The sequence below is a fragment of the Osmerus mordax genome, chromosome 9, assembly GCF_038355195.1.
Source record: "Osmerus mordax isolate fOsmMor3 chromosome 9, fOsmMor3.pri, whole genome shotgun sequence".
Lineage (NCBI taxonomy): Eukaryota > Metazoa > Chordata > Actinopteri > Osmeriformes > Osmeridae > Osmerus > Osmerus mordax.
Genome location: NC_090058.1, coordinates 7,446,937 through 7,519,025, shown reverse-complemented (window position 1 = coordinate 7,519,025; position 72,089 = coordinate 7,446,937). Strand labels below are relative to the sequence as shown.

Here is a 72,089-nt window from a genome sequence, read left to right as displayed (position 1 = left end):
GTTCCTTTATCTCGACCAGTGCATCCCCGAGTCAGGGAGATGTATCCTTGGGGTTTTGTCGTGCCTGTCAGTTGGTGGCATTGTGATCGTTGTTGCACACGTTGTCTTCCATATGGACAGCTGGGCCTGGGCAAGGAGAAAAGGATCCCTCACAAAACCCAAATTGTGTCCAGCTCTCAAATAAAGCATTGTTGTCTCTCAAAGAAAAACGAATTAAATATTCGTGCTATATCTATTCTTGAAAAAAAAGCCCTCATTCACAGATAACAGGGAGTCCTTCTTTCTTGATAGAGCTATGCTAACAACAGCCCTCTCATTTCTCTCTTCCCCTTCTCGGTCCGCCCGATCCTCCCCACTGAATGACTTATTATTGTCTGTCCCTAAAAGTGTATGGTCACTGTTCAGCTAAACTATTTTTAAACTCCTAATTTCTGTCAGTCTTGTTTCCTGTTTGCTTTGTGTAAGGGTCTCATGCCGGCCTGTTCACATTTCTAAGCTCCATGGAAAAATCTGACACCATTTGTGAAAGCAGTCTGTACTTTGACAAGACACTACATTCTAGAATTTCAGACGTCATGCAATAATTTCACTACAAATAATCGAAACGACTTCCCCAGAAATCAGGGAATCGATTCACTAAAAAAGAAACAACATACGAACTTAAAAATAAATAAGGGATCTGTAATTTATCATAAATATCTATGTTATTTCAACGGATATTTCTTAAACATTGCAAAACGATTCCTTAAAATAATGTAATGTAGGCCTAATATTGTAAAAGGCCTTTAGGCCTAATATTTCGAATACAGTTTCTTCAGGATAGCAAATGTTTGGTTACTCGGCTGTATTTACAAGAATTTTTTTTAGCCACACAGCTTATTGTATTATTTTGTTGCTAGATTTAAATAGCCAAGATATTATGCTTTTGAATCGGAATGGATGGCTTATGACATGAAGTCTCATCGCTAATTATCTCATGCATATCGACAGGTCTGTTCATTATGTATTTGAACTTGATGCGTAGTTTGGGGTTTTGGGCCATGTCTAGACGTAGCATACCCTACATGTGCCATTTTGGGTCTTAGAAAGTGTTGAGATATTTCACCCAATTTATCATTTTAATGTTTCATGGTCATGCACAAACTGTCCTTATAACATCAACGTGCAAAACCTTATACCAGCAAAATCCCTGAGCATTATGAAGTTAATCTATGTGAAAATATAGATAAAGTTTTGAAGGTGTTGAAAGGTACAAACAGAAAACATTTTAACAACCATTTATTACGCGCCATAGTTCATCCAGTGGAGCTAATAGGCCTACGCTTTATAATAGAATACTTCAGGAAATATGCACTTAGGTACTCGTGGATCTTCGTCGTCCTGACCATTTGAACCTCGACATAAATCATCCTCTATCGTGTACATTTCAAAATAAACGAGGATTTCAAAGCTATAATGAGGGCGGCTTTCATTTTAAGGAAACAATCTAGTTTTATTGCCTTAAAGCAGATCCAGATTAGATTCGCCAACCGTGACACAGTGCAGATATTAAAGTGAGGTAGAGGCAGAGATAGAGAAGGACTGACACATGAAAAGAGGAGGATTGTTTCACCTGCTTACCACAAGATGGAGGCAGAGATCTATAGATAGTAGGCTACTAAGGTAGATTTCACCTCGACCCTATTGCTGTTGCTGCATGATAGCCAAGGCTATATATTAAAAAAACATCATATGCGGAAAACAATTGGTTTCATTATATATGCTAATATTATATGTTAGGCTATAAACTTCAAGGCCTACTTTAGCAGTTATAATTTAATCAATTTCTAACCAAGCATGTATGTTTAAAAGTATAATATTTTTACAGTAAAAACTATAAGTTTTCTCCACTATAAGCATGTTGTGTAAGCTTATGAGTCCATCTGAGAGTTGTTTACCAACAGACAGCTCAGTGCCAGTGCTGTCAATTAAAATGTTTGGAAGCGTCCGCTACTTTTCATCCAATTAAGTTCCAGCAGTAGGCCCCTCGCCAACTGTTCCAGCCAATCGCCTTTGGCGAGGCGGGCTTTCCACCTTACCTTATCTTATAAAACCAATTGCAATACAAATTAGAGCTGGGTGGAAAGCGTGGAAGTTCAGACAAGAATTGGCAGCACTGTTTATCAAATTTGAATGTATTAATGTTAGCTTATTGCAGCTTTAAAGAGTTTTTTATTTTATTTACGCCAATATTTTTTTTATAGAAGTAGCCTAAGTATGTTGTTTCAGGCATCTGATTAGAGTCGTGATAGGTTGAGAGAGAGAGAGAGAGAGAGAGAGAGAGAGAAAGAGAGAAAGAGTCAGAGAGAGAGAGAGAGAGACTCCGCAGTGTGGCGCAATAGGATCACAAAAAATATTTTGGCAAAATATACCATTGTAGCCCTAATTATTACATTGCTCTCCTTAAAATAAAAGCCATTGACATTCTGGTGGTAGACCCACTTGATGCCCAATGCGTTTGACGATATTTAGATTAGGCTATGATGCTCCGGTCTACCGACGACGACGACAAAAATGATGAAGAAAACAGTCATTGCTGACTTATACGATAATTTTGCATTCCAGTATGCCAAAATCCACACCTACCGCCCTCATCGGCTTTAATACCCTAGTTATCTATAAAATGTGTAGGCTACTTCACGCCTAGATTGTCTTGTGAGCTTTAAGGTCCTGGTGTAGCAAATTACTTGTTTGGCACTTATATTCACAATATTCACCATTCACCACTGGTATGACTACATGGTATTCACACTGGTATGACTGAAAAATGACTACATTTCACATTCTAACAGACTCAAGGAACCAACAACTTAGACAAGCTAACAATTTTATCTGAAATGTAGGCTACTTTACCTCTAGGGGGCCTTATTTAGTTGTTAAGATCTCAGGACACTGTAAAAAAATCTTTGGAAGTATAGTGGAACATATAGTCAGACTATTGGTTTCATAGCTACTTGGAAAGTTATATAGTTAAAGATATCATTGCTCTGTCATCAAAGGACATAAAAAAACACACACTGTATGCCGCATTGTTATTTTGAGGGATATGTTCTAAAGCCACTATATGTTGTACATTATCTATATGTATCCATTCATTATTTGGACAACAAAACGTTTCTTTCCATCAGTTTAGTATTATCCTAAACTGCTCCAAAATCTACTGGACACATCAGTCTTCAAATCACCATATTGTATCCAGGGGACTTATCAATGAGGTGGGTAAATATAAGGATAAGGCAACATTTTCAGTTGTTTAATTGTGACTGTAATATAGACAATGATATTAAAAGTAAAACATCGCCAAACATTAGGCATGCAGAATACTAATACCTCTCTGTAGAGCTATTGTTTTTGAGTGTGTATGTTGAGTGTGTGTGTGTGTATATGTTGAGTGTGTGTGTGTGTGTGTGTGTATGCGTGTGCATGAGCTTGAGTCTTCTCTGTCCTTTACAGGATCTTAAGATTAAGGTTGGAGGCCTTCTGGAGCAGGGTCTGGTGACAGCCACAAGCAGAGACCAGTAATAAGTCTGTCAAGTGGAGGCAGCTGTGAACTTTTTAGGAGAATCATATAAAGGATACATTTTTATTCTTATTAAACTTATTAACTAATGAATATTGCTTATGCATATGTTCTACTTATATTCTCCAGTATGATAATTTTGTTACTACACCTCCTATATAACTGTTGGCATTACACCAGTGTTCTAATGTTGGTGAGTTTGCTGGATCATAACTTTATTAAACTTGTAAACTCAAAAATCTTCTTTGTTGCCTATTTTTCACAACTTGTAACCAGCCATAACCCAATAACAAAATGGCATTGTGAGGAGGCATCTATTTTCAAGGCAGTGTTTAGGTTAAGGGGGGCACAGTGGTAGCATTGCCGCCTCGCAGCAAGAAGGTCCTGGGTTCGATTCCCGCTTGGGTCCTGTTGGTGCCTTTCGGTGCTCAGGTGGGCTATCTCCTGGGCCATCCTGCATAGATTTGCATGTTCTCCCTCTTCTCACATGAGTTCCCTCCCCAAAGATCCCCAATATAAAAACATGCAGAACAGATGGCTCTCCTGCCCATGTCCCTGGCTAGGACCTGGGTGAGCAGCTGGACTTGGCCCCTGGGCACTGCTGATGTGGCTGCCCACTGCTCCTGGCTGCCCTGGGAGGAAGGACAGCAGGATGGGATAAAGGCAGAGCTGAATTTCTCCAGTGGACACCCTGGCGTGTGTGTGTTCAGCTTCCTGCACGCGTATTAACGAATAGTAATCAAGTAGGCCTACTTTCTTTAGCCAAATGCAGTACATGTTTCACATGGCCTTGGTGGAGTTATTTAAATATTTATGGTGAGATAGACAATGCCAAGTTTGGCATTGGTGTTGTATGTAGCAACAAAGGTCAACAATCCTCAACACAGACATAACAATTCTGTCTCTACAGCTAGGCTTTATGCAGCACATGTATTCAAAAATATTTTTCTTCTCGCACATATATATATAGCAAATATGTAATAACCTGGTCTCAGTTGAAACTGGAAGTGGAAATGTCTTGAAAATGATTTTGATTCCAGGATTTTATATTTTGTATATTTTATATGTGAACCACTGGCCACAAGGTGTATGGGTCTCAGGGTACTACATCAACTACAACGTTTGAGTCCCTCTGACAGGATACCACACTCAAGTGATTAAATGTGTAACGGCATAAGTCAACAAAAATAGCTATATATTGACAAATGGAAGTGTATTTGCCATTTAATTCTTCTCAGACCTTGCTTACTTGCCAAATCTAGCAACAATGTTATGTATGCTGGAAAAGACGCTGAATTTGCAGTCCTTGAGAGAGACCCTGGATAGGTCAGCGTTTAAAGTGTCATAGAGAGGCCACCAGTTTAAGTGTCATTTTCAAGTAAACGTCAAGGTTCTTGACCACGATCAATAGAAAAAGGGGTTCACTATGGCATTTGCAATTCACCAATTCATTCATCAAATATGTTTACGTGTTCAAGAAGGAGCTCGGAATTCTGTTTTCCTTAGCAATGTTCATTATATCCATGTTCAAATCTTTAGTCATTCAAATATTTATTATTACACAATAGAGACCTGGCTGCCTTTTACTTAAAATAAAATGACTCTTTGAGATGTTTTATTTGAATAGCTGACTCCTGTAAAAGGTAAAGTTGCAGTAAGTTTACAATGTTGTACATTCTATATGGTCTTATTTTCTTTGTCTTCTCTTTCCCCAATGTTCCACCTTAGGACTTGAATTGTCTTGTTTAACAACCACAATCCTCTCAAGTAAGATGGGCATTGGAGACAGCGCCAACAATCATGTTCCAAGAGTTGAGTGTTTATGCCTGTCGCTAAATGGATTGTCTCACCTCCTTCCGAAGATGAACCTGAGATGCTTGAGATGCCAGCACTGCAAATGGATCCTGGGATTTGCAGTTTGATAATGATGAACCATCATCTGTGTCAGACATGCTTCAATCAGAGACTGCTGTTTAACCTGAATGCTCATCACAGAACAATCTGGAAGCATTGTGTTACACAACATTACTTCCATTGAAGGTATATAAAAAACGATGTACTTTGTATTGTGACTGTAAAATTAGTAAAATGTTTTCATATATGACCGTGTAACCATCCTTGTGATAAATCACTTGTATTGTGTCTCTTTACAAACTGTCTGTTGTAATACGAATTAAACATGTTTAACAGGAATTACTTTTGAGTTATTGCATCATGTTAACATCATACACTGAAGAGACATATTACAGGAGCACTACACACCATAACAACTACATTCTGAATTGGGTTCATGTATTGACTGTGCATCCTTGTCTTACATCAGCAGTCCTAACCTCATAATCAACCAAAGTCAACCTACTTTCGATAAGAAGCCATCTAGAAATTGGTTGGAGTAGTGTTTTGAAGCTGACAGAACATAATAATAGGGAAAATAAATGAAGAACATAGCAGTAAGAAGAAAGCTAAACCACATTGTAAACCAGGACAAAAGTATTATCTATAAACTTTAGGATAGTGTGTCCAGTGCATTGCATAACACCGTCAGTCAGATAAAAAAAGAAAAAAAGATGACTTACTCAACAAGTTCTTACAACAATTATATGGTACCCTCCATACTAATGTTTCAGTTTGGGTTTGAACATTTTTATCTTACATTTGGTTTTACACAGGATGGATCATTTGGACTCGAAGTTCTGTCCTCTTGTTAAAGTCACAATGTACTTCTCCACTAGCACATTAACACAAAGCATAAAGATTAATCTGATCACGTTTATGTGAATCCCAGTGTCATTAATATTAATGATTTTATGAACATGTACTGGATCTAAAAAAGATTGCTTTAACATCAAATAAGTGTGTTCATATTTTCTGTTTATAATAATACAGTAGTTTCATAAAGTCATACAGTAAATGTTAACATATAAAACGAATTACACCTTAACTATTACATATCTTACTGTTACTGTATAACTGCAGAAATTGCATAAAGAGTGACTTATGAATGCACATTATGAGCTATTAAGAAGTGCAACTAGAATGTAGAGGTTCCGTAAAAGGAGTAGAAGAATATGTCAAAAGATACATTCAGGCAATGTAATAAAGATGTACAAAAGTCCATGAGGATTAAATATAGGTCATAGATCATAGGAACTGTTGTAACAAAAAGAAGGGAAAAATTAAATAAAAATGTATTGCACATCATTCATTTAGCCACTTTTTAGCCACTAAAAATATTAGACACTTTTATTCAAAGAAACATACAAAAGAGCATATACAGTAGAAGGTTCAGTAGAAAATTTAGTGCATAGTTCTAAAATAACTTCTTGGTACACATTTGCAACAGTTACAGTTGTAGATTAATTTGAGTAGTACAGTATTAAAGCCATGAAACAACATAAAGACACTTCAAAGGTCAATAGGATTAATTAAAATATGTTATGAACTGGTCAAACATTTCGGTCTGTGACAGAAAGTTTGTGAATTGGTAAAGGTATGTCAACCAGGCAGCATTGGGTCATCTGAAGGAATCCTTAGGAACCCCATAAACATGGCAGGTGGGAGGAGGAAGAGAACTGTCTCCAGTGTTTTAGCACACAATTTTATGATGGTTTCAGAGAAGAGGCCAGCCAAGCATTTCAAGTGGAGACATGCCGAGAGAGCAGCATTGTCAAGAGGAGCAGGTAGTATAATGATCAGGAGAACAAGATGACATCAAGCATCCTTGTGATGGCTGGAGACAGATAGATGACTGACCATCTATACACACGGAACCACTGAAACGAGAAAAGACTAAACCAACAAACAAGAGTTCCTTTAGCCTTTCAGGGAATAATTATCACGGTACTATTCAGCGTCATGACAACAAGGGGAATGTTCAGTTAGAGTCTTGTAGGTCAACAAAGTATTATCTTATACTAGCAGTGGATTAAATATTGCTCAGTTTACCAGATTGTATTATTGAATTAAATATAAGGAGTAACTCTATCTGACACTGCAGCCGTAGGCTACTCAATAACTAAATACACAATTTGAGGCACTAGAAAGAAAGGAACAGGTTAGGAACAGTTTCACAATGTGAGATATGTTTCACAAAGTGTTTCAAGGGCAGTATGTCGTGTTCATAGTCAACAGTGGACATGCATCCATATGATCATGGCTACATACCAATCAACGACATTGTGACGCAAATCTTAGCATAGTGATGTTAATGCTACACAAAACTACTTACCACAGAAAATTGTGTGGTCATCATTTGACAGAGTGAGAAAGGAGAAAATCATTATTTGCCTCGCAATAGTGATTTTTACAAGCAACAAAATTCCAAGAAGGTTCATAAACAATATGGATTGAATATATACATTGCCTAATGAAGAATGATAACAAATCCGATTACATGGATAAAAGTTGACAATATTAGACTATGTGTTTTGCTAGTAACAATATAATGACATTAGCTAATTGGATGAAGGTATCAGAGAAGCTCAATGTACGACAAAACATAGAGGTAAAACATCTAATTGACATTCATCTCCTGTTCAGTTCATTGGTATCCAACTCAACAATGTGAGTTGGAGACATTTAAAAGTTTTGGCTGCCCAATGCTCGGTATTCAAAGGGCTTTGAAACTCTTGATTAGACTATGTATTCTCCTACCTGTTATGTGTAATCAAGCAAAATAGAGTTCCTGACTTTGGATAGATGTGATATAGACACCAGGAAACACTTGTGATGGATAATGGATAACATATAGACGTTTTTCCTTTTGTATAGTTAGACCACATATTTAAGTTTTAAGATTCATATGTTTGATGTATGCAACTTCCTGCCAAAGTAAATTCCTTGTCTGTGTAAACTTTTATGGCGATAAAAACCCTTTCTGATTCTGATTCTGATAACAGTTATTTGCCAACATTCTATGTGTGACACTTTTCAATCATGTTTTTTCTTATTTTTGTCTTTTTTGTGTGATTTTAAAACTGTATATCTGAAAATGAAACAGGCAAGTAAGGCACATTTAATGACATTGACATCAAGGCACCAAAAATCGGGTGCATTTACAGACAGTGTTAGTAGTAAAATTACACACAAATACATCAGTTAGTGACTTCATAATCTTGTCTTTTTTCAGTCTTTCAAGTTTTGACAAATGTTATATATATATACACACACACATACATACCAGCAGTGAGGTGCCACTTAAGCCTTTCACTATTAGATTTATCATTAGAATCAAACCTGAAAAGCATGCAAAAAAGTGTCAAGCTAATTAACATATTTTATTACTGTACCTCCTTGCTACATTGCAATTCAACATTTCACAGAAGAGGTAGGACACATCAGTAATCAAGCTTGAACACTGTTTTTGAATCATATTATGTCAAGTAGGCACAGAATATAATGAACAATACAGTCTTGGTTATTCATTAGAAAAGGAATAGATAACTCCTATTGACTGTCTAAGTAGATGGCATAGTTTGTCGTTTAAAAATGCTACCCAACAAAACCAAATCCCTAAACAAAGAGGAACCTTTCAGAACATATAATTGACATACATCAGAGACTATACTTCTGAAGTTTAAGTTTAATAAATGAGGAAAGTCACTTCCAAGGCAATTAGTTAAAAGTTAAAGATTGGCACACGTTTGGCCATATGAACAAATAAAGGCAAGACTAACTGTGGTTGAATCACAAAAACACACTGGTTTGTTTACATGACCTTCCTGCAGCGACAATTAATACTGTTCAGATCCGGCTTTGGAGCCGTGCATCCAGACAAGATACACATGATGTGTACTGAGTAGTATGCATTAGTTGGCATGGTTTTATTATGAAACAAAATATTAAATTATTTGAAAATATTTTTAAAACGATGAAGAGCAGAGGAGAGCAGCACTTAATTTCCAGGAGAGGACAGGGGTTCATGCAGTATCAGTGTGGGGATTTAGAATACACATTCTGAAAGGAAGTAAACCATTAGATTCCAAGAACTGGTTAGATATTTCTAAGAAACCATACTGAAGAAACAAAAAAATACATAATACAATTATACAATTATACACTGAAAATATTAGTTTTAAATAGACAGACTGCAGTATAGTCATACAATTGTTTCTTAAATGTCACATCATAGTAGGAGCTTATGATTTTAGAGAACACAAGAAAATAGTCAAAAGGTGTGGATAGTGGATAGAAGTAAGATAATTTAATAGGTTTACAACATTAAATTATTATTGTCCAAACTATCCCACTGGTAATATGAAATGGTGGTTCATATATAATAAACGAATCAGACAGTCAAAATATGTTCGCAATTCATACTGAATAATGAAAATGTTAGTCAAGAGTGCAGACAAAGAAAGACAATAAAACAGGCAACTTTGATCATGCCAGTTTGATATGTAATCTGGGTACTCACATAATCCATGCACCAGACAAGAATCCAGAGATTGTCGTTTCACTCCCATGCCATATATAATCACAGTTTATGTACGAGGAATTCAACTATATTTTTCAACAATTGAGTTGTGTAGGACCAGTTAATACTCGTGCTTTTTTCATTTTAGCGTCTAATTTAGTAGCCTACCTCCTGTTTTTTGGCAACTATTAGCATCATTTCTTCCAACAAGCGACATTAATTGTGATTGAATGAAACCTCGTGGAGAAGAAAATAGTCTTCAAGAGGCCTGTCAGATACTTTCTCCACTTGTGGTGACCTTTACCCTACTTAGCAGCGGGCCTGCACTGTTTCAAGTAGGCTAGTGCAACTGAAAGATATGCACCTGCCCGCTCTTTTTGCTCCAAATGGTCGGCGTCTTAAAGAAAGGATTTGAACCGAACTCTAAACCACAGGTGTAGAATTGTTGCACCACATTGCATTGCGAAAAAAAAAACTTTAACAAAATAATAAAGTAAATCTTGGCTATTTAAGTATCAACATTTTTTATTTTCAACATAGGGTTGACTACCCACTTAAATGCTTTAGAATAGTTTTAGAATGTTAGGCTAACTTGTTAACAGGTCACATTTTCCTGAAACTGAATGTTAATCCAATTTGTCTGTTAGAAAATCTAAGTAAGAGGATATAACCTTTGGAATAGTGGTTGAAAAACACCTCTATGCTACTGTTTAAAAAGAAAGAATAAAGTTAGAAAATAATAATTAGGCTATATTTCCAGTTTTTGGGGGAATGGTCTACTCCAGATACTTGAAAAAGAAATCACTGACTAAAGCTCATGTCACTTTAGTTACATGTATTTGTCCTCTTTCGCTTTCTAGTAATCGTAAAACGTAAACAACATGAGCTTAGTTTAGGATTGTATTAGTTAGGCCTAGCAGCTAAAGGGATCCCTTTCTTTATTTTGTTGGCATGTACCGAAAATAATTTTCCTATTTTGAGACCATAGCCCGTCTTTTTGGTCATGATATTGTAGGCTTTTAAGGATTTATTTAATGCAAGATTGTAAGGTAAGTGTTTACGCATGTCTAGCTGAATAGCACTGGAAACACAAGGATGATCTCGGATCTCTTTTTGTCTAGTACATTATCTTCAAAGACACGACGAACATCTACCGCTTTGAGAGTGCGGTTATACAGCAGTCTATTAAGCCTACCTGACGTCTTAGACATGTACCTATAGTTCAAAGAAGGGGAAAAACCTCTGGAGTCTAAATTCTCGTGCGTAAAAACGTCATTGACTGAAAAATTAAGGCTACATAGTGGTAGCCTATTCGTCTACTTTAAAAAAAAAACATCCCCAAGTAAAAAGTAAGTCTGCAGTCACGACTGAGATTGTTGAAAATTCCTTAGAAATATAATGAAAATACATCGAGTCAGTCTCAAAGGGCTGGTGGGAAGATATAACATTCTGTCTTTGGTCGAAAGACCAAAAGCGGCAAAAACATTGATGCGCTTACGAATTTGGATTCTACTAAACTAAACTCCTAAGAATTTATGCATCATGCAAATGTGCCATATTTGGGATCTCTTGACCAATTGAGCACAGTGACCATTAGTGCCATGTTGAGTCTATTGATTCCCAGCGGTCACTTTGTTCCGCCGCGGTGTATCTTTGAGGTACCAGGTCAGGACCCCAGCTCTTAGGCCGAGCGCTCCAGTCCTTCACTGATCTCTCCAAATCTCTCTCAGGTTATTGAACCAGCACGCTGTGATGGAGAAAGCACTTCAGTGACCATGCGCTTCGGTCCATCTGCTACCCGGAGCTGTACCAGTGCGCATGGGGGATGTTGTTGTTGCGAAATACGAAAGCAGTGATAGGCTGGTTTTTGTTTTAATATAGTTTATAATCAAACTGCATATAGTTTCAATAATGAAAACAAATATGAAAACATTTCAGAGAGTTCATTTGTTGCGTACTCGCCCATAAATTCATATTAGCCTCAGTGGTGAAATCCTATGGCTGTGACGCTGAATAAAAATAACGTGGAAGGGACTATTTACCATTGACATATTATATTTTCGTAATTGCTATACATCACTCATGTGATCCGGCCGGTGGTTCTAGTAATCTGTAGACTACCAACAGTGGCCAACAAGAGGGAACCTCCATCCATTTTGTCAGCATCGTGTTATTCAGGCCTCCAGATAGGCTACGTGATTACATTGCTTTGACCTAAATAATCAGCAACTACATTAAAGTAGAAATCAAGCAACTGAAGAATTCCACTAATCTGCAAGTTACATTGGCCAATTTGATCAACATAATCAGACCTGCCTGTAGCCAAAATGTATAGGCTATCCTATATAAAATTACAGCAATTTATTTAACGAGGATCGCAAGTAAAGCGTCCTTATCTAAGGTAGGCCTACATCTAAAACAAACACAAGTGGTTAATGGAACAAATAACATTATATATGTAATAAAGACATAATTCACCTATCAACAATGTATTTTTATTACAACAATAACAATTAAATAGGTTACTGAATGAGCTTGATATAATGTCGCATTGAATTAGCAAATGGAGCCTTTTCATGTTTGCTTGCTATGAATGAAACAAATGTAGGCCTATATAAGTGTATGATTAAAATTATATGAAAGTGCAAATGTGTGATTACAATGGTCAACTTACCTTATTTATATTCAGGCTAACCCTAACTCGACAAAAGGGCAATCACCTAATGCATTTATTAAGACTTTAGGGTTTTCCTCACTAACACTAGAAGTTCAAATGAATGTAGTCTACAGTTATATTATTCTGAAGTGTTGTGTATTGTTTTTCAATTGTTTTGATTTGCTTCGTGGTACAAACTCTCTTTTTGTATGTTACATTATAGGCTATAGGCTATAGTGCTCGGCTTCCATGGACTTTCCCATAAAGATGACTAAATTATGCAATATTGTAGCTTTTTAAGATTACCCTACATAAACTAAAAATGTTAAGACATCACATCGATTTTACAAAGACATACAATTTCATTATCATTCAAAGTTTGACAAACCTCGTGGAACTGGAGCGTCCAAATCTGGCTGTCGACGAAAGGCCACCTTCCACTCGGTTGTCCATAAAAGTTAAAAGAATAGATCTATACATACAAAAAATACTCTACAATGTGCAGCCAACCGGCTCCAAAAGGGTCGTGGATTTCCAGTGTGGAGGGTCTCTGGACGCTGGTCGTGCTCGAGGTTGAGAGGTTTGCTCATTTACATAATGCTAGCGGTACCACGATTAGGCCTATACCTTTCTTACGTCCCTAAACCCACCATAGGCACAAGCGTTTCCAAAAGCGTCGATATGCTTCAAAGATATACAGAATTGCATTTATAGGTAAGATTATGTGTAGCTTTAAATTCATATTTTCATAATAGGCTGTTTGTAAATGACAAATGGCTTTCTTTTCTGCCATTATTTTCTTTTCCGACAACGGCAAATCTTGCCGCATGCTGGTGTTACCTTGTAATCCTCTCATTACATGCATGTATTTTGTCTTGAGAATATAGGCTAACTCTAACTTTGGTTCAAGTTTCACAAAATTCGAGTGACTTTTTAGTGCTTCTCTGTGTTTGGGATGTAGTCAACACAAAATCCACCCACTTCGGCATTGATGAAAGAGATTGAGAAGTGTTTCTCTGTAATTGAAGGATGTAAGGGCTCGCAAATATTTACTGAATCAAAATGCATAAGGACAATGATTTATTTCTCATAATTAGACTAACAGCTTAAAGGGAGATTGATGCTTCTTAAAGCTGTTGGTTGTAATTGATGGATGACCATGTCACATCTTCATTTGTGCAATTAGGGTAGGATAGCATGCTACCTACTTGTCATGTCAAGCTACATTACAGTAGCCTGTTTCTGCTTTTGTTTTTGCCTCTTCAAAAAATGAATATTTAACTTCAACATGATAACTTTTAGGTCTCATGTTGGTTAGGCTATATACAATTTTGCTGCCACTGTTTCGGTTCAGAGGGTGAGAAAATAAGAGCAGTCAACTTGAACAATTTATTTGCAATTTAAAATCCCCAACAAAATATTACACTTCTCTCTTTGGCTTTAGACCTATAGACCTACAACACATCCCACGTAATTATTTCCCGTATCTGTGTTTAATGATGTAGATAACGTTACAAAACACAAATCACAGCAATGTTTTTCTCACCACGACTATTTAACAATAATCCTCATCAGCTCAATAATAGGATACAGTTTTCCAACTCTATGTATTAGAACCATCAGTCATATCCATTTGTCATATTATTGATGTAAAATACATTACTTTTACACCAGTATGAGAGTAATTCAACATTTCAATCATATTTTAAACCTTGTTTAATCTTGTTAAACTAACGAGTGTAATCACAGATTATATGACTCATATAACATACAGGTCAGTATAGTTATTGAATGTATAGTGAAATTAATTAGTCTGTTAGTCTATTCTTGCTGTTGTTAAATCTATAAATTTTTCCTATAGCTTTTTTCTTGTTTTTATTCGTATTACTATGCCAAGCAATTAAAGGTGGCCTTGTGATTTGTCTTGTTGAATTCAGTGGTTATGCCATTGGCGCCAAAGAGTTTACATAAAGATTAAGATGGTAGGTCAAGCATCGGAGTGTATGCCTACATCAACAGAGGAACACAACTGCAAACATATCAAAGTGTCATCTGTGTATGGTGATTCAACTTGAGTGCTTAAAGTTGAGTGTCAGTATTCTAATCAGATTTCTTTCCTCAGTCCCATTATTAAAACGCTGACTTTATTCAAAGTAAACGAACTTTTTGTAGCAAGAAATATACCGTTTTTCCAAAACCAGATATGAGCCTACTCATTTCGTCCAGTAAACATAATGTAGAAAAGCCCACTCCCACTGTATACATATATCCATGGAAGAGCACATGTAATAGAGTATTATATGACTGTGGCTTTATCTGTTAACCATCCAATCAATAGATCAATGAGTCTAGGCACGCTGAATGTGATGTCCTGTCATGATTTTTACTGTCAGTATTTTGTTACTTCGAGTTAATTTGAAAGTGGTCCACTATGTTGCAACAGAATGATGCTCAAGACGAATAAATTAGGTGTTCATACAATTGAGGGGAAACTTCATTGTTCCTCGTTGATGGTGCTCTGTGCCGCTTATGTCTGGTCAAAGTGCCCTCAAAGTTTCTGGAAAGTGTGGAATTCCCTACTGACGCAGAACATTTGTGCTCTAAACCCATTTGTAAAGTGTAAGAGGATGGTTGCTTGCTGCTTACATGTCAAACAAAACATAGGCTAAAATAATTACATAGCCTATATCTCATTTGGAACAGAGTTATCACCTCAATGTGGAACTAACAGCATTTTCCTCAATTATCATTCTAAAATGTCAATGACTATTGTTTGCTCGTTTAGGACGTTGCTCCGCCCCCCATGTTTGTCGTAAACCTGGCTCATGGCTACAATAAACCGAGCTAAGAGCGCCCTGGGCTCGCCTCCTTCTCCAAGGCGATCAATCGGATCTCAGGCGTAGTACAAGCACTCTCTTACGTAGACGATCCAGAAGAAGAGAGCTGATACAACAACACGGTTGATCTGCTCAACAAAATCTACCTGCTTTCTGAACCATGTCGTTGAGCCCAAAGCATACAACGCCTTTCTCAGTGACAGATATTTTGAGTCCTATCGAGGAAACATACAAGAAGTTTGGTGGCATGGACGGAACAGGGAACCTAACCTCTCCATTGGGAGCTTACCGACAGCCCCAGGTGTCTCAGACTGGCATGCAGCAGCACTCCATGGGCCACAATGCTACCGTGTCGACCACCTACCACATGCCACACACTGTCTCCCAGTTTTCGCACAGCGCTATGGGGGGATACTGCAATGGAAGCATTGGCAATATGGGAGACCTCCCGTCGTACCAGGAAACCATGAGAAATAGCGCAGCAGCAACAGGGTGGTATGGCGCCAATACTGATCCAAGATATTCAACAAGTAAGTTGCCTTTTGTATTTTATTTAGTTTTGGGATGTTTTGTGACTCGTCTCAACACAATTGATATAAAAAAGCTTTTTATGGCATACACAAACACTTTAATATGTACTACACTATTCACCATCTCCAAATACCATTTAAGCCTTACTTAATCCTTTACACATTGTTCTGTTTGTGTTAAAACACTTTTTCTTATTTTTGTAATCTAAATATTACTATTGTATTGGATTCGTTTATTATCGTATTGTAATGTATAACAATGTATTACTGTATTTACTTGATTGATTATTATATGTCTATTATAATTATTTTTATTCGTTATATTTCTAACTTTAGCCCAATAATTTTTTTTGCAATAGTCACATTGTAGACCGTACCAATATTTCCTCTCTGAAATTATGATGTTTTTTTATTTATTTTTTTACAATTACGCATGGCACATATTATATGGTCACGCCATTTTAAGAAGACATGTTGGTATATTTGATTTCCTGCTTATTGAATGTGCGTATATGTATGTATATTTTTAAGTTTCTAGATTCATGGGACCTTCCACAGGTATGAACATGACTGGAATGGGGACCCTGACGGGCATGGCGGACGCTTCCAAATCTATGCCACCTCTGCATGCAGCGCCCAGACGAAAACGTCGGGTACTCTTCTCCCAGGCTCAGGTGTACGAGCTGGAAAGGAGATTTAAGCAACAGAAATACCTCTCGGCGCCTGAGCGGGAACACCTGGCGAGTATGATTCACCTGACGCCGACTCAAGTTAAGATTTGGTTTCAGAACCACAGGTACAAGATGAAACGACAGGCCAAGGACAAAGCGGCCCAGCAGCTGCAGCAGGACAGCAACCTTTGTCAGCAACAGCAGTCCCCGAGGCGCGTGGCGGTGCCTGTTCTAGTTAAGGACGGTAAACCGTGTCAGAACGGCTCAAACACGCCAACACCGAACCAGCAGCAGGTGCAACAACAGCAGCAACAACAGGTACAGCAGCAACAGAACGGACCAGGGGTCGTGCTCCCTGCCTCCAGTAATGCCATCAATCAACATCACAGTCAGCAGGTCAACGCCTTGGTTCAGGCCCAAGACCTGGAGGAGATGTCACCTAGCCCCCCCTCACTCCACAGCCAGATAAACATGTCTCAGATTGACACGTCTGCTGTAGACTACACCAATAACATGGTCAGTTCAAACCTCCTTTACGGCAGAACGTGGTAGGACCTACTGCCATTTTTTTCCATTTTTATATGTTAACCTATGGATGGGCCCCTAATGAAACAAGAAATATATCATGTTGATACAAACAACTGTGAGAAAATGGCGCCCTTATTGGCTAAGAGGACAGCGCGCTTTAGGCGCATCAGCTGGTCAGGGCACGTTTTTTTGACATTTCTGAGAGGGAGACTATTTTTGAACATTATGCGAAATGGCTGCCCTTGAAACCGATTATGTCGATTCTGGACCTTTTGTAATCAATGTTATGGACTCCCTCATGATGTTAAAGTAGTCAATGTTGTTGAACAGGAATGCTGCTCCACTTTAGGGAACTGGGGGAAATGGAGGCTAGGTGGGATCAGGTATGCTATGGACTTCTCTCAAGGTACTAACCACCTCCTTTGCGGTGAAAACCTGGTATTTTATGCTATTAATATTGTAAACTAATGTATTCATTTAGACTTAAAGAAAGTAGGAACTGTATATTTGGCTAACACACGAGAATGCGTTTACCTGTATAATACTTGTTTTACGTCGACTTTTTGTTTTCATTCTTTTGTAAGTTAAAACGAACAAATGCGTGATGGCTGCTGTATATGTTTCAAACCAATTGAACGTTAACAATAAATCACTTGAAGTGCGAGCTATTCCTGACGATTTAATTTTTATAAAGACTTGGCTGGAGTACGTTTTCATTATGGTGTGATTGAGACCAAATTGATTTGGAACGCAAGGTCGATGGGGTAGTACCCAGCATTGTTCACATGAGATTTGTTTTGGAGAGGTATCGCAACAAATGTATTCTATAGGTTCACATATGAAAGGGTATTTTCAAGTTTAAAGCAACAACAAAAATATGTGATTTATATCACGACAAGGCTGTTCTGAATACCATTATTAGACTTTTTAATACAACCTTGACACATCCTCTGTATTTATAAAGAATAATTCTGAGATGAAAATTCTGCTTTCATTATAATCAACTGGATTTATAATTATATAATGTAATCCAGTATTATTAAGCGGATTGTTCCCGTGACTTAAAATCATTCCAATTGTGCAAGATTCTTGAAAGTGATTTGTATCCAGTAATTCTCTGGAATACTGCCAATGACTTGCAATTATTATAATAATAGTGTACGTCTTCTCCAAATATGTAAGATGAAATAAACTATTATTTAAATCATTTAAGATGAACTCAAGTTAGTGAACTACAAAAACTATTGTTATTTGCATTCGTATACAAATAGCGTATAACGTTTTTATGTAGGCCTATAGTATGACTGTTTGCGCGTACAATTTCATTTGGCTGGTTCCAAACAGTGCGTTTGAGCACTGAATTTGAGCAAATACTACATGTTGTTTAGTAACTACACATTTTACAACATTTGAATAGTTCCAAGCTGACAACATGGCTGATAGGCCTACATAATAGCGTAATAAAGTATGCTATTCAACGCAGTTTTTCCAAATATTCGTTCCTAAAAAAAATGCTGACAAGTAAAACGGCATGTTGTATAACATAAACAGGTAACACATGACGTTGCGGCAACGTTGCCACGGGTCAAACAACCAAACGCTTTCGACTTATAGTCATTGATAGGTAAAACCTTAACATATGTCTACTAAAAGAATCTCAGGTATATTACTAATATAAATGATTTACAATATTTTATAATCTGTTAATTATTTTGTGGTTATCTCTAAAATACAACATCACTTTTAAGTAAGTCTACCCTGTCTGCCCAGGTTTTCATTATTTAGCAGTGGACAAACCTACGAACATGGGTTGGAATATGCCGTAGGACTCCATAGCAACTGGTCATTCAAACCGGTTTGAAAATTGCATCTCAATAACAGTCATGATGATACCCAATAATAGTGCAGGTGATGATGGCCTATTGCTGTCACTGCATCCTCTCAATGAAGAGGAATCTAAGAGCCTCAATTTACAATAACTTCAAATAACTTACAGCTGTATGTATATGTGCAATCATGTCTCCACCAAAATGCATACTTGATCTATTTCAAGGAAGAATTAAAGCCCATGTGATTAAATAAAGAATCCATCGCAATAACTGTCTAGTGTATGTAGGCCAACATGAATGAGGTAAAACAAGTAATTTTTTTTAAATTAAATGCATAGTTTACTGCATTAAGAATCTTGATGCATCTTCGGCCTATTGTTTGATGGTTCCACCAGTCATAAAGTATGGTGCACACTGGCTGGAAAATAAGTCTCTGTGATCCCTGGCTGTAGGCTTTATCGAGGCATGGGGATGTGTATTTTTTGAGGAATTGAATTTAGTAAAAGAGTACTGGTATATATTTCATTCAGAAAATTACACAGATAAAGGAATCAGTATATGTTCCTCGGTCTACTTTGAAGCATATAGTAGTAATCAAGAGGCCTTCCACATCATGTGAATAAAATATGATTTGTGTATGACATCATATACAGCAGAGATAGGAAACGTTCTCAATGTGTTAAATATGCTTTTATTCACTCCGTGTTAAACATGAAAATTCTTTGTTTCACTGAACAGACATTCTAAGGCTGTATTATTCCTTGTTTCTGGCAGGTAGAAAACTATTTCTTGCTGCTGAATGATTTGATTCTAGCAAGGGGCCTTGGCTGTGGTTTCCCCCAATTCTACTTAATATGATCGTATAAGGAAACATTTTCAAGTCCTATTCATGTGTTTCTCAATTGACCATGGCGACCTAGCAACCTGGTTGAGTGCTAATTGCCCAGGGCTTAATGTCATTGGTTGTACATTCTCCATAATAACATTGAAACAACCTTTGTGAAAATCTTCATTTTAAAAGTGATGAAAAATTATAGACATTATAAGGAATGTAATCATGTCCTGCATGCATTAATGAAAGGATGTTTTCTTTGATGATAATTCTAAAGTGTAATAAAAAAACATGAATATAGTAAAAGATATTAATTTACTCAATATAAAAATATATTTTATGGTAGTTCCCAAGTAAAGTTATTAAACTCTACAAAGAAAATAAACCTTGTTTAAAGTAAGTTGCTTGTTTTATGCATGGTATACTGGGAAGGCAGTGGACAACAAACTCTCCAACTGGATTGGGTAATGTGTAATCTTGGATCGAATTATTCTCAGTGTCTAAGAACAAAGTACGCTGGAATTTGAAAAGGTGCTATGAGCATTCTCCACTTACCTCCCCCTACTTCCCTGTTCCACCCCCTCCTTCTTTCTCCATCTCTCCTTTTTTTTGCCAAAGATAGTCCCCAAATCTTGCCCCATGTGAAATGATTAGGGGACGAGCACTGCTTTTCATTGCAGTGGCAAAGGATTCTTTGATTGACGAGTTCTGAGAGAGAATTTAATTAGTGTAATGCCCTCCCTTTCTGGCAAGAAGAGACAGTCTTTTCTATGACAAACGTATCTCTCATCCAGTGTTGTTTGGTGTCTTCAGAATGAGTCATTGCGGCCCTATATTCATGCTGCTTGCAGAAACCATCAGCTTTTGGGATCAAAGGAAATTGTGCCCTAGGAAGTAGAAACTGTTCTAATTCTAGTCATTTGAACTGGAAAAATAGCTTGCAAATAATCATCCTGCCACAGAATGAAAAACATTTCAAGGAGGTCAGAGGACTCAGAAAGCAATTCTCATTCTAATAGATTTCCATGAAATTAAATAAATGACACCACATTTTACCATTGCCTTTGCTTTGAAGATAACATGGGCTCACTTACATGGATGACTGACATACAACAGCAATGATATGCCATTCCAGGGCTTAAACTGTCTAATTCCGTTGCTTTCTATGAATACAATTTTTGCAATATGTAGCATTGTGCAGACCAAGCAACCTTTTGAAGACTATTCTGTGTCACTCCTAGATGGATAGAGAGGAAGGACTGACGGGGGAAACATGGTCGCCATCCCTTATTAGAGAACCATGTCACATTCTCTCCAGTGCCTGCTTGTCTTGCCGCCACCGGTAATCCCCCCTCCAAGTTCCCTATGCATTTTATTCAGTTCCTTCATAAGTAGTTAAAGAAACTGTTTTCAGTTGGCACTAATAACTACTGACCTGGTGTGACACAGGCGCACAATGGGTTTGTCAGGCCTGAAATGCTGAACCAAAGAAGCTGATTAGGAACTCAAGTGGTTTGAAGCAAGAATCAATGGTGGGTCTGTCCTGATGCTGCGCTTCCAGCATGGTGCTGATAATGGCAGAACACCATTAGTTATGCCTCATTAAGTCCTGTGAAGCCCTTTAAGGGAAATTTGTTTAGTCCATCCAAAATCTATTACTGATTTCATCACTTACTGTGGTTCCGTATAGCTGGACCCTAAGGCACACACATGGGTATGGTCTGGAAATGTACAAATATAATTATTCAGAGTATAATAGATACTTACACTTGACTATGGAGAGGCTGAGGTCTTTAAGTGTAACATAAACATACAATACTAAACTGTGTTATGCTATACACACACTCGCCTTACTAGGATAACACATGACCTACACAGACAGTTTCATAAATTTAGGCTGAATAACTAAGAAATCCAAACCAGTTGCAAACTTGTACATTTACTGTCAGCAGCTGGAAACAAACTATCATACTACTGTTTTTGTATTCTGTTAGAATATGACATTCTTTGTCATATATGTTGTACGTAACTAGTTGTATACATTAAAAAGAAAAATGCTGTATGTAAAGGCAAGCTGGGGGTAGACCCCAGTGCAATATTTTGTTATGAAACTGCTCTAAAAAATTGTGGCAAAAAGTAGCTTAATTGAAATAGCTACAAATGATACTTCTGTCAAAATAGGATCTGTTTATGAGTAAAAAAGTACATAAGTTGTATATACAAGTAATGACTATTGTTGACCCAAACAATCGTGACAAAATATTAACTGGTTAGAATAGTATGTTTGTAAATGACAATATGCCATGACACCAGGTTAAAGATATGAGCGTAGTTGTGCTTCAAAATATGAAAAAATGGGTTGTGAACTGGAGCAGTGAAGTATTCCAGGTCTTTTCAATATTTTCACAAAGCTATACTTTTAAACTATTGAACAGTTTTTTTCCAACCCACCGTTGCCAAGGCAATGGCCAGCTGCAAGTGAGGCCTGTTTGTTTACAGGGGCAAGGTTGAAGAGTAGTTCAGCTCAGGCAGAGAAGAGGATGGAAGGGATGAGAATGATCCCTGTGTGTATGTGTGTGTGTGGGTGCGTGCATGTCTGCTTGCGTGCCAGTGTGTTTGTGTGTGTCTCAGCTATGAATTAAGATCTCAGGATCCACTGCTCTGCCTACACACACACACACACATTTCCCCCTCTACACCAGTAGACAATTAAAACAGGGAGAACAAGCCTTCAATGTAGAGGTCTGTCAAATTAAGCCCAGATGGACCTAATCATTTCAGCAAATTTGACATTTGATAATCTCCTGGGCCCATACAGGAAAGAGCCTCAAAACCAAAGGCCCAGAGGGCCACACAGCCAAAGAGGACCACCCACTTTCTTTTCAATTATCATCTTGCAGCAACCTGTCTCCTCTCCAGCTTTGAGCAGAGGACACTGACAACACTCCAGAGAGAATTACAATTAGACGCCTGTTGTCCCCCTAATAAAGTCTCAGACTGTAGCTCCAAATCCAAAGTCTGTACACCATGTGACCCTAGAGACAAACAGGATTACACCCTAAATCCCATGTTCCCTTTCTCTCTCACCTCCTGAGTAGTGATGGTCAATGGTCACACAGCAGAAGACATGCGTACGAGTCACTTGTGTTTATACTGGTTGCAACACTGTATTTGTAGATCTGTCTGGAGACTTTCCTCGTGGTGTGAGTCTGTTGGTCAGCCTACCTGCACATGATTGCTGTATATATGCACATTGTGTGTTGATGGCATAATGAAGATGAAGTCAATAACTATAATACAGCTAACTCCCTACTTGAAAATACATAATAGCCTCTAACGATACACTTTATATTGGTATTTATAACATCTGCCAAATACAACTTGTAATTTTGAGCTACAACAATAAAAATAATATATCTGGGGACATCAATTAGGCCACAATCCACATAGGATAAAGGCTATGTTTAAGATGGAAGCCATATTGGCCCCACTATGTGCTCAAGTGTTTATTTTCCCTGCTTTAACCAGCTGTCCGGATGAGGGCCAGAAAGGATACATCGACTCCACCCCACAGGGGGTAGTTGTGCAGCAAAAAGATAAATTGAACCCTTTTTTCTCCAACTCCCTCTCCACAATGCACCACAGCATCAAAGAGTTCAGTCTTTTGTCCAGTAACTGCGTGTACTGGGTGGTGGGACAAGACAGAGACAGAGGCACCACACAACACTGCCCCCACCCACGAACCCCTGAAATCCCTGTCCAGCCACACTTCAGTGCTAATGGCCAGCCAGGTCCTGCTGCCCTTAATCAACTGGCCATGTTAAAACTGCCCTAATCACAGCTAATCCTGCCTTTGTGTCACCACCTCCCTGCCAATAGACCTCATCACCCTGTCTGTATTGATTCATGATTTGGGGATTTCTTGGATCTATGGATCATGTGCAGCATTCAGGAGGACGTCATCAAACTTGTAATTTAAGTGCCTGCAGAACTTATTTATATCTAAAGGACAGGAGTGAAAATAACATACATTTAATGTGGAAATTTGGCTTTACATGGCATTTTATGATAGGCATATAATAACCAAGTATACCCTTCCCTTGTGAGAGTGATAAACAAATGGCATGAAGTTCCTCTGTCTTATCATTGGACTTGTGGTGATTACACTGACTGGAGAGAAAAAAATATCTGAAATAGGCGGAATTCTCATAACTGCTTTAAACAAAAGCACCAATTTGGGAATTGAAAGGAAGTCCCCTGCTTATAATTCAAAGCTTTTAGTAATATAAATAGTTTACTTCATGGCAGTCATTGTCTCTTTTACATTAATAACCAGCTAGTGTTAATTACTAATGTGCAAACACTTTAGGACGGGTGGGAATGAAAAGACAGATCATTTTGTCTACAAATTAATCTGAAGTGATCATTTAGAGAAGAATATACCTTGTAACAAAAGCTAAATATTTCAATCAATTGTGACAGGCAGAAAGGATTGAGAAAACTATTTAGAACTGAAAATCCTAATATTAATAACTCTGCCAATAATCTAAAAGTATTCTCAGGATAGATTGTTGACTACCAAGGGCAGTGCTAACTTCCTTGTCTTTATCTGTTGTGGACAGAAATCTGGATGTTTCTCAGAATGTTTTTTTCTAATAAGCCACCACTTCACATCCTGACCACCAATAAGACTTCTTATGCAAATTCCCTCCCTCTGTGCCTAAACGATGCATCTGACATTTTGCCTGTCGCCGTGGGAGACACACTACTTACACACTTTAGGAGGAAAAAATTAGGTTGTTAGAATGTACAATGCGATCGAGTTTTAATCTGAGTGCTGAACTGCAGAAAATGGATTAGGTAATTACCATACTTTTCAGGACTATAAGGCCATAAATTAAAATCTCCAACAACTTCTCAAGTGACAACTCATCTAATCAGGAGGACAATCATGGAGAGGTCTTTCTGTTTACTGATTGCTCTAATCAAAAATGGCTTCTTCAAACACAGCTAATTGACGAGTTTACTCACGGAAAGGAAAGGCAGACATAGAGGGGCTACTGTGGTGATTTGAGGGACCCAAATATCCCCATTTGCATTGAGTGCCACCAGAATGCACTTGACTCCCACAAGTTATCAGCAAACCAGACAATTATTCATCAGGCACAAATTGGCACATCAAAGTCAAATCAGAGAATTACTGCCAGAAACACCCTGAGGCAGGGGCTGAGAGAGGAAAGGTAGCCTTTGATTGACCGCAGTGCCCTTCCTTCAATCTGTCGCCCACATTACCATGCTCAATACACACCGCCAGCCGCACGCTCTCAAGTGGCCGACTCACCAATTCGGTGTGTGGGGATGTTTTCTGAAGAATGCATTTCTCCAAAAAAGGAGGTTGGTTGCTTCGGTTATCATAGTACAGTAAGCTGCATTCATGCATTTGGTCAACTTTTGTAAGCAACACTGGGATCACCCTCACAAACACATGAACACATCCACAGAGAAACTTTCAAACAGCTGTTTTTTGTGATGAAAATTAATCTAAGGGAGACGTAGAGGACAATGTATTTCTCTACAAGACAATGCAAAAGTATAATTATAGACTACTCAATGTCTGGTAAAGTAAGACTGATCAATTGATCAGTCTTACTTTTGATCTCAGCTCTGTACCACTGCTGGGAGTTTCATTTCCTACCTAGAAAAAGAAAGCAGAAAACAGTCTGTGGACTTTACTGGATGTAAAGCTACATGAATAAGGTATGGTACCCATTGAAGCCCATTTACTTTTTCAACATTAACACACTTGATTAAAAATGTTTTCAATGTTTTGATAACAATCCAAACACACATCTAACAATCTCAGTAACCAGGCTGCTAGTACAACCATCTCTGCAGGACTCCATCCACCAAGTGTTTAGGGTAGATGACAACCTCCCTGGAATTTGCCAAACGGCATCTAAACGATCCTTGGAAAATATGATCTGATGACATTTACATTTATGCATTTAGCAGACGCTTTTATCCAAAGCGACTTCCAAGAGAGAGCTTTACAAAAGAGCATAGGTCACTGATCATAACAACGAGATAGCCTCAAACATTGCGAGCAGCCAAAACATGAAGCATACATTGTGAAAAAACAAATAAGTGCCGAAGGGAAGAACATAAGAGCATGCAGTTAAACAAGTTACAATTAAACAACATGAAACTCAAAAAGTGCAAGAGTGTACCTTTAGAAAAACAATCAACAGTCAAATACTTCACAGCGAGTACAAGAATTTAAAACCGTTACAACTAACCAACAAGAGCAACAAGTCTCTCAATAAGAGTCATTGTGATGCTGGATGAAACTAACATCAGGTCCAGCCAAACATTCCTAAGTGCCGTTGTACTCTGTGATGAGACACTGAACTCATTGGCCTGAATGTCAGGTGCATCTGGCTAAAACTCTGATTTCAGGATGACACCAGAATAATATGATCTTTACAGTGAAACATGGTGGTGGAAACATCATGCTATGGAGGTTTCTGATTGTCAGAGTTGCTAGATTTGTCAGTATATACAGGCAAATTTGACCTTTGAACATAGCAACAACCTGAAGCACATAGTCAAGACAGGATTGGCTTCAGGAAAAGTTTCTGAATCTTCTTGTAATTTTTTTTTAGATTAGATTCAACTTTATTGTCATTGCACAGAGTACAGAACTGAGGCAACGAAATGCAGTTTAGCATCTAACCAGAAGTGGAAAAACAGCAAAAAGTGCAGAGCATGGCATGTGTAAAGTGCTATAAGTGAACAAATAGACACAAATAGACAGTAAATACAAACAGCAATTGGGACAAGAATAGCAGCAATGAATAAGTGTAAATAAGTATGCAAAGTGCAGGTGCAATGTAGTAGTAGTATAAGTGCAATGTTCAGTGCTGCAGGAGTGCGTGATGACAGTCAAGCCAGGTTGGAGGGGGGAAGTACAGTCACTGGTGGAGGTGGGGGTGGGGTGCTATCCCCGTGGAGTTTAGTAGAGTGACAGCCGTAGGAATGAAGCTGTTCCTGAACCTGCTGGTCCGGGAACGGAGGACCCTGTAGCGCCTCCCAGAGGGGAGGAGGGCAAACAGTCTGTGGCTGGGGTGAGAGCTGTCCATTTCGATGCTGTGTGCCCTCCGCAGACATATCTTGTTCTGGACAGCCTCAATGGTGGGGAGTGAGGAACCGGTGATGCGTTGGGCAGTTTTCACCACCCTCTGCAGTGATTTGCGGTCCGCGACAGAGCAGCTGCCATAGCACACTGAGATGCAGTTCGTAAGGATGCTCTCTATGGTACAGCGGTAGAAGTTCTCTAGAATCTGAGGAGACAGATGGGCCTTCTTCAGTCTCCTCAGGAAGAAGAGACGCTGGTGTGCTTTTTTTTTTTACCAGGGATGAGGTGTTGAGGGTCCAAGAGAGGTCCTTGGAGATGTGGACACCCAGGAACTTGAAGCTGGCGACACGCTCAACCTCCATCCCGTTGATATGGATGGGGATGTGTGTGCCAGCTTTCTTCCTGAAGTCCACAATCAGTTCTTTGGTTTTTATGGTGTTGAGAGCCAAGTTGTTGTCGGCGCACCACACCGCCAGGTGCTGGACCTCCTCTCTGTAGGCCGACTCATCGTTGTCGCTGATGAGGCCAATCACCGTTGTGTCGTCTGCAAACTTAACAATGGTGTTAGAACCATGTACAGGTGTGCAGTCGAAGGTGAAGAGGGAGTAGAGGAGAGAACTTAGCACACAGCCCTGTGGCACGCCGGTGTTCAGGATGAGGGTTGAGGAAGTGTGGTTCTCTACCCTAACAGACTGGGGTCTGTTGGATAGGAAGTATAGTAACCAATTACAGAGGGAAGTGTTGATACCCAGGTCACTGAGTTTCGTGATCAGTTTGGAGGGGATGACTGTGTTCAAGGCTGAACTGAAGTCTACGAACAGCATCCTCACATAGCTGTTGTTGTTGTCCAGGTGAGAAAGGGCGGAGTGTAATACCGTGGAGATGGCATCCTCCGTACTTCTATTCTTGCGGTAGGCGAATTGGAAGGGGTCCAGTGTGGGTGGTAAGCAGGTTTTTAAGTGAGACAGAAATATACATATGAATATATATAACATATGGAAAACAATTGATGTTTATTTCTGCGAGCCTCAGGAAATTTACAAGGGGTCCCTCAACAAAAAGTGGTGGATATACAGTAAAGTTATGTGATATTCTGTATACAAAGACAAAGAGACAAACATGCCCTTTCAAGTATGTATTGAATCTAAATCTAGCGTAACATAATTTAAACCTACCATAACAGATTCAATAAAACTGTACATACTTTTCAATAATTTGTTTTGAATAGAGCATTATCTCATACTGTACAGGGACTGGAACACATGACAGTCAAAGCAGAAAAATGATGAATATCACTTGGCCTTCCTTCAATGTCACAGATATTCTAAAGCCTTTCAATTGGGTATTGAATAGTATTAGTGTTGGTGCAGATGTTTACATATAAAGAGAAACATTCATCTATGCCTGATGACTGAAATTGCAGAACAAACACAGTTCTATACCAGGGCTTGCTTTATTTTTGAAAAACATTCTTCAAAACAAAACACCCTGAACTATACTGCAAGTTTGAGTATACAGTTTTATCATACAAGATATAATACATTTTAATTCTTATTTTTTTAAATGTAGAAAAACAATGCCATATATGACACCTTCTAGTGCAAGAGGTACATCATGCAAGGAAACCTAAATCAGGGTTAAACAAAAGGGACATGAAATCAACACATTTCAGAAATGTAAGTGGGTCTTTTCACACTTAGTAGCACCAACTAAGTCTGGGCATAAGACAAGGTGACCTATTCTTTGGTCTTCATAAAAACTGTCACAAAGCTTGAGAAAAATGTTCCCACTATTACTATCAATGGCTAAAATATTTCAGACCAGTAAATATAGAGGCAGGCAGCCAGGGGCCAGTGCTTGAAGTGAAGCATTAGCATTTTCCCCATCCATGCTAATGTCTCGCCCTGTATTCTCCAGATGGGAAGCACTGGGCTCCCAAACATGGCACGTTAATATCAGTAAACTCCTCAATTCCCTGCTTTGTCTTGGCTAATCTGCTTCCTCACCTTAGCTAACATTGCTAATATCAACAGATCCCAGCTGTCAATAAGGAATTACACTAATATAACTTCCTGTAGAGTGTGGCCAGAGTATCTGTGTGCATATGTGTGTGTGTGCACGTGTATATGTTTGCGTTTGTGTGTGTGTGCATGACAACACTTCCCTCAGGACAAGACAACATTTAAATGTTTGTATTATGAGCGTGTCGTGCAATTAGAGGTCACTATGATGTACACAATGCTGGCCAAATACATTTCCACTGCAAAGGCCTAATATAGACATCACACCCAAAGACCATGATGTCCCCGCTAGGATAAAAAAAACAAGAGGCTCAACTACCACAGATCATTTGGTATTATTTGTGCATTCAGGGAAAGATGCGGAGAAGCAAATCTGTGAATGTGTGGCAGCTCCCAGAGACACGTCTCCCATGGCTTGTAGGAATCTACACCATGAATAAATTCAGCCCTTCCCAGGAGATTGCCTTCAATCACAGAGCATAAGGTGTCAATGCTGTGCCCGGCGTGCACGAAGCACGGTATTACCTCCCCACCAGATTGCTGAGCTGGGCCTAATAGGACAGGGGAGCTGGATGAAGAGCAGGGACTGCTAATTAGTCCATCCAAAGTCAGAGCTCACGAACTGAGCTGCCTGATGAGTGGCCAAGCTCAACTGAGAGATCAATGTTCATGTAGCCTGAGGTTTAGAAGATGAAGATGTTGTTGTTGCTTATTTTTTGTAAATAGGTCATGCAGAAAGTGGGCCTTGAGACTAGAAACTCCCTACAGCAATTTTGTCAAGTTTATCTTACATTACCCTTACAAATTGTATTGGTTGAACTGAGATCAATGCAGAACTATTGGTCTAAATTGGACTAAATGGACACATGTTTAATGCCATGTTGACTTGAGAATAAGTTTTGTATTTAAATCAGTCTGTGAATATTTTAATTTGTTTTGAGTATTTTAATTGCATTATTATTAAGATTTCTGAACGTTAGAAAGAAATAACTCATATTCCCGGATTGCAAAACTCCTGTTTGTGCAATAATACATGAATAATTTCAAAGCATACAGTGTACAATAAAATTAAATATGCCCCTGAAATTATTGCTGCATAACTACTGAGGCATATACCATCAATGGCCATTCTCGGTATTTGTAACAACCCTGAATATTCAGTTCTCAATTTACATACAAATTTTCATGCATTTAAATGCAGAAACTCTTTACCAAGCCATTTTCCATTTTGAATAATAGCAGGTTTCTGAGTTCTAGTTAATTGGCCAAACAAAGACATGACTAGTGCATTAAAGCAATTGTTTATTGCCACTGAATCATAGCGTATGTATAATTTTTTTCTGCAAATGGTTATTAACTGATAGAGAAACCATGGATTTGTATAATAGCCAGTAATCATGCCACCTCGGAATGTGCTTTTTCCTGATATACAGGGTTAAAGAATTACTCTGTAGTCAATTCCATTTAGCAGGTCACATAAATTGATTTGCTGCCTAAGGAATGATGTTTTTTCTGCTGTGTTCAGGCTCTGCAGTAGCATTCCGCTCACATAATCAAGGATGAGCTCTGCCTGTCTACCCAATCTACCACTTGGTCCCACAGGGAAAACTGACTTGCAACAGGAAAACCTGCATGAATACTAATTTGCGTACTTGGCTTTAACAGCTTTGGCGAGCCCATCTCATAGGAATTTGTAGAATATGATGCCTTTCCATATTAATTATCCAGTCTGAAAATAGTTACGGGGGAGAGAAAGAGAGGGGGGGAGAGATAGAGATGGAGAGAGAGATGGAGAGGGGGGGGGGTCATGGGAATACCTATAAGCATGTACTCTGCTCCATCCTAAATATGGTTAATTATAATGTGATTTGAAGCATCTCAAGCAGGAGTACAGTGGCCTATAGAGTTGTGACTAACTCATACCCCCTGACACACACTGCACGTTACCCTCTGAATTGACAATGCCTTGTCATCACCAGGCGAACACTTACTACAGGCCCATATCCCCATTTACACCAGTCTTCTTCAAACTGATTCAATAATACTCTGTATTATCAGTCCATCATTGTATGCATTATTTTGTCAATAGCTTTAAAACATAGCTGGTGAAGCAGCCTACTGCAGTAGAGATACAAGGTATCCAGCTGTTGGAAAACAATCCCTACTAAACCTGACATCATCTCCATAATCACAGCTTTTGACGTCCACGTAGATCAGGTTTTCATTTGCCCCTTTTGTGTCTGAGAATCTCACCTGGGCTTAGGAGAGGGGGGCAGAGGCTGGCTCCCCTCTCTGCCCGGCGCGGTGCCCCTGGCCTGCAGACGGCCTTCCTCTGTAACTCACGGTTTCATTCACAGACATCATTCATGTGCAAATCACCCTCCAGGCCCTATTGTCTCCCTCCCCCTCCACCCCCACCCCCAGCCCCACCCCAGCCCTCACTCATGCGCCTTCAGATACTTGCTGAATCGAGCAATAATGTAATGGTGAGGGCTCCAGATATTTTCATTGAGTAGGGAGTGCTAATCAGGATGGATTTGGAGTAAATGGATTTGTTTGTCAGTTCAGCCAGCTACAACATGTCAATTTGCACTGAAAAACTCTCTCTTCCGGTCACATCTAGCTTCTTCCCTGCACATCCCCTTGCTTAAAGGCTTTGGTCAATTGAAGAGAATATGTATGTAAAATGTATCCAGTCACACATGCACCTAACACTCACAAACACACATATTCAGTAATGCATGCATGCACTGTTATTGCTTTTCAGCATTCTTTCACAAATCGTTGTCTTTGTGAACATGGCACAGGAAACTCAGATGAGGATCAGGAGTGTTTAAATCTTTAAATTGGTCCCTCCTGTCTTTGAAACAGCCCAAGCTTGTAGAATCAAACTACTTTTCTCATAGCTTACATACCCAGAGTAGCTGTCAAAGACACCACATCAAACTGAAAGAATATTTAATAGAAGCCTATTGTAACAGAGGATCAAATGACCTCATCTTAAATCTTAAATCCATCTTATTCTCTGGAGAAAAAAAAGTGTAGTAGGGTAGGATGGATGGAGCACACTCAAAAATCTTAGCTTGTCCAGCAATCCAGAATCTATTACACAAACAACTCAACTGCTAATTACAAACTGAATCTATATCCTTAAGTGTTACAGAATGTTTAACTGTGTTACTTGCTTTTGTCTAGGGCTGTTTCTCCTTCACTGAGATGTCCACATTTGTCTGGACAAATTAAGACCAACAGGAATCATTTTCACTGGCCATAGTCTGTAAAGGGAACCTACTGATGAAGACAAATACTGGACATTTTGAAAATAAACTGATATATGAATTAATACTAAAAGTTCCAAGCTGTGTTTAAGGGCATACATATTAAAAGCTGTGATGAGTAAGACAAACTTTACTCAAGCCTTTTTTTTGATTGTCTTCAAAAATATATAGTTTCTATAATAACATTTAATCATTTATTTAATCATTTAGCAGACGCTCTTATCCAGAGCATCCATAACAATAACCGTAGATAATAAAATACTTGCGTAAGTACGTAAAGCACTTTGCAAACTTTTTCACAATCCCTCCAAAAGTAACCTTGCATGGTACCTTGTTTGGGAGCAAAAACGTTTTTTTTTCTGTATTAAAGGCAAGTAGAAGTTGGGTTAAACCTTCATATTATGAAACAAGGGAAGTAATACACATTCTCATCAACCATCGCATTGAATAAATATATTCCGTATGGTCAGCCATGTATTTCGTTTACATAGAGAGAGAAAGAAAACTTCCCTTTGAGTGATTTTATAATTGTATCTATTTATGATCTAAAGTAAACATACACTATTTTGCAATATAACTCACAGTACACATTTTGGGATATATTATATACAATTTTATTTCCATTATATATATAATACAATTATGGAGAAATAACCCATGTATAACATGCAACTCCACCTGTTGGACCTGCTGAGGTGGTGTTCCTTGCTAAATCAGTAAGATTAATTGGAAATCTACTGTATTGTAACTTGCATTGTAATAAAGTGAAAAATAAATGGAAGAATATTGCTGAGAATACACAGACTGATGGAATATGGTGAATGTCATGTGCTAAATGCTGAATATAATCATTGCCTCTCAGAAACGAGTCCACCTGGGGAAAAAAGTTCTCTTAAAAAATGTTTATTGTGTTGTTACTCGCCAGTACAATGTAACTCCACTTCTCCTCTAAGCCATCTGTCACACACACAAGTGTCTGTTGACATGCTCCTTAACATAGATATTATGTTAGGGAAGCCTTTTAGCAAACTCCAAATAATTCCAACACATTCCCTTTCTGTGGTAGGTCAGGGCTGGCTGCAGCCATTAGTGATAATGAGTGTTGAGTCCTCCTTTAGAAGGTTCAGGCATATAAAGTCACCTAAAAGCTGACTAATGGAATCATACTGATGAACTGAACGCCAGAGCTTCTCCAATATTACACTATTTTGTGGAATGTAGGCTTTGCAGTAGATTGCTACAGACGTGATGAACTTGATGTGAATCAAGATTGGGACCTACACAATAAAATGGCTATTAAGAAGCTAAATATGTAGCAAGTTAGTGAAATATGCTTGTAAGACTTTAGACCTGGTTTTGACACTTATGCAAGACATCCTTATATCAACATTACTGTACTACAGGCAAGGGATACCTAAGAGCAAGTTCAAATAAAACTGGAGCTAAACATTTCTTGCTGCCGATAAAACGGCTCCAAAACTATGGTCCCGGGCCTTTTGTCAACTGTTTTTTTTTTGCTGTATTTCCATTCAGAGCTTGATGATAGGCTCTGTCTTGTCCTGGGATACAAGCCTCTTCAAAGGGTTCACAGTTCATTTGGTAGCATCCAGAGTGGCCATTGTCTTTGTCATTTCACAGGTGACTCACATCACTACACTCAAGCATGCTAGATGCAGACCACTCGGAGTTGCTTGCAGCATTCAAAATACATGATTTACAGCCTACTGCAAACAAATCGCTTTAAAAGATCTGTTTAATCTATTTCAAGCTGTTATTATGAGGTGTGAGAGTCGTTCAGATAGAGAGACTGAAGCAGGGTTAACATCAGTGTGTTTGAAAACTCTTCACATACTTTAGCGGCAGAAAAAGGTTTCAACTATATTATTTGTTTTTATGATACAGCATGAATATGATTTAGACTATATAATCAGATGGGAAGGATTTAACACAGAGCAGGAAGACATTACTTACACCCACTTTTTGCACTTGGTGATGTAAGAACATATTCAGTCATAGAAATCTTCAGAGTCATCATTGTTTGTGTCAAAGGGTTGAGGGCGTAGTGCGGCTTCGATCTCTGAGTTGCTGTCATCTGATTCTCCCCAAAAAGCTGATGACAGAACAAGAATGATTTAGAATTAAGGTAAACTCTCTGGATAAGAGCGTCTGCTAAATGACTAAATGTAAACTAAGTACATTTTAAGTCAAGTCGGGAGTCAGGTGGCTGAGCGGTTAGGGAATTGGGCTAGTAATCCGAACGTTGCTGGTTTGATTCCGGGCTGTGCTGACTGACGTTGTGTCCTTGGGCAAGGCACTTCACCCTACTTGCCTTGGGGGAATGTCTGTGTACTTACTGTAAGTCGCTCTGGATAAGAGCGTCTGCTAAATGACTAAATGTAAATGTAATTATAACATTTTTTTTGTAATTTTGCCAGTGGCTTAATTTATGGCAAGCTCTTGAACCTGACAAACCTGTTACTTTAGATCCTAAACCTGTAATCCTTTGCAATTTAAAGCCCTCTTATCCATTGCTACCCTTGGCCTTAATGTACACTGTACAGACATATTTGGCTCTGCTCGCTATGTTAGACGACCGTTTCAAAAACAACAAACGAGTTGTCAATAGTAGATGGTATATTAGTGAAAAAGACTGATATCAGATGAAAAAGTACAGAGCGACTTACAGTAAGTAGAGGGACATAGCCCCCAAGGCAAGTAGGGTGAAGTGCCTTGCCCAAGGACACAACGTCATTTTGCACGACCGGGAATCGAACTGGCAACCTTCTGATTACTAGCCCGCTTCCCTAACCGCTCAGCCATCAGACTCCCGAGTAGTTATTGATTCTTTTCTATCTAATTAGAAACGGGAACTAGCCTAACCAGTCCCTGGCACAGGTTTATCATCAGCCCATAGCATATATGATAGTATCAGCTCACTATCATTCTGTCTGCCTCATCCTTGACTACAGTCCAGTACCCATATATATTCATATTTACATCCAATAAGAGTTTGGTATTATACAATTATGGTTTAATTATTATCTTATATGGCCTTTAAACCTATCAGTCCAAGCAACTTAACCAAACATCTCACACAGCTGACCATTATGAAGGGATACCGGTCTACAACAGTGATATGGTAACAATCAGAGTGGGATAGACACAGTAATAATGCCAACAACAACAGCTCTCCACTGAATTTATCAGTACATTTTGAGTTTTCAACAATAAATTGTAACCCCCCCAAAAATGTAACTCACCTTTTGACTGAACAGCTGGGATTTTCTGATTAATTTTTCCTTTCCTGGGAATATAAAGAATACAGACAATAAAAAACTGTTTTTTATTGACCCAGGGATTATATGAATACCATGTAGATGAAGAAACCAAAGTGATCAACATGAGATTTTTGTTAGCTGTACAGAAACACCTTAAAATGCACAGCATGCACCTTTAGACCTCTTTACCAATGCTCTAGCCAAAATGTGTGCATAACATGCATGTTGTTGGGATACCTCTCCCATCTTCAAGGGGAGAGATTTGCTAGCTAAGCCCATTTTAGAGGGAGAGAACACCAAAGGAAACTACCTTGACTCCTGTTCTAATCGCACTGAAGGACTTCCACAAGGCCCTCTTTATTTAGAAGTGGTCCAGGAACAGGGTTACTGGGTTCCCATAGCGCCAACGATATGGCAATGTAAATGTGTGACCCCCGAAAAGGCTTTGATCTGTCTCGATGCATATGCAATAAGCCCCCGTTCCACTTTTAAAGGCCTCCTCTTCAATTTACATCATCACAGGACCTATTCAAAGGCCCACAATGTACCCCCCCCATCCCATCCCTGCACTAATCATCATCTCTCAGGTTATCGTATATCCATACAGAACATTTGTCTAAAAGTATTGTTCTCACCAGATGAGCAACCATATCATCAAGTGTTGCTCAATCTACATCTATGTTATTCTCTATTCAAACCCCTGACTAGCTTGATTGCCATCCTTACAATGGCCCTGCTTAATTTTTTTAGAGATAAGTCATGGGCAAATAAATGTGATGGTCTGTAGTCTGTGCACACTTAATACTAAATTGCATTAACTCTGATCCTATTGAAATATATCCCAGTGACATCCCTCAACAAGTTGTGGGGAAAATAAAACTATAATTTATTACTGTGACTGTTAGTAGATTACTTTGCCATAGGTGCATCAAATGACACAGGAGCCATAAACATTACAGACTTACCTCACACACTCACGCGGTCCTACGTTTTTTGGGGGGGTATAATAATGGCAACGATGGAAGATGCATGCAAAAGGACACAGACCACATCTGTAAACCTCTGGCACGGAAAATGGGCAAATCAAAATAAGAGCCGGGCAAAGACAAGCAAGGTCAACAAAGTGGAAACTAGGGACAACAGTACAAGGACGCAATCACAAATAATCAGCCTGTCGGTGTGCTTCTGAAAGAGCACCATGTACGTGTGTCCTCCTGACAAACCGCTTCTCCTGTTGTGTCTGTTTGCTTTTTATCAGGCACTTTGATTTAAAAGCTAGCTAGTGATAACCTTAAACGTGGTGTGTTTTATAGTGTGAACATTTAAATCAACTATTTACCCCAAATGTTTTCTTTGCCGCTTACTACAAGGTTGCTTTAGTCGAGAAAGGCAGAGTAAGGTGTCATTTTGCACAGATGATTATTACTAACATGGTCACGTAGTAATTCTGGCAAGTGCAGCCATGAAGTACTTTCAGGGCAATTAAAATAGGTTTTTGCTTCACATTTTCTATAAACACTTAAAATAATGTTCAGGGAACCAACTGTAGTTATAGTGTAAGGTAAGCCTTAAATGTAATTCTATGCTGTGGCGGAGTATATTACTATAGCTCTAAGTTAGATGCAAGATGATGACAGCCTTGGGCTCTACATCACACACAATCACTCTCATAAGAAGAAGTGAACTACCTTGCTAATCCAAGGGAAACAAAGTGAGCCAGGGCAAAATATCCAAAGAGTCAGAAACAAGAAAAAAAAAATAAGAAATAGGCTGAAATTATCAATACAAAACTATGTCTTTGTTTCCCCTGTCACAATAATGACTGCGGTATCAGGGAGTAAAATAGGCTTTTCTTTTCTTTTACTTTCCTCTGTATGGGAACCGTCTATCAGCTGTTCCACTTCAGATGAGGACAAGGCTGATTTCAAGACTGGGCTATTACCATAGAAAGCCCAGCCTGGCGTTGACCCCTCCAATCTAATATTCCATTTCCATAAACATTTATGCCGGTTCATCTTCGGTTGAGTTTTCCCTTAATTGAGGCAATGATCTGAATATGGAAGACTGGGCCGGCCTCTGTTTGGCATGCCCCCAGCAGATGAAGGTGAATGTAATGTGAAAAATGATGCAAATTACACCTATTGAAATGTCCCCTTTGGAGCAACCTTCTCCCTCTCTGTCTCTTAGCTTGTATGATTGTTTACAATATGCCATGTCCTCTTTTGAGATTGGTGCATTATTGTTTTGATCATTGTCTGTTGATCATATATTTACATTACAATGAGATTTGGGTGCACAAGCTTATACATTTACATTACATTTAGTCATTTAGCAGACGCTCTTATCCAGAGCGACTTACAGTAAGTACAGGGACATTCCCCCGAGGCAAGTAGGGTGAAGTGCCTTGCCCAAGGACACAACGTCAGTTGGCATGACCGGGAATCGAACTGGAAACCTTCGGATTACTAGCCCGATTCCCTCACCGCTCAGCCATCTGACTCCTTTTTTTTTTTTACAATTTTTACCTTCATGTTAATTATTCATACATGTGTGGGTCGCTATTTATGAACAGACTAAATAAAATATTGAATACCTTTATTCTTAATATATATAATAGGTTCCTGTGACAAGCAAACACTTGCTGACATTACAGCATCTAGTGTTCTTATCAGGCAGATCATAAAAAAGGTAAAAGTGGATCAAAACTTCTGTCCTGTACATGAATCATGAAAAACCAACAAAGTACAATGTTGATTCTGTATGAACAATAATGCTTACCTCGGCATTTCATACTGACTGTGCACAGATGATCGGTAAAATATGCTACCTTTATTTACCCTATCTTTTTTAAGCTCTGGGCTGCCACCCACACATAAATGCTAATAGCACAGGCACTCTAGCACAGCGGCGCTTGTCTAAAGGTAAAGGGAGACCCATCACCTCATCATCCCCATCAACTCCTACTCCCGTCCGTGCTCTGACCCACAGCAACATTGTTTAGGCTCTGTTTAGACGTTTCAAACAGCCCTATATTGTACCAGGATGTAGCACTTGGGCGGGTGGGGGGGGAGGAGGGCAGGGGGGTAGCAGCAACCCTGGGCGGCCATCATTTCCACTTGGTGCTCTCTAACATGTGAGTGCTCTCTGCTGGTCATGGAGGGGTACTGCAACCGTGGAAAATAAAGAGCCACTGACATGCACGTGAGCACTAGTCCATTTGCTGACGGCTGATTAGCTTTTTCTGAGATGCAATGCATGCAATGATTCAACATAGAAACTAGAAATCGAGACTACTTAATTCCCTGCAATTTAGGACGATATCTACTTCAGATTATGCCTTCTTAGTATTATTCAACATAATGATTTCAATAAATACACAATACTTTACAAAAAGGCTAAAACAATATTTACAAAATAAAATACAGGTAAATAATGTGCAATGCAATTCCAAACAAAACATTGGGGAAAGAGTGTGAAACTGGGTCTAGGATAACCAGGGAGACAGTGTCTGGATGTGAACTCTCCTCTTGGCAGAAGGCTAATGATGGACACGGAGAGGAGAGCAGCCAGAACAGGAGAGTGACCTCCTCTGGCTGCTGCCTCTAAATGCTGCCTTCACCTCCCTGTCTATGAGTCTGCTCCAGTCTGTGTCCCAGCCCTACACCAAGCCCTGGACCCCACTGAAGGAGTGCGAGGAGGCTCACCGACACTGCGGGTAACCGCTGGATGATCCTCCCCGAATCTAAGGGAGTCAGGTGGCTGAGCGGTTAGGGAATCGGGCTAGTAATCAGAAGGTTGCCGGTTCGATTCCCAGCTCTGCAAATGACGTTGTGTCCTTGTACTTGCTGTAAGTCGCTCTGGATAAGAGCGTTTGCTAAATGACTAAATGTAAATGACATTGTTATGGCTAACGTGAGGGAGAAGGGCGAGAGGGGGGATGTGTGTGCCTGGGTGAGATTGTTTTACTGGCTAAAACAAAAAGGTCCAGTCTCATGTATCTCCGTTTGACCTGCAGTCTTTAATGTCAACAATATTTGTCTACATTTGATTCCACTGGCTGAACAAAAATATGCCTGTCTCTACCTACCTCTCTCCTTCTCTTCTCTACCTCCAGCTCTCCGTCCCTCTCCCTCCCTCTTTTCTGTGCTGTGAGAGATGCCACACACATCGCTTCCCCCTGCCTCCACTCAACCACAGAGCGGGCCAACTTCTGATTATGACACTTTGGCAGGGAGTGATTGGGGGCAAATGCCCGTACACATCCTGTAGTCCAAGGAAAAGCCGCAAACACTAATTGTCAAGTCAAGGTTTTTGTCAAGCAGGGACGAGGCATGCCAAACACTGCACTTCGACTGATGACTGGAGAGATCTGTTGTGTTGTGTGTGGAACAAAAATAAAAACTTGAGAGAAGCTCAATCTGAAATGCCTACAGTAAGAAACAAAAAAAGAGAAAGAATAAAAGTAAAATGATTCTTTGCACAAGAGGAAGCAGTGGCATGCACCCTTGGACAAAGGGGAACAAGTGGTCTTTACATGGAGTGCAGCTGCTTATTAAGACTCACTCCTTCGTGTATTATTCCTTTCATTTCCACTCAACCACGAAGTGATTTTGCTTTGGCACTTACAAAGGCAGCAAAAGATTTCTAATGGATGAATCCTTAATAAACAGTTGCAGATCTGTCTACTTCTCCTGGTGATTTATAATACAATAAACGGCAAATTCTATGAAGTATCAAGCTGAAAACACTGTGTGGGAGAGAGAGAGAGAGACGGACAGAAAGAGAGAAAAAAGGAATATGAAAGACCCCAATTCTCTGTGAGGCCATAATAGTGAAATGAGCACATATAAATGTGTTAAGAGTATCTCTTTGCATCTTGTATAGACTGCATGTATTTAATCTGTAAAGCTTATTAAGGCCGAGTCATTGCTATGCAAAGCAGCTCCCTGTGCTTTTCTGTTGCTTTTCAGCCGAGTGCAGTGTTTGGCCAATAGGCCTGGCCCCCCGCCTCTCATTCTGCATTCATAACATGCAACATTTGCACAATGTATCTCTCAAAGGCCCCTGAATAGAGGGCCTTAATACTCATGTAAACAACTGCAAACCAATTACTTAATGAATCGGGCCCACACATAATGAGGAACGACACAAAGGGCTATAAATGCATTTTTTGCACCAAAGCCTCTGCTTTAAACTACAATCCCTCGCCTGTAGTCCAGGCTTAACTGGCAAATCATAATTATTGTCTAAGACAACAGAGGGGAAGACATTTTTGTATTTCAAGTCCAGCACAACTCCTTTTGATGTCACTCATCAGCTCACTAACAAAATAAAGCAAATAATTACCAAGCGCAAAGGACGACTAGAGAGGGAGGAGAGGCAGAAGGCGAGGATGAGTTATAATGAGGATGAGACATAAAAAAAGATACATATATAGTGAGAGAGGAGAGAAACACAGAGAAAGAGAGAGACCTAAAGAGGGAAAGAAAGAAACAGGGCAGAGCATGCAGTGTTATGCTTGTGTTCAAGAGCAGGCCTTTCAGACCACTTGTAGAAGCAATAAAGCGCAAGAAGAGACTGTCATAAGCATAAGTGGAATGCTTAAACAAGCATCCAGCAAAAAAAGAAGAAAAAGAGAATAACAGAAGACCAGGATGAGGGATGACAGTGACCAGCTCTTAACCTTCCTGTGCAACAGCTTCCTCCTACCCGGCAAGATTATTAAGAGTGTTAAGCATGCAAAACTACTCATTAGTCCCATTTGGGTTTGTTTACATGACCGGTGGCTCATCAGAGCTCACTCTTTGTCTCCTTTTCTTTTTCCCATCCCGGTTCGGTTTTATCACCTCAGCTCTAGACTTCCCACGTGCCTTAATGACAGGGAGACAGGGCCGAAGTGAGAGGCTCTGGAGCCGAAATTGGCTCATGTTTATTAAAGAGGGTGGTCATCGGGAGGCTAGCAGAGGCAGCCAGTACAACCTCAATGGAGCCAGGCCATTATGCCCTTCCCTGGACTAATAGGGAGACTGGAAGAGCCCGCTGGCCTGGCCGGGGAGATGTAGACTTCAGGCCCTTGTGTCAGCATGGTGCACCATAATCACATGAAATCAGAGAAGATTATTCCTCATAACGTTTACCCAACCATTACTGCTCCCTAAATGGGCTCCCGGTGAAGAGGCGCTCAGAGGACCCCGAGCCATGCAATTGCACATCTGATGAAGTCGTGTTGATATTCAAATGTAGGAAACGGGCGTTAGCGCACTGCGGTTATTTACTGTCCGATGTTCTTTTTCCCCCTTCCAGCAGCCACTCAGTGTTCTGATTTGAGCGGCTTAAATGTGATTCGAGGACTACAAATGAGCAGACTCTCCGTCGTCGCTCGTACTTGAGAGTTCAGCTTCCATAACAGTTGTCTTGAATTCTCTTCTTGACTTCTATGTGTTTGCACACTTGGCACAGGCCCACCAAACTAAGATTTTGGATTTTGATTGGTTTCGCCTGGCAACAGTTTACGTGTTTTATTTCCTCTTTAAACCCGATGAACCCTGATGGAGAGGTTTTTTAGGACCTTTTGTTTTGGTGCGCGAGTTAATGGGTGGCATCCCCTTGATCTTATGGAAATGAACTGGGAATTATGAGAGCGACATGCAAATGTACATCAAGCACTTTGCTGTCTGGTGGCCTATTTCCTGTGGCCCCTGTGAATAACAACAATGTTCTTACCAGGGGTAAGGGTCTTGATGTGAGGAGCGCTCAGCCCTCCCCCGGTCCTCTTCATGGCCATCGTTTCTTCCTTAAAGAGCAAACAAGACAGATGAAAATGGTGAATGTGGTGCATCTTATTAGGAGATAATCTAATGTTGGATATTCATGGTGATACGAATGGCTAGGTGAAACCAAAAGCTGTGCCCTTTTGCTCTCTTTCAAACAGTCTACTGACATGAGAAATGTGGTCTTTGTTACAGGCTTTCTTTATGGGATGGTTTGACATATGGCCAGTGTTGACCAATGGTTAGGCTTCAGTAGCTAGCTGGCCGTCTGACTGGCTGGAGGTGTCTCTCCCTACCTGACAGACCCCCCTCCTCGTCCTCCTCCTCCTCTCCTCCAGAGCTTTTCAACTTCTCCTGTGTAGCCGATTGTTTAAGCAGCTGATATGCTTTTGTCTCTGTTCACAAAAAAAGAAAGGCACACACACAGAGAGACACACAAAATGGGCCAGTCAAATATTTGCTTAAGACCCAGGTTTTCCAACTTTCAGAGGCTCTCTATTTGATGAGACAACACGCTCTGGTGGCTCAGTCTTTGGGTCTTGGGATGGACAGAGTGGGTGACAACATCACTAAGCTGTTGATTTAAGCCTTGGGTCTACACCAGCAGAGGGGAGCAACAGTTTCCACCAGACCATAATCACCTACAGACATTATCTGGGTATCGCGTTGGCTAGCACCCCTACTAGGACGACAGTGATTGATTTGCTGTTGTAAAGCACTTGTCAGGACCTTTCCTACACTGTGGAGTAGGTATCAGGTTTGAGGACTAACACACAGGCAGGGGGAGAAATCAATAGAACAGATGTAGATAGCGTAAATGGACAGTTGTGTGAAGGGGGGCAATGCCGTCCTCACGCGCATACATTGGTCAATCAAAATCCATATTTGGTGGTAAAAAAGAGGACTGGGTAATGTGAATGTAACAACAAGAAAAGATGGGAAACATATGAAATAAGTAACAAGCCTGTTATGGTTGATGTTGCTTCGATCAGACCCATTTTGGTTCCGAAAAAATTCCCCTCTCGTATTTTCAGCCACTCATTAAAACCTATATAAAATGTTTCTGTAAATCCATCCATTTCACTGGTTTTGATTAAAGGGCTTTTTTTGTGTTGATCTATTAAGAGCATGTCACAGTGGGCTTGTAGGCACACACATGTAACTAATTACTATGAGTTCCTATCTCCAGTATGTGCTAGCAGAGATATACATCACTTGCTGAAGTTCCCAGCGGTGGCTTCAGTCCTGTTTCCAGGACCCTGTTTTCATAGCTCCTTCAATGTTTCCCTTTTGATTAGTAGCGAAGCGAGGCCAGACTCATTTTTGTTGTCGTGCGGCACCTAGGGGGATGCTACCACATGAAAAGCCCAGTATGAAACACGATTCGCCAAGTTTAATAATGTATCGTTTTACATTTGTGAGCTGTGGTAGTCTGGCCTGGCTACCCTGGGTGCTTTCAGGATGCCTTCACATCTAGTCTTTTCAAGTCCACCTCGCCAGAGCATTGTTTAGAAGATAATGAGAGCCAATGACAGATCTCTCTCTCTGTACCCCCGGTATCCTTACAATTAAACCGGGCCCCCGCATTATAACGGGGGGCCCCCCTGCAAATAATCAATTTCTCCCTTGTCCTCTGACTTGCTGAAAACATGCCAGTGTTTTACTCGAAGATAATTAGAGGAACTAGCGCGGCTCTTCAGGTGGGACTCTGACCCCGCGCTCACCTTGATCATCCTAGCCGGGCCATCCATTTAAAAGAACCCATTATTGGCTGCCCGTGGGAGGAAAACAAACGACACACAAGAAGTGTGAATGCCAGGCCTTGGTGCTGCCTTTTTACCTCTAATAGGAATACTTTCCACAGGGCTTTCGTCCTGGCTGTCCTCTTCACCACTTTGTACTCCTGTAAGAAAAGAGAAGCCCACAGTGAGGCTCAGAGCCAGGAGGGGAAGGCTGGGAAGGGGGAGGGGGTAGAGAGGGTGGGGGCTCACATGGGCTTTCTTTCTCTCTGAATAGAGGGCCCTATGAAGACTGGGGTGGTGGGGGATTCAGGGGGAAGAAAGAAGGCCCATGGTGAAAGTGATTTCTTTCATGATAGAGGGGGAAAATTTGGTTTCTGCGCGGCGATTTGCTCATACCTCCAGAAAAATTGCTACTCCCAAGATCGAGTTGATGTCACCACCAATCACAGCGAAATTACTTACCTGCCCCCTTCTGGACAATTGGGTAGAATACCTACATTGTCGCGCTCCTAGTCCTAGTGTGAAAACATATCCTTAAGAAAACATTTCCCCCTTTGTGTGCTTAAACGGCTTAAAGCTTATATGAAGTAGCTTTGCTATCTTAGCTGTGGATCCACACTGGGAGATCTTGGGGGTACATACTGCCTTGATACCTCTCTCATGTATAGTCTCCCTGTCTTACCCAGCATCACCACACCCTACAAGCTGGAGTCTGCTGTTTATTTTCTCTTCACCTGACAATGTGATAGACAAGACAAATAGGTGGGGGGGGGGGGGGGGGGTATGACCTTGCATCCTGTCGGCATTCCGATGCTCCTGGGCTGGCCCCAGGGTTCGCGCCTTTCCACTGTCATCCAGGAGGGAGGGCAGGCCGCAGGAAGATGAACCACTCTTCTCCGTAGGGCCCTCCTCATCCTCACTTGACCGGGAGAGTAGTGTCCTCAGCAACACTTTGGCCTGTGTGCGAGCACAAATTAAAACCACTGTCTAATTAATCCATATTGTGAAAGGAGCGTCAAATTGAACTCCTAGAGATTAGGTAAGTCATTTACCCCAGCCCTGGCTGCTCTACAGAGCGCAGCATGCTTCAAACGCTTGGCAGGGGGGAACATTTTTTACTTCAAATTCACTCTCATTTAACCAAGAGATTAATTCTCTCACTCACTCTCTTTCTCTCAAATGTTTTTTTTTTTCTCCTTCTTTCCCTCTATTTCACTCACTCACACACACACACACACACACACACACACACACAAACCTTGCTCTCTCACTCTTCTCATGCATGAGATTAGACAAGCGTCTAAAGAATGCAATCATCCTGGCGTTAATGTGCAACACGTTGGCTGCTATCTCCTGTGTGAGAGGACTGAGAGGAAACTGCCTCTCTGCCTCCCTCTCCACTCCTTAATCTCGGGGGAGATGAGGATACACAATTAAGAGGAGCTGTGGTGTGTGATGAGAAGCAGCGAGATCCCTCCACACACAGACACCTCCCACACACGCTCCCCCCCACACACGCTCCCCCCACACACTCTCCGCATATCAAACCCAGCCATCGTCATCTGAGAGATAGGCCTCTGTCTCTCTTCCTCGCTCTCCTGTCATCAAAGCCCTTCTCTCCGCCTCAGATGGCTGTTAGCAACTTTTAATGATGAGTAATATGAAGGGGCTGATCAGGAGGATTTAAGAAACACACGTTAACTTTAAGTGCGTGGTACAATGTAAGTTGTTATCAGCAGGTCACTGGGAAGAGATTGACAGTCTGTATGTGCTTTCATGTCACCAGAGAGGAACAAGACCACAAACAAACATGAAACTGATCTCCTGGGTCTTAGTATGGAGCAAAAAACTGTCTTGATCCTTGTTTCTGATAGGGCTTTCCAACACAGTATATACTATACTATAGTGAAATGGTCCATGGTCCAGAGTGCTCTCACAGACACACTGTCTTTTAAATATCAATGAACGCGACTGTTGGTACTTGAATATTCAAAGGGCCTCTTTGAGAGCGTGCATGCGAGCTGCATGCTCCTGTTTGTCACCGAGTGGCTGGAGCTGTGCCGCAAGACGTAAATGGAAACCCTGTTTGTTTTTGTGTGTGTGACAGCGATGGAGAATACACTGTTATGAGGCAGAGAGGTTACACTCAAGCTCATCCTGATGTACTTGGACACGATGATCAGGATGGCGGCACCTCACGTCCCTTTGTCAGTACATATTTTCAAGAGCCTCTACAACCTCTCTCTACCTCTCTCTACCTCTCTCTACCTCTCTCTACCTCTCTCTACCTCTCTCACGTCAGGGATGTCGTGGTCACATCTCCCTGCCACATGAAGCACAGCTAAAACGCCAGCAGGCCTGTTCAGAAAATTGCATTGAGGTATAATAGCTTTTGGGGGAGAAATAAATAAGTCTCCTCCTTTGTTGTAAGGGGCAAATACTTTGGGCCCTCCATTGATTGTTAAAAGATGGACTGATATTGTATGTTTTCAGATTAGATTTTTAATGTGGTTGCATGCAACGGTTTTTAAAATGGACCTGGACACAAAGGCACCAAGATAGGATGTAAGATTGGTTTCAATAGGGGACCTTACTCTTTGCATCACCTTTGGGGCGTAAGTGGGCCATGTGAATATTCACTGTAATTTCCTCCCCAGTTTAATTGGGCATACTCTGCAGCAAGGTCAATGAGGAGGGAATTTCAAAGACTCCTGCCGCTGTTGTGAAGAAGGTCTAAATGGGTTCCTCATTCACGCAGGCCTGGGCCACGGCAATACTCCAGCTAATAACGAATTAAATGCTTGTGTTTTTCAGGAGAATAAGCCATGGGATGAAAGGAGTCGGGGCAGAGCCTGTTATTTACAATTAGTGCCTGGGTCAATGTTTCCCTTTGGTCAAGGTCAGCTCATGGAGTAATCTGATGAGTAAGCAAAGATCCATACCTAGAAGTGTAGACAAAGAGAAAGAGAGTACCTCTGAGGAATAACTACTCCCTTCTGAATGGTTGTAATTATTTACCTAGTGTATCATGAAGAGGAAAGGTCCCCCTTTAATTGAACGGAACAGTTCACACAAAACTGTCATCCTACAATTCTCAGAGAAAGGCAATCCTCTACAGAAAAAGGGAAGCAAAAAAGGATTGCGTGAATTTAGAGTGAACTATCCCTTTAAAAAGAACGAGCCCCTCCAGCGTGGGTGCATGTGGAGGTGGGGTGCTAGTCTACCTTTTGGCTGTAGGAGGCGTGGTGCGGCAGCAGCACCGGGGTGAACAGCTGGACCAGGCGCTCTGTGCTGAGCACACGCTGGTCCTTGAGCAGGAGGGCGTGCTTGAACCAGCGATCCCACAGTGGAGCGGCATCATTGGGGAGACTGGAGCTGTGGAGAGGGGATGGAGGGAATGGAGGGAGGGGCCCAACCATGAGAGAGAGATGGAGAGGCGGGATGAATGGAAGGTGTACAGTACACACTGAATTTAAGAAATGTTTTCTCATTCCTTTGAAGTTGGAGTGAAAGGTTTTCAAATGGAAGTGAGTCACAATGACAAAAAACCCCCATCTACTTCAAAATTAATTTGAACTGTAAGTATGAACTGCGGTCACACATTCTAACATTTTGCCAAGGTGCTTTGATGCAAAAAATTAAATACTTGATGCATAGTTATTGAATTGAATTGTTGGAGTTTACGGTGAGTAAGAACTCTTTTCATTCAAGAAAAATAAAAAATGGAACTTATTGAACAAAAGGGAACCCAAGGATACAGCAAAAAGGTGAAACAGCCAATAGGCACCTCAGCAGGCCAGTGGGGTATAAATGACATCTTAGAATGTGTTTCTTTAGCCTGTGAACACGCTAGAGGAAAAGGTCTCCCAGAAATCAATGAAGTATTGAGGCAGAGCAGAGCTTTGGCTCAAAGTGTGACTACTCATTATCAAAAGAAATGGAAGTCACAGATAGGGGCATTTAATTTGCCCATGACATTCACACAGCTAGCAACGCCACTGAAGGTTTGCGGAATGACCTTTACATTTTGTGAAGGACTGTGACACGAATAGCCGTTCCATACAATCTCCCCAAGTGTATGCCCCTTCGCCAGTGTTCGCCAGTGTTCTCTAGTCAAACTGTTAAAAAAACATCTAATCTACTCTTTGTCTGAAAAGTGGAATTCATCTTTAAAAATTTGTAATTTTTATTTGGAATGGAGAGATTGGTCTATTGAACTCTGTCACTTGTAGAGCACTGATATCTCGGTTTTGAATGACTCCATTATTGTTCCCATTTACGACAGGAGCAGGAGTTGGACATTTCTACGTGTGAACACTCTTCACATACACAGACTTACACACACACCTTACATCTTAAAGGCTCAAATATCTTGAAAACTGAAACAAACCCAACTAATGTCTGTCAAAAAAGGCTATACTTTTATCAAACAGCTGATTAATATACTGAAAAGACAGGCCTACTGTATGAAATGACGTCCATGAAATCAAGTCAGGCCTGAAAACACTGCAGGTGACTATCAAAGGGTCACAGCACTACTGACAATCTACACATAATATATCATCACAATCACCTCTTTCCTGGTCAGTATTACAAACAGAACACATAACGTCAGCACCTTACCCCCCCCCCCCCCCCCCTCCACTCACACCCAAACCCTCAGTTCAAAACGACTGACATGAAGCAGTCTCATCTTGGATGGTGCCTTCACATAAATCCTTCCTTACCTTATGTGCCAGGGTTCTGCGTTGGAGCCATGAGCTCTAACTATCTCCTCCGGTAACAGGCAGCCCTTTGACGTGCTGCATGACAACCTCTGAAGCTGATGAAGGACGACGGCTCCACATGCTTCAAGGTCCTCTCCATTCACGCCCGCTGCCCTGGTGTTACAGAGGCTGCCCAATATATAGAGAGCAGTGAGCTATAACTGCCAGGGTGCCTGGGGCTCAGCCCTGCAGGTCAGGGGTATGGGGGGCACACACACACACACAGGCGCGTACACCCAAGCGTGTGCACACTCGGGCATGCAACACACACCCACGCGTCGCATGCACACAAACACACATGAGCACACACGCACACACACACACACATAAAAACGCTCAGCAGTTGGAAACGTATCTCACACACATTCACTTAACGTACAGTACACAAATACAAGCTCTCTCACATATAAGCTACAGTACACAATAACCCATTTACAGCCTAAGGCCACAGCAGGGGTCCCCCCAGAGTCTTGCTTTAGGTGGCATCCTTTAGCCTGCCCCTTTTATGCTCCAATTGTTTGGAAGGATAATTGGACAAGAGGCAGTAGCTTCTTCGAAGCCATTCAGATTCTTTCACATTTGTTTCCTAATCATTTCTTTTCTGATAACAACTCTGAGTAAACTACAATGGCCGCTTCCTACATTCACTGCTTCTCCCTGACATCCAATAGTCCCGGCACATCATTCAGCTGCTTAATGTGGTTACTATGACACTCCAGTGTGTTTGAAAACCCCTTGGAAACCAAGATGTGTCTGTGAGAGTGTGGTTGGGAGCCAAATGATGACACTTGATATAAAGTGAAAGCCCTTGGCGGTAGGACAATGCATTTCCTTCCAAATCCACCAACACTACTTGATGATAATAGAATACAATTGCAGCAAAACTCGGGATAAAACTAATATACATTTTGATTAGGCTAATTATGAGCAACAGTTCACCTGATCAGCATGTTGCGTTTCCTCTCTCCAAGTGTTGAGACTGAGTAGATATTAGTTTGCTCCCCACGGAGCCGTCCTTCAATGCTCTCCAACAGATGAAACAGTCCTTCCTGGGAGAGCCTGAAAGAACACAAATGCTACGGCATTAAAGACTCAAAGAGAAAGAAAATGGCTGAGACGAGCAGATCAATATTTGTCGCAGTCCTTCCAGGTCATTTGATTCCACTGGGGTCCTCAAGGTCTGTTCCTGAAGTCAGACCACAACAGTGATGTGGTCACAGCTAAGGCCACAACCTTTCAATTAACTGTCCATTGATATGGAGTGATGGACTCCTTGGTAAATTGTGTATGAGCTGTGAATGGTGTACAATGAGGTCAAAAAAAGATTTCTTAAAGAAGACCTTCGTATAGAAATGTATTCATTCCACCAGCTTCAAGGACAAACACAATTCTCAACCCCCTAACCAAAAGAAAAATGCCTAAGACAATATTTTTATGGTTTTTGGTGGGAGATTTCCAATTTGAGCTGGTTCTGTAAGGAGCGTGTACAAAAAATTAGTGATGGATGCCTAATGCATGTGGATTTTAGAAATCCATTTCTTTCTGGAGCATTAAGCTCTGGGTGGCCTTCATTGAATTCCCCAGAAAAGCCCGAGTTGAGATCCTGAGCCCCCCAAACATAAAAGGGGCAAAAAGAATTTATGACAATCCATAATGGGTTTCAGGGTTAAGGGTCAGCAAACAATTGCTCCTTCTCTTTTGCAGGTTGTTTCCTGGTAACATTCTGATTAAGCTGGAAGCTTGAATTATATCCATGACATTCTGTAGTGCACAATCCATCTGGGCTAAGTCCTCTTCAATACAACTGAAGTAGCATGGGCAAAAGCTCTGCCTTCGGCCCCCCCTCCCAAAAGCGTGGGCCTTGAAATAGTCATCATCTTTCTCTCCACTTTATTTGTCAGTGCTCTTCAAAGGGGGACCTTTGGGGGGGGGGGGGATTTGTTGTGTATGTCACAGACCTTTGGATTGTTGTAGGGATTCGCTGTAAGGTCTCCAACCTCACTTTTCGTGTTGCAGTGAATGTGAGTGAGAGAGTGTGAGAGAGACAGTAGCCACATCTCGATATCATTAGGAGTGTATAGATCGCGAGCAAGGACCAGGTCAGCCTCTTTGGCAATATTACACTGAAACCATGTTCAATGGAGCCTTCTGGGTGATTTCCCACATTTAATAGTCTCACAGGAATGATTGGTGTCAGGGCATTTCATCACACACAATATATACTAAGGGTACTGGGAAAATATACTGTATCACAGATCTAAAAGCTCATTGCAGAGGCTTCATGGAGAAAAACGTATTTAAGGATACCTGTGGTTGTTTTTTTAGGGTGCAATACCCTTCTAAAGGAAAATAATGTATAACCTTATAATTTCAAGATATGATGAAAAAGGAAAGGAATATTCTTTTCAGCTGTTTTCAGAAGCACAGGGAGAGCAACACTTCTATAATAATAGGAAAAGTAATTACATCGTCCACAACCAATTCAAAATAATAATCAGCCGAAAGTATGGTGTAGCCTCCCTCGTTGATGGTGAATAAAAGTTATTCATGAGACTATTCATGACAACAGGCCTAACCGCCATACAATAAACAAGACTGTTCAGTACATAACACACCCTTGTTAGTGTTTACAGTATGTGAAGAAATGTTGGGCAGCCACACTATGAGGGGAAAAACGACATCCTTGTTTGAGAGAGAAACACTATGGGCCCATTATTATGAACACTAAAGAAACCTGGGGGTTGTTGCTGTCCTTCACTCCCTCACCCTGCCACACTGCAAGGAAAATATAATGGGATAATCTAATGAATTGCCCTGGCTTCTTTGCCCTGCTTGTGAGCTAAATGGGAAGAGCGATATCAACTCTAACCTTGACGTTAGAGAGGCTGGGAGACTTAGGCTTTAAATCAAAGTCTTAGTTTTCTCCTCATACACAGGGCTCTGTGTTAACAATACCAGCACGGTCCTCACCACCCCCATTCTCCCTGTTGTCTGTCATGGAGGTCATTGTGGGTAAGACCAAAGTATGTCTTACAAACGATCTATCTCAAGGTGAAAAAAACTACAATCTAGACAGCCATCAGATCTGTTGTCACCAATAAAATGCCATCTTATTTGGTAAAAAAAGATAATTCAGAAACATACAAACCATGCAAAAACATAGAGAGCAGAATGTTTATCTCACGGACTGAAATGAGAGGGTGAAAATCAGTATTGTCTACTCAGTTCATGACTGTTACTTTGTATCCATGTTCTGGCATATTCACATTCTGTACAATCCAAACCACAAAACAATGGGATCCTCAACACCAAGGCCATCATGCATTGGATTTGTTGCTGTACTATAAGTGCTGTCCACATGCCCACCCTCCAGAACACTCTATTCAGCCACAAATTTCCTCCTCCAAGGCGACTTCCTGAGGTCTCTCGAGCAGAAAATTGCTCCGTTACAGCATTATCTTGGATTATGGCAATAACGTCTGCCATGGGTCTCCAGCCCTCCCTACAAAGTGGACTGTTGCCACAGCTGAGCAGAACTAAGAGCGAGGTTGTGTGGACCGTGACTCCCATGATCCTCTCTGTCAGCCGCAGATGTGGCACAGGGGGTGGGGGGTGTGAGAGGGGGAGCGTGGGTGCTTGTAGCATTATCACACAAGGCCAACTTCAGGATGGCTGACCATCTGAGTTTATAGTTATATTGAAGCTAGATATTCTCTGTAGCATTCTCTTTGTTTGCCTAACTCAACGATAAACATATTAATGTAGGTAGAATTTGACACCCCCAAAAAAACTGCCAGCAAATGCCTTTAAATAGTTCACACTTGTATTTAAAAACGGTATCAGAGACAGCCTACCTTCCTGAGGATGTTTCTAGAGATGTGGATCCACTACTTGATTGGGGTCTGGTCTTTCTGTCTGCAGTGTGGAGAGATTCCAGACTGTGTAAACTGGTGCTGTGGTGTTCGCTTTCCACAGGCAAACTACTCTTCTCAGGTAGGCCCGATGATCCTTCAGTCCTCCTGGTAGGAGGGACGTCTGGGTGGTGGGGCCCACCCTCGGACACCTCAGCCAGCTCAGACTCTGTGAGGGAGATGGAGAGGTCACTTCCACTGGTCACTGAGAGCTCCACGCTGGAACTGGAGATGCTCACGCTCACACTTCTCTCTGAAAACAAACAGTAAAAAATGATTTGAGTTACTGTGCGACGGATTGGAAATCTTCTTTGGAATTAAAGTTCTCGAAACGGCATTGGAGACACACAGAGAATGACATTAAAACAATAATTTAAAAAACTGAAAAACACAGTATACTAACCACAGCCCAGCATCGGGAACAGTACAACATCATATCAAACCTGGCTCATCTTGAGATTCTTTTCTAAAGTCGGGTCCATGTGTTGATTTCAGGAGGCCTTTCTCCCCCTGCTCGGTTATGACATTGTGATGGGCAGCTTCTCTGGAGTGACTGTATTCTGCAGATGAATTCCTCTCACACTCAGGACCTGCTCCACTTGGAGACGGACTATTCTTCAAGGGCCTCGTCAAGGTCGCTGGAGGTGACAGAGGTTGTTGATCAGCTCCACAAGGCACGCTGGTGCCTGCTGTGAAGGCACAGACCGATGCAACCGCCGCCGTCATCCTTTCATGTTTGTCACTCAAATGACATCCGTCGGGGGAATCGTTTGAGCCTGAAATGTCATCTGATAAATGCGCCCGGCTGCCGGCGGTTGCCTCTCCGGAAACTTTGGAGTCCTTCAAAAGGCCACTTGGCGGGCGTTCGGAGGAGCGCAGACGACGATTGGGCGAAGGATGCAGTGCTTGGCATGAGTGTACACTTGTGGTGGCATCTTCAGCTGCAGACACTCCGGAGGTCTGGCGACCCATGAATACTGTGGCTGGATTGTATAAATCCTTAGCCAGGCGAGACAGAGATTCACCCTGCTCATGTGTGTGTAAAAAAGCTGCCTGTAAAAATAAATATAGCAAAATATGTAACACGGACGTGAATTATAAACAATACTATGCATTTTATTGTCAAGTCAAGTCCCGTTGGTATAGATTACAAGTTTGTTGTGTAAACAGCAATTGTCTACAACATTAACAAAGATTTTAGAGCAATGACATCTACTTTAACAATGGTTAAGTACACTTTTCAATGTATACCACATGCTAACAAAATATTACACTAAATGTTCTGTTCATGGATGGGAAATGACCTAAGCAGTGATTCCATACTCTAGTTTGCACTTTAAGTTATAGTTTTATTACATGTATACTTGTTTTTGTCAGCAGTACAGTCAAGTATGACCCTCACAAATGAGGTCATAAAAGATTTTATCTGAATGAACTCTATTCTGGAGTCTTTTAAAAAGTCACACTTCTTTGTGTTGGAATGCTGACAGTTCATTGGGGCAAGGTCAGAATTGTTTTCAAATCATTTTTCAGAACATTGTTGCGCGATCAATGTATTAACTTTTAATCTTATTAGCAATCCTTTACGACAGTTGTGATTCATGTCTGCAATGGCACTGTTAGGGGGAGGGAGAAAAAAAAACCTTCCCCCAAACATAATAACAAAAAGCATGGCTTCTGTTTCTTTTCTGATAAGAGTCTTAAATACCAAACAGTTAGCTGCTTAATAACATTCACTGTAAACCATGCTGCCCGCCCAGCAGATCCACAAAGTAGGTAAAAAAGAGGAAAAGTTAATTTCTTGGCTGAGTGATTCCATCGGTAGCTGCAGGGCAAAGTAGAAAGTGTTTCACTAAAGTAGCAATTGATTCTTCTATCAATCTGCGGCACGCGCGTGCTCTTCCAAGGAATGTATTAAATATGAAAATCATATCCCGTTATCATCTGTCTCCAGCTTTCAGGCCGGTAAGCTTCCCTTAATGAATGCTGCAGCCTGAGGGACATGCACACTGCCAGCAATGGCTTGTATGCATAATGGAGTGACGGTACCATTTTGCTCATTACAATATCGCCAAGCTGAGGGGGGTTTTGCACACAGTCACAAGTGACTGCTCTAGACAGCATGCTCCAAGTTATTATGAGATGTCTTAGACATTTCATCTAAAAGAGCTTTAACTGCTTTAAGTGAAGGGAGAGGCAGCTATGGGCTTGAACTACACCATTTGTACAGATGCACCAGACAGGATTAGGCAGCTGTGCTTTTACAGATACACAGTTTAAACGTAGACTCCTCCACAGATTTTCTTTGCATAATGTCTACTTTTCTTTGTTGTTCTAAAATGTGGACAACTCAGTTTGCTATAGTCGAGATTTGCATTATACTTGTATACATAACAAAAAAGAAATTCAACATCGTAAAGGCATACAAGTACTTATTTTCCATGACTGTGACCCAAATGTAATATGTCAAGCCTACATATTCTACAAAAGGGCTAGATATGTATAGATAGGTTTTCTTGATATCAACACGGTTGGTCAGGTATTAGTGCACTGTCTCAAACAATAATCACACTGTGAATAGGGAATTACAAAAAGTAGACAAAGAAACACTGCAATAGCTATAAGAAAAAGCAAGGATTTATGTTTGTGAAGAAACACTGGGTTCGAATTTATTTTACTAATTAAGATTGACATTTCAAGATATCACTTATTACCTTATTTTCTTCATCACTTTGCTGTTCTTTCTTTTTCCTTAGAGCCGTACATTTGGAAATCCGATTGAAGAATTCAAGCTGGGAAAACAACAACAATACATTATTAATCTAAAAACAAATTAACCACAAGTAATATGCAGTATGATATAATTATAATGAAATAAAATTCCCATGCTACTACAACAATTGCTTTCCAATACTGGTACAATAATATACTAGGATAATTGACATGTCTCACAGGTCATTTACATAATCTAGACATGTGTAAACACGAACGGTTTCTTTAAAACATTAATACTGAGTTAAACATGATCTGCAAACATGAGGGAGGAAATACAAAAGTGTCCAAAACGTTTGCGTCAGTCACCACGGGTATTCCCCAGTGAGTGTCCTCTACACTGGCTGCCAACACTCTTAATCAATTATCTGAGTAGCCAGACTGACTGCTCTAATCCCAACTCCAATTAAACAGTCTAATGGTGCAGTTAAGGGCAAAGGGATTAAGTCGAACAGCAAAGGCCTTTTCTTCATAACAATACCAATTTCCACATAAAAAGGCGACTTCTGTTAATCAAAAACGCTAAATACACTCGTTATCTATTTGCACCGATTTTCCAGTGGGAGATAAAGTCAGTGTTACAAATGATTATAATCATTAGAATTAGATAGAACGGTACGGTATGTGTCAATAAAGATCAACTATTTCTATAGACCCGTAAATAAACAGATGGCATCCTATTTACCATAGTATACAATCCACAGAGAATTATTATAGGGTGTTCAGATTATTTTAAATAATCGAACTAGGGTTACAAAAGTCTGTCATACATGAAAGGCACATCCATACTTTTAGGATGTTGCTATTAATCTAGAGGATAGAACAAAAAACCACATTAGCTTACCTTGAGAAAGAAAATTATAAAAAGAAATGACATGACAACAAATGTCTGATTCATTAAGCATGTGGAGGAAACAAAGCAACTGCTGGGGGAGGGGGGATAAACCTCTGGGGTACTTCAGTGTCTCAATATTGGGCAATTAATTTAGCGAGTTATAATTAACCAATTTTGTTAATTTGATATTAAGCTGTTGAGCACTGTTGTTGAGTTTTAAGTGATAATCTGACTCTCTCATTGTTTTCTCTCTTGCTCATTTGCTTGCAGTGATAAATTGCAGTGTTCAAGTGTTTACTATTGTTACATCAAGCAAATGAGAGGAAATATCCCGACAGTGTGACAATTAGAGCATAATACTACTATTGAGAATAAGGATGCTACATGAAGGCCTATCATATTTTCTAAAGCGTTTCCTATTGCTGGAACAGTGAAGAGTCAACACATTACTAAACAGAACACTGCCACAGGTTTCTGCTACAATGTTTTATGATTATTCTGACTGTTGCACAACTAGGGTTTGTAGAAGACAATAAAAATCACATTGAAAATGTGTAAGAAGCATGACGCTACAGTAAGAGATGGGGAGTGTCACTTTGGTGTTGCAGGTACCTTGTGTTGGTGCAGGGAGCTATGGTCATGATGCTGGTCCTTCATATTGGTCTCAATGCGCTCCACGTCTCTCAGTAACTCCAGGTTCCTCACTTTCGCTTGCCTCTCTCTTTCACAGATTTCCTTGAGATGACCATGTAGTTTGGCACACTTTAACTGTGAGCTAAGGGAAGTGAAAGTATGTTATTAAAATGCATGAGGACAAGACTAGCATATCACTTTTAATTGAGACACAATCCTAAATAAAGACATAAAAACACATTCTTAATCCAATTGTTTAATGAGAAAAGTCTAATGTTATTAAATCTTAGTATTTTGATAATGTACCACTGCAGACTGTATCTGGTAGTGGAAAACTTACATTCGCTTATCAGATCTAGAATAGGCAAACAACACTCTCTCCAACTCCAGTCTCCTCTTCTCCCTGCAAGAATTTTGAGGAGAATTTTCACCAGGCATCTCAATTCAGTTCAGCAAGTTTACAAGTCTATAGTTGTTACACAGTTCTACAATATATGAAAGTTTAGTTTTTAAATGAATATGTATAGTGGTAAAGTCTGCAGATCAAGAGGTCACAAGTTTGAATCCCCCTTTGTAAGCTAAATACAGCAAAATTACAGCAAAAAACACATTATCTAAAATAATACTGAACAAGTATAATAACTCACTACACAATTCATTCTATAGGGACAGTATATTGGCTACGGGGATAGTTTGACAAATAGTCAACTGACGTTAACGTGCAAAGAAGCTGAAGAGGACTTCCACTTTTACTAGAGCTAGCTAGCTAGCATCGCTGTACCCAACACCGCGTTCCGATATACAGCAAGCTCTAACATTAGCAAGCTGAATAAACAGCAAATCAACAACTAAGCAACCGTAAGTTAACAACACAGAGGTTAGTGCTGTTGTATGTCTTGCGTAGCTGCCATATGCTATCTGACAAGAAAATATCGACACAGTTCTGCAATCAAACTAGCTGGCTAGCTAACTAGCCATTGGCTAGCCTAAGCATCATCAGCCAGCTGAGTACTGTAGGATACCTCTTCTTCGGGCAGTCACTCACTATAGATCGTGGTTTTATAACAGGCCTTTTAAAACTGTAGAAAATGAACAACTTTACTTACCTTTTGTGCATGCTTTGTTGAATAGCTCCTATTCTTTCAAAATACAGGCCATCACAAAAAGCCATGACTGCCCTCCGTTTTGTGGTTATACTGTGTAGATTGGTATTTTAAAATACCCGGCGAAAAGCTTGCGCTACCTAAACGTGTTTGCTTTGGTTGCCATGAGCACCAGTTCCCATAACCCCCTTGTGGTAAACAGTGGGACGAGGGGGAAATAATGCAAGAAACTAAAACAGTGGGACTGCCTTCAACTGCCCTTCAATGATGGATGTGCACATCCACATTGAAGGCACATCTTCTTTCTTCTTTGTCAACTTGCATATAACGCACAATAGAAGTGACCTCCCTAGAAACCATGGCATCTATAAATGGCATGCCTATGCAGGTGCATAACATTTTATTGAAGTGATTCTGAAAGACAGGGTGTTGTCTGTTTTGACTGAGATATGTGGGGACCGTTAGAGAAACTTTACAGGACAATACAATGTCTTTCATAAAACGCTTTGGACAATAATTCAGTAGCCAGCATTTTACACCTTTAAAGAACAAAAAGATGGGCAGTTTCAGTTACAAATGTATATTTTAGTAGCCTGCTAACAAAACTGCACAGGGTATGGTAAATTATTTGAATACTTCCACAAATAAAATTCAAGCTTAAACGCAATGTAAAGATTGTAGATTACAAGATATAGCATAAAAACACAGTTCAAATGACTGACATTATTCATTTGTGAGTGAATGAACTGAGCCTTTAAAGAGATGTAGAATGTAATTTATTTAATACACCAATGTCACGTTGAAATACAAAACGATTAATATTTTTTTTATTGAAAAGTAACATTTAGTCAATAACACCAAATTGCCACAGATTGACCATAGATAGTTTGATGCTGACACACTATCTAGAAGACTTTTGTAATGAGTCTACTGAATCTGCTGGATCTAAATATAAGTGATTATTATAAGATAAGCTGTGAATTAACACCAGGCATGCGACTTTGTACCATCAGACTGCAGCCAGAGTCTGTCAAACCAATTCATTTCTCTGGCGATGGTATCATCCTATGATCTCACAGTACATTTACAAAGTTCACCACTGACAGCTCTCTAATGTCAGGTTCCCACAGATTGCTCTGCCTTGGCTACACTGTCACATCTTCCCAGCTGAGATGCTGTATAGGTAGCCCCTCCAAATGCAGACCCTAATAAAGAAATCACCCCAATTCCAACTCCATCAAATTGCTCTTTAGCTGTTGAACGCAGGAGTTTTGCTGTCTTTTTCTTTTGGCTGATTGCTGTTGTGAGATAAATCCCCTTGTTTTCCTCATGCATGTATAAAGGATATTTTTGTTTGGGCTGTGCAGAGCTACAGTAGAATCTTCTACTTTGGGGAAGATGAAAGTAAGACTTGCAACATAAATCTCAATAGATCTGGTTGGTAAAAGGCATGAATCCTGGTAGGTAGCACATTGTACACAAACTGTACAGTTACACCATGGTATTCAACATACAAAAATGGTTGTGAGAACTGTATCAGAAAGAGGTGCTTTAATGAACCCTGATTGTGTGCTGAGTAACCTTGATAAATACTCGATAACTCGTGTTAGCTCCAGGACCTCATGGCTAGGCATTTTTCAGCAGATAAACCTGCGGTGCGGGTTTGAGGCCGCATTGGTGCTGTTACACAGAGTGGAACATTGAATGAGGAGGGCTCAAAGGGTCTTGAATACTTTGCTTTTGTGATGAATATTCTTAAATACTTACATTGCCTTGCAAGCTTGTGGCAAACAAGGTCCAGACACAACTACGCACACAGTACATCTTGTAAAGGAGGCTGATGGTGGAATAAACTGTTGTATTGATTGTGTAAAATCTATTTCATGGTCTGATCTTATTTTTCTTACCTCATTTATTTAGTCTCTCTGTTCCTTTTTCATCAAGGTTATGCTCATACTCTTATGTTAAGCCAGAGGGAGAGCTATTTACAGAACACCTATTCAGTCTCCATTGTAATATAGACTTTTAATGTATAATGTATACAAAATTAATTTAATGTTTAATATATGCAAAATCATCAAGCCTCATAGTAATACAAAGAAAACAATACTATTCCGAAAGACAAAACAGGAACATCATAATAATTGCATTCCACAAACAGAAGAAAACCAACATGTTATGTTTTATCAGTTTGTTACCTAATAACATGGGATTTATCATTAAAATTATAAAACATGCATTGCCTTTTTGTTTCTGTAACCAATCATTGCTCCTTTTTACCCTGTCTGCCATCCATTAGAATAAATACAGTATGGAGGATAATTGATATGCCTTAAACAGGGGTCATAATTTGCATTAGAATTAACAGCGTTAAATTAAATTGATATTCAGTGCACATCTCTCCTGATTCCTTTAGACCTTTTGTTTCCCATGCTTGGCAGAGTCTGTGTTCAGCTGCTAACCAGAGAGAAACATCTGTGTGGCTAATAATTTGATAAACAGCTTGTACAAACGTGCCTGAAATGTTCTTTTCTGAAACCTCTATTTTTTACTTCTCATTTTCTCATGTGAGACTTGGAACGTTTGGCAAGGGTTTCCAGTGATACATATGTTTGTATATCTGTCTGTTGCGACCATTCTTCCATAGCTTGATTGTCATGACTCTTTCTCACTCTTTTCACTTTTGTATAGAATTTGAAGCTGTGTTTAAGGTGTATATAAACATTTCTCAATCTATTGGAGAGACCAAAAAGGAAAGTCACAGAGGCCCCTATATTATGGAACACATAGCAGGGAAATATTGAACTGCATTTTCTGACAAAATATGACAACATGTCAGTGATACAGGATTGTATTTCACTGGTAACTTGTTTATATGGTTAGCCATCTCTAAATGAGCTTTTAACGAAATAAGTCAAGTCTCTGAGAAACAAAGACAAAGATTAATAGTGTGGTAGAAAATATGGTTACATGTACATGAAGTATTCGCCCAATCGTTTAATGTGTGTGAATGTGCGTGTGTGTATTTGTGGATGTGCTTATACTGCATGCTCACATATTTCAGCATGTGAGTATGACAATTACTTAAGTGCTGTCAAGTGGATAAAATCTTTAATTTCATGGCAAGTAAAGTTGATAAAGTAAAATGGAGTGGGAGACTGCTGAGGAAGACTTTCTGAAAGCTTCTCTTCATGCCAGGAGATTAAGAGGGAATTGGACACAGAGTGTCTCAGAAACTAATGTCAAGATGCTGTGTCATTGCTGCCAGTTATAATAATTGTCATACTCTATAAACACGTCTGTGTTGGGGAGTAGTCCTTATGTGCTATGAATGGGGTGTGGTTTTAAGCTAATTTGAAAACAAAGCATTCTGTAGGATGGCCATCTCATCACGGATAATTATAGAGGATAATACATGCTTCGGAGCCATGTGCTCCCCTGAATTCTAAGCAGTTTAATTGTTCCAAATTGGTGAGAATTGTAAGTACTAGTGTTAAAAGCAGGACATGTTATTGTCAGGTAACCTACCTTAGAAAAAAAAATGCACCCATTTATAATAGAATTTATAAAAATGGTTGAAAGGTTTTTAATATAGGCATTTTTATTTCAAAATGTGTGACGGAGGCAGCACATTTACCAAGATGTTGCACTCGTTGGTTATTTGAATGAACAGCGGTTCAGTCTCGAGTGCTGTCTGAGAGGACAATGGTTTTAGTGTGGATCAAACAAAGCCTTGTGGGTAAAGAGAACAGTGCCCCCTTGTCATCTTTCACATCTTGTGGTGTCACAGGTTGATAAGTGGATTCCTTCTCCATTGTCCTTTATTTCCTTCTTTCCTTCCTTTGTTTTCTTTCATTGGTCTTCTGCCACAGTGCTGTGTAAGTAGGAGAGAGACAGGAAGCAGAGTATCATCCCACCTCAGACAGACATGAGGCAGTGGGTCTGAAGTTTGACTGACAGCTGACAGCAGTAAACTGTGGCGTGTGTGTGTGTGTGTGTGTGTGTGTGTGTGTGTGTGTGTGTGTGTGTGTGTGTGTGTGTGTGTGTGTGTGTGTGTGTGTGTGTGTGTGTGTGTGGGACTGCATGTCTGTGAATTGTGCATTTGTGCGTGTGTATTGGTGTTCTTAGATTTGTGTGACTGTGTGTGTGTGCGTGCATGCGTGTGTGTGGTAAGATGATGAGATCCTCCTGTCAGAGCCTGTGGAGGTGACAGTGACAGGGTGTCAGGGGGGCCTGATGCTTCTTCCCAGGGTGGCAGTCTGTCTGACCCTGTTAAGCCAGTGGACACATACCTCCCTGTTTACAAGCTGTCTGCTGTTGAGAGGTAAACTGGCTGTCATGTAAGAGGTCATTGCACCAGGGTGATCCCATTACTGATCCTGCACTGGTAGAGCGACCATGTTTTCTCTGTCTTCCTGGATGTTTTCCTACTCTTCTGTTACAGTGTTTCTGATACCTTCTGAAATTCTACAATCACTGAATACATACTGTAAAGCTCCTGTACAATTGTTTTTTTATATATATATAAATGACTACAATGTATGTAGAATATGAATCTTAAAGTTTAATCATCTGATTTAATGTCTTCATCATGTTTTACCCGTATTGCCATGTGAAGGCACCCCAACCCTCATTAAACAAGCACCTCTCCCCTCATGCGAGAGCCAATCCCAGCCTGCATGGCCAATTTGACCTCCTCTTCCAATAGAGCCAGACGGCACGTGTCACAGCAGCATTAGGGCATTAGGCTGCGTTTATTTGTTTGTGCAAGGAAGGCCTCGCATCCCCACTCTCTCAGGGTCACACCTCAGTTGACATCAGCTCTGGATGTTGCGCTTATGTGGGTTTAGTCTCCCAGGTCAAATTATCCTTCAATTTGAACTGGAATAGGGAATGGTGTAGGCTGGGATCAACGCAGGACCCGTCTCTGCTCTGTATTAAGCCATCACAGGGATGTAAGGCAAGCTCATATAATGAACCCTGTCACCGCCACCACTGCACCAATATCCCCACAACACAGCATGCATATTGATTGCAGATTGTGAGTGTGGGAGCCAATGCGTGTGTGTGTGTGGCTTCCCTTCTTCTGCGAGGAGCAGTGCGAGGAGCAGGGGAATCGTGTTACTCTCCGACTGATTAGAAAGCTCATGCATAGGAAATCATGACAGCGCTGGTCCCCATCTGCCCGCAGTGCAGGTGAAAACAATTTACACATCGGCGGGCTAATGGATACATTCATAGGGAGCACAGAGGGAGAGAGGGGGATGGATGGAGAGAATGGGAGGGTAAGGGAGGGATAGAGAGAGAGCGAGAGAAAGGGACGGTAATGGGCCTGGGCCAATGCAGGCCAGTGGCCCTGGTCAGACACCCGAGCCAGATAGCAGAGTATCAGATAACACATAATCACCGGGTCACAGACTAATGAGTGCGGTCGTGCCCTGGCGGCACAGGCTTTTGCCCGTGCTAAAGACACTTGTAAACAATTCTGCCGGGTGAAACATGGCAATAATATGTTGATTCAGCAGGTAATGAGGTGCTCCCAGAACCAATACCCCCTCACCCATCCCCCGGCGAGGCCAGCAGAGAGCACCTCGCCGGGTTAGTCGGAGCGTGCCACTGCGGATGACCTCTCCGCTGCAGTAAGGACACGGCGCGGTCTGAAGAGGACTATTCTCATATTGCACAAGGCCCTGAGTGTCAGAACTTTCATTCGCAGCAAGCAAATGAACAGGCGGCGGCTGCATGCTAATGAGCAGCAGGCTATTTTCCACCTTTTTTATCTGCACATTATGCTCTTGACTTTGGAGAAGGTGGGAATTACGTTGGACCTCAGTGTCAGGCTGCCTGATGGCTCCGCTCAGGAAAACTGGTAATTGAAGCCGATGGCTACGGCGGAGGAGGTCTGAATTTGGAAATAAACAGTTTCAAGCACTGAACGTCATTTCTAGAGAGATGACAGGGGGAATGGAAATGAGCTGTCTGGATCTAATGCGGTTTCGCAGCGGGGGGAAAAGGGGGCCATCTTTCAGATAACAATTCCACTCATTAGGACTTCAATGGTTGCCGTAATGATTGGGAGCCTGTTTCGCTAAATTCAGAGAGGGCAATTAGGAAACATCCAAAGTCTCCCAAATATATGCATGGGTTGCACCGCGATGAATTCTGTATATTGTTGTTTGACATTGTGAGATACATCTAATGGCTTTGAAGGGGAAGTGAAAAGAAGATGTGTGAAATGGACTCCTACTGAGTAATTCTTATCGACAGTCGCAACTTTGTCATTATTGCTTGTTTATTAGCATAATGGGAAGTAGACCAATTATTTCTCCTCTCATTGGCAAAGTGACTCATTTGTGTTTGTTTCCCAGCTTATTAAGTGTCTGGCATATTTAAGCATCTTCATGTTTGTGTGTCTGTGTGTGTCTGTCCATGTATCTATGTGTTTGTGTGCCAGTGCAAAACCATGCTTATTGTTTACACCTGTTATGTAACATTTTTACAGACTTACAGAAAGATTATTTCAGACTCCTAATTCATGTTTTAAATGGGTGCAGTTATCCAAGTATATGCTTAATTACCATAGTTGAAGCGTCAAGCAACTGCCTTTCCAGCATACGTCTGTTACATTGAAATAAACAGTAAAACATGGAGGACCTTCAAGTTCATTTTTATGCCACACACTACTCTCATATTTCCTGAAATGTGGCCTCTTCACCCTGTTCCCTCTCGGCCCCAATTCCCAGAACCCCCTATGGCTATCACCAAACTTCTCTGTCTGTCAGGCATTTCAGCCAGTAAGCTGTGTGTGTGTGTGGGTGTGTAGGCCTATGTGTGTGTCCACTACAGCCCCCCCCCCTTAGGAGACGCTGCCTCTCCCTCTTTCAATTTCCAAAGGATTATCAACAACAATGCGTTTTCCTCAGCAGATGTGCAAACTTTCTCTCTTCACCCCCTCCCCTTCCATCTCTCCTCTCCCCCTCAAGCTCCCCCAAAAATGTAACTTGGCCGACATTTTAAGAAGCATTTCATGGGCTGAATGACAGTCCTCTCATTATAGCCTCGCAACATGGCGGCAGGCCTAGTCTCTCTCTCCCTCTCTGTCTCCCTCCATTTACGCGTATCTTGCTCCCTCTCTCTGTGTGTGACCGTACACAACTTGTTTATAGTATCCAAATGACTCGAGCCACTAATCCCCCTTGCTTGCTTAATGTGCTGTTATTGTGGCACGTCAAATAAAATGCAAACTACACAACCTTGCTTGACGGTGTATGGACGCGGCGTGCAACCTTGATGTGGCGGGGTGAGACCGTGGGGGGTTTGAGGCTCGGCTAGTCAGTGCGCTCATGAATAAAACAAGGGGTTTAGGGGGCTTCCTGTGTGGCTAATTCACAGCGCCGATGTTTCAATCTTTTTTTATGGTGCTTGGGCAGAACAATTTCTCTCCCCCAGCTTCAGGGCTTGTACAGTGTGCAGCAGGTAGAGGATCTCCGGCAGATCCTGCAGTGGTGGTTATTTATCGTAATCAATCATTGTGCTTTTTGTGAGGCCCACGCAAGCTGGGAGACATGGTATTTTCACAGGGTTCACTCCAATTGTATGCAAATAAACAAAGTAGCTTGCTGCTACTTTGCGCTGAGACTGGGCTCGACTCTACTTTTCTGTGTTTGCGTTTCTGTATATGTAGCAGCCATTATGGTGCACTCGGAATTTAATTCATTTTTTGTTGATATCAGTGATTTGGACACAAGGACTAATATGACTGACTTTAAAAAAAATGTTCATGTCAACTCTACTGTATATCCAACCTTTTTACTGTGACTGTCCAAGGAAGACCCAGCACCATGATTACGATCATCATCAGCATCATCAACATCATCATCATCATCATCAGCATCATCATCATCATCATCAGCATCATCAACATCATCATCATCATCATCATCCTAGTTGGGAAAGGGACTTCAATTTAAGCTCTAGTCGTTTCACTACATCAAACGTTGCGTCTATGTCTCTGCTTTCCCTCACTTCAATTAATCACAAGAGACGTGATGTCTGTTCTTCCTCGTGGCTCCTGTTTGCAGACTCATTACTGGGCCCTGCTGGTGTCTCGCCACTGAGAGGAAGTCAAACAAAGCTCCACTCACACACGGCACCTCGGCAGAGCCATCAGGCCCCGGACCCTGCCGTCAAACTCTACAAAGTGAAGGGCTGCGAAAACAAAAAACGCTACGACACCTCCACTACCTCCACTCCGACTAGCACCCCACCCTACCTCCATCACAGCAGACTTCATGGTGCCTCTCACTTTCAATGTGAAGTGCTGAATACACATGTTATCACCATCCCACCCAAACTCATCTGTCTCTGTTCTGTGTAAGTCATGAACCCACACACACACTGTACTGTAGGCCTGGTCTTCCTCTGTCCTTGCCAACCAACCTGTTACACCTTGATAGAGAAGGGGAAGTGAATGGAGGGCAAAGCATGGGTGAAAAAGAATCAGCATAGTTGTGGCTGATTTATTCTCTTTCTTTTATTTATTTATGACAAATACACATACACACACATATGGACAGAGTCAAATAGAGCAGACCTAATTAAAAGCCCACAGCTTGGACGGGGGGGCCCGACAAACCACATCCCACTGCCACAGCAACAGTTCATCTTGGCCAATTAGAGTGAGCATCAAAGCCGAGGGACCTTGAGAGAGGTGGGTTCAGAGGCTGCGTTGTTGTGTGCGTGGTCAGCAATCAGCGGAGCTCCCTGCTGTGTTCAGTGTTGTTTACGCCTCCCAGGGTCACCTGACATGGCCTCGGTCAGGGGGCCTGCCACGAGTTCTCACGAACAGTGTCGCACTAAATTTATCAGTTTCATAGAGGAACATGAAACTGTCACAGCACACTGTTTGCCTTTCCCTGTCATCTATAGAACTGTACAAACAAAATAATTACCTTGTTTACCTCGACATGAAATCGAAACAAAGAAACAAAGCGTCATGCAGTACAACAACAGAGAGAGGATGAGGATGAGAGAATGTCTGTGTGTTTTTCCTCTTCAACACTGACTTGTATTTGCCATGTGCTCCCATGAGTCATTGACTCGTGTGTCATTTACTCTGCAGGTAGGTTTGGAGTGTGAACGAGAGAGACCGAGAGCAAAGAGGAAGACTGAGAGGAGGAGAGACACAGAGAGAGCCAGCAGGGAGATGGGGGGGGGGGCTGGGCAGGGAGGCAGGCAAGGAGTCAATTTGTATGTGTGTGTGTGGGAGAGGGAGAGAGAGTGAGAGAGAGTGAACACATAAGAGAGAAAAAAGAGAGAGAGAGTCACCCCTCTCTCAGAGAGCAGTGCTTAACCTGCTGAATGGTCCAGGCACTGTTCTCTCTCTCCGGGTCACTGATACAGGATCCTACACCACAGCCAGTGGAGCCAGAGCTGGCCCCTGTGCTTCCCCTCTAAAGCTGGGAATAAGCCTGGAGTCGGCCCAGAATGGATTCTCAGGATTAGGAGGGGTCAGGGCTGGAGTGCTGCCTGCCACTCTCCCTCTCAGCAGTCAAAACTGGAACTCCTCATTATACCTGAGGAGACAAACCATTACCCATGGTGCATCTGGGCCTGGGGAAATGTCCCACTACTGCCACCGTAGGGCCAGCGGGACTAGACTGGGCTAAAATGATAGGTTTTGAAAAATGGCAATGCTAGAGTCTACTTCCCAAGCAAGTCAATAATAAATAAGTGTCCTTGTTTTTTTTTTTTATTGATTCAAAGTTAGTTGGATTGACAGCCCAATTTCTAAACCCGGCAAATAAACAATCATTTTAGTGAAGTGAAATTGCCCTCCCTAAGGTCTTTCTTTTCATTTGACAGACTGGTGAGGTGTGTGGGCGCGTGCGTGTGTGTGCCTGTGTGTGCCTGTGTGTGTATCTTATTTTCTGTCATACAAGCTACATATATTTTGCCTGCAAACATACTGTCATTCTACCAACATACAGAGGCAGCCATTATCCAATCACATTGCTAATTTATACATATATTTATATATTTCCTCCTTAGCTAAACATAATTAGTGATTATGTAATATTTTGGCCTGCCACTGTGATTACTGTCCAGTGTTTAAAAGGCTGCAGTTCTTACTGAATTAGAGAATGATTAGGGCATGGCAAATGTACTTCATTTTAAATATGTTAATTAATGGTCTATGTCGTGAGAGCAGTGGTTAAAAGCACTAGTAACCTCACGCAAGCTTCAAATGTAACCACACTCTAAATTGCTTGCCGTGTGTTTCTTTGAAAGGCTATATTTAATTAAATGCCATACAGTAGCCATTTTGGAGGCTAATGGAACTTACATTATATGTAAGAGATCTGGTGAGGAGTCACTTAACCATCCATTAAAGCTTTGGTTTCAGTGCAGGACTATTTTCTTAGTTGCCATGTTGAAATGATGGTGATTAAATCATGACTGTAATAGAATTGCTGACGGATAAATGGGACAAGACAACAAGCATGCATTTGCACTCAAAAGATTTGCCCTGAAATGGTTCAGTGTTTAATCAGTGATATAAGCATTTGATAACTGGTAAGTTGAGTTATTTTGTTATTTTCTTTCAGATAGTGAAATACATTACATTGCTTTTCCCAACTACTTTGTTGAAATTATGAAAAATTGAGTGTAACGGTGAGCGTATGCTCACCTCCCCTGTACCCCCATAGGACATAGAGCCACCTAGTGTCTATGCTTTAGCTCACAACAGACTGTCAGCCTCTTCACTCTCCACACAAAGCTCAACACTGAGAGGGCACACTGTAAAGACTGGAAACAAGCTTTTAAATCCTCTCAGACGGTCCCATTGTCATATTTTTGGATTGGAAATGCCGGTCAAGTGAAGAATGTGGCCAGAGTAAGAAAACGTTTAAACTGAAATGAATTGATAACATAGGTATCACATATTATTTGGTTTATCATGTATTTGAATCAGTAGAGGTCTGGACACAATGTTGAAGATGCCAGGTACAATCCTTGATCAGGCTTGCAGCTATGGAAAAAAAGGTCAAACAACAGCAAATTTTTGTTATTTTGTCTTATGGTCAACAATGGTGAAGACAGGCTTCTGCATTCTCTTCTCTTTCCTCAATGTTCTTTCCTCAAGAATAGAAACCCTGTGTTTCAAAACTTGGTTAAGGGTGCCCCCACCTGGCCAGTAGTATACTGCCATGAATGTAGAGACAAAAAGCTACTGAGAATGTTAGATTTTTTTGTGTATGGCTAATACCTGCATTGTCTCATCTACAACATATTTACCTACAGATTTATTTAAAATAATAAAAATGTTAATGGTAGAGTAATTGTTCAAGTGCTATTATATAACATGTATAAAAAAAGATTACGCATTTTTTTATCTGCGGTATTACTTTATATGTAAAATATATGTACTGTCTATTATTACGGTGTTCATCTTATAATAAGTAGGTCTGCTTTAATTTGACAGCCAGAGTCAAAATGGAAATATGATTATTGAAAGAAGGGCACTAACTATCAGCCAGTGGTATAGGTCCTGGCCTACATGGTGTGCAAGTATGTTCATGTAAATGATTATAGTGTGTGCATATATGTATATAGATTGAACTGTCTATGTTGACAATGTCCCAGCATGATTTAGACACACACATGCACCCACACACTCACACACACACACACACACACTTATACTATACAGCAACAGTTGTTTTGGTCCTACTGCAGTGTTGGGGTTGAAAAAAGGGTGTTGGTGTGTGGCTGTATAATTTGCAGTCTATCCAGAGCCCATTTCCTTGTGTTTGACTGCTGTCTGCTGTTCATCAGTATGGAAGTCTATTAGGTGAGGCAAAATTGTAATGATGGCCACTGAACGGCAGGAATCAGCCGCTCAATGAGGCCCCCTAATTGCTTAGCAACAGTGTTTCAGGCCTCTCATTTGAGATCAAGAGTTTACTGGACTGGAGACTCAGGCATTGGAGAAATAGAGCTTGTGGCATTCGATAAGACGGGGGAGAAATTGACTATATCTATACTTCCACATAGTGCCCTCCTCTCTCTCTCTCTCTCTCTCTCTCTCTCTCTCTCTCTCTCTCTCTCTCTCTCTCTCTCTCTCTCTCTCTCTCTCTCTCTCTCTCTCTCTCTCTCTCTCTCTCTCTCTCTCTCTCTCTCTCTCTCTCTCTCTCTCTCTCTCTCTCTCTCTCTCTCTCTCTCTCTCTCTCTCTCTCTCTCTCTCTCTCTCTCTAGTCCTCACTACTCCCTCCAACCCCCCTTCCCAACCCTCCCCTACGAGGATGATTATGTTACCTTTCAACTGCATGATGTATTCAGTTCACTAGATTATTTTCTGTCATCTCAGTTAATTGAATTCTGTCCATCACATTTAGATGTTTTCGCATTTGCATAAAGGTTAGAGTGGTGAAGAGTGTCAAACTTCAATTTAGACAATGTCACTCAAATAAATATACCAGCTCTCGGTCTGTAGGCAAGTATTTACAGATTTCTCCTGAATTTGAATATATCTCTTTTTCTCTCAGATGTGGGTCGCTCATATACATGTAAATATGAATATGAAAATGACCGGACACCACTCTGATATAGGGTGCATGACGTTGTGTGTGTGCATGTGTGGGTAAACGTCAAAGTGTAAAAAATGTGTGTACGTGTGTGTTTCTGTGTACTCTTTTAGTTGCCCCCATTGGCACGTCTGTGACACAGACAGTTTGTGTGTGGGCATCAGTGCTCCCTGTCTAAGCTAAGGCCTCTCAATAGGTGCTTCCTCCTACTCCACTACTCACCGTCAAGTACCTCTAACCTCCAAACGGAGTATGGCGTGAAAACACTGCACAGGACCATGATGAGAGAGGACGGTCAGGGACACAATCCAATTGGGTAAAATATCCACACCACACACTACAGACACACGTGATGTAAGATACGCGAACCCACACGCTAAACACAGACAGGCACACACAATCTGTTAAATCACTACGACTGACAGAGAGAAACGGGGCATAATAACATGTCTCACTAGGAAGCATGGGAGAGAGGGGGAGACGAGCAGATTCCCCTGTCATCCATGAAGACCTGCACCAATTCACGTTTAATAAGTGTACCGGAATATCCAATTACGTTTGCTTTTAAAAATTGATTCATATGTCTTTAGTGGCAATTTTCATATTAGGCTCTTTTAAATATACATCTATTAGGTTTATGTATCATATCCCGCGTGGCAGTGTAAAGAAGCCCCGGCTAAAATAAGTGTGTGTCAGCTTGTCAATAAAGAGAGTGCGGGAGAAGACGGACAGATTAGAGTGCTTATCTCTTTTCATCAGCTCTGAATGCCGGCTGAATTGAAGGTCAATATCTGACGATTCTCCAGAGCCGAGCAGGTGTCTGTAGAGTATGGATTTGCAAGCGCTTGTCGAGCCGCTGTCCCCTCCTTTGTGGACTCGCCGAGGCCAATTTCAAAAACCGTCAAAACTGCATTACGGTCAACCTTTTTCTCAGACCAAAAAAAAAAGTTTACATCCTGTTCTGGTCTTTTCCTCTCTCCTCCCTCCCCTCCTCCCCACCTCTCCATCGTCTTCTACTCCTCCTCGTTGTTCTCTCTCTATTCTGAGTGTCCACCCGTCTCATACTTCATGACAGGGGCCTCATAGTGAGAGTTATCTGCCGGAGAAATGCTGTTTTCTATTGAGAGACACAGAACCACAAAGTGAAAAACAACAGCGTTGGTATCGACTGAATGCCTGCCATTACTTGCCAGTCCGAGATGGGAGACATTCTTTGCCTGCCTCTAAATTAAAAAGCACAAATATTGTATGTTAGTAAGTGTGAATGTGTGTTTGTGTGTGTACAGAATGTGTGTGTGGGGGATGGGGGGGAGGGGGTTGGGGGAAGGTAGACAAGTACTGTAGCAAAGGCATCCATCTTTCAATGGTCCACCTGTTTACAGCCATTTTCAAGGTTGTTTA

General features: G+C 40.8%; 2 protein-coding genes across 3 annotated transcripts; one reads left to right on the top strand and one right to left on the bottom strand.

The window, feature by feature from the left end:
* Nucleotides 1–15,627: 15,627 nt before the first annotated feature.
* nkx2.4a (NK2 homeobox 4a) lies at nucleotides 15,628–17,220 on the top strand. 2 transcript variants are annotated; one of them, XM_067243639.1, is made up of 3 exons: nucleotides 15,628–15,997; nucleotides 16,529–16,986; nucleotides 17,083–17,220. In XM_067243639.1, exons 1-3 carry the CDS (start codon nucleotides 15,628–15,630, stop codon nucleotides 17,218–17,220), a joined length of 966 nt encoding a protein of 321 aa, XP_067099740.1. The 2 variants fall into 2 exon arrangements, with proteins under 2 accessions (XP_067099740.1, XP_067099739.1); XM_067243638.1 differs by having other exon boundaries at nucleotides 16,529–17,220.
* Nucleotides 17,221–32,893: 15,673 nt separating this feature from the next.
* On the bottom strand, nucleotides 32,894–58,169 carry kiz (kizuna centrosomal protein). Its single transcript, XM_067243504.1, has 15 exons — nucleotides 58,105–58,169; nucleotides 57,339–57,401; nucleotides 56,978–57,140; nucleotides 55,473–55,550; nucleotides 53,202–53,811; nucleotides 52,702–53,011; nucleotides 49,787–49,906; nucleotides 48,809–48,976; nucleotides 47,306–47,456; nucleotides 44,870–45,038; nucleotides 44,180–44,242; nucleotides 42,636–42,734; nucleotides 42,293–42,362; nucleotides 35,552–35,595; nucleotides 32,894–34,401 (listed from the first exon to the last, which is right to left on the bottom strand). Exons 1-15 carry the CDS (start codon nucleotides 58,167–58,169, stop codon nucleotides 34,298–34,300), a joined length of 2,277 nt encoding a protein of 758 aa, XP_067099605.1. The 3' UTR covers nucleotides 32,894–34,297.
* Between the last annotated feature and the right edge of the window lie 13,920 nt (nucleotides 58,170–72,089).

Excerpts from the sequence above, each read along its gene's own strand:
- nkx2.4a (XM_067243638.1), top strand. The coding sequence starts at position 15,628 with ATGTCGTTGAGCCCAAAGCATACAACGCCTTTCTCAGTGACAGATATT. Across the intron at positions 15,998-16,528 it reads TGATCCAAGATATTCAACAA|TTTCTAGATTCATGGGACCT; the intron begins GTAAGTTGCCTT and ends TATATTTTTAAG.
- kiz (XM_067243504.1), bottom strand. The coding sequence starts at position 58,169 with ATGGCTTTTTGTGATGGCCTGTATTTTGAAAGAATAGGAGCTATTCAA. Across the intron at positions 47,457-48,808 it reads GCAGAACCCTGGCACATAAG|CTCCAGTCTCCCCAATGATG; the intron begins GTAAGGAAGGAT and ends CCCTCTCCACAG. Across the intron at positions 44,243-44,869 it reads GAATGCCGACAGGATGCAAG|GAGTACAAAGTGGTGAAGAG; the intron begins GTCATACCCCCC and ends CTTTTCTTACAG.